The sequence below is a fragment of the Bos mutus genome, chromosome 19 (genome assembly GCF_027580195.1).
Source record: "Bos mutus isolate GX-2022 chromosome 19, NWIPB_WYAK_1.1, whole genome shotgun sequence".
Lineage (NCBI taxonomy): Eukaryota > Metazoa > Chordata > Mammalia > Artiodactyla > Bovidae > Bos > Bos mutus.
The window spans coordinates 28,249,622-28,321,400 of record NC_091635.1 but is presented as its reverse complement, the minus strand read 5'-3'; the positions used below and the strand labels follow the sequence as shown (position 1 = coordinate 28,321,400).

General features: G+C 42.7%; 4 protein-coding genes across 4 annotated transcripts; all 4 read left to right on the top strand.

Annotated features, from left to right (window-relative positions):
- The first annotated feature begins 7,100 nt into the window (after positions 1-7,100).
- LOC102267435 (keratin, type I microfibrillar, 47.6 kDa-like) lies at positions 7,101-12,029 on the top strand. Its single transcript, XM_005903479.3, is given in 8 exon segments — positions 7,101-7,384; positions 7,386-7,446; positions 8,441-8,523; positions 9,578-9,734; positions 10,931-11,092; positions 11,187-11,312; positions 11,484-11,704; positions 11,921-12,029. Coding segments are annotated over 8 exon segments (1,203 nt in total).
- A 25,029-nt stretch (positions 12,030-37,058) lies between these two features.
- KRTAP17-1 (keratin associated protein 17-1) lies at positions 37,059-37,385 on the top strand. Its single transcript, XM_070390292.1, has one exon. It carries the CDS (start codon positions 37,059-37,061, stop codon positions 37,383-37,385), a length of 327 nt encoding a protein of 108 aa, XP_070246393.1.
- A 7,505-nt stretch (positions 37,386-44,890) lies between these two features.
- Positions 44,891-47,266, top strand: KRTAP16-1 (keratin associated protein 16-1). Its single transcript, XM_070388847.1, has 3 exons — positions 44,891-45,115; positions 45,236-45,705; positions 46,381-47,266. Exons 1-3 carry the CDS (start codon positions 44,891-44,893, stop codon positions 47,264-47,266), a joined length of 1,581 nt encoding a protein of 526 aa, XP_070244948.1.
- A 6,507-nt stretch (positions 47,267-53,773) lies between these two features.
- On the top strand, positions 53,774-54,856 carry KRTAP29-1 (keratin associated like protein 29-1). Its single transcript, XM_005903491.3, has one exon. It carries the CDS (start codon positions 53,774-53,776, stop codon positions 54,854-54,856), a length of 1,083 nt encoding a protein of 360 aa, XP_005903553.1.
- Positions 54,857-71,779: the final 16,923 nt, after the last annotated feature.

The window sequence follows — 71,779 nt, the reverse complement described above, 5'->3', positions numbered from 1 at the left end:
CTGAATTCTTTCCTCATTGCCTCCCTTTAGGATATCAAATAAGTCTCATCTTATGCTTAGTGGCAAAATAGAAGTAGATGAAATAGAAGTAAAATTATACACATGGGCAGTTCCAAGTGCTTATGCTTCCTGGGTAATTAGTCCCAAATCACTATTATGAATCATCAAATCCAAACAAGCTTGACATCTTTAAACTGCTTAACACACATTCTAATTATTGTAAAAATTCTATATTGGTAAGACTAAAGCTTTATAATCAGGTATACAAAGTGATTGTGACAGCACTTTTCTAAATAATGAACATCTCAACTCTGGGTATTTAAGGGTCAGTTTACCAAGGCTCATTTTGGGTGTTAAACAACTTGGGTGCCATATTAGAGATGTCCTGGGGACATAATCAGGTCTCTGTCCATGGTTTCATCTTAGGAGGTCTCTTTACTGCCCTTGACAATTTTGACCTTCACCTTCATGTTGGAGCTCTCTCCTCCCTGACCTTCTGTGAGCAGGTCTGCTCTCCCAGCCTGATCTCTGGTTGGGAAATTCCCCCAAATTTGGTCCTCAGCCCCTTGTTGCTTTTTTCTTCATATACTGTCCTTTGGCTCTCTCTCCAACTCTCACATCTGTACTAGGTTCGTATCTGCCCTTTTCATCCCCAACTCATCTCATGAATTCTAGTCTAGCAACTCCAAGGACTTGTTGAAGATTTCCTGTATGAAAATATACAATGCTAATCAAAATTGCATACAATGTTTATCAGAAATAAACTACATCATCCCTCTCCTTAGAACCTTCAATGGCTCCCCATTTCCTTCCTTTGTCCTTTCCCCTTCATTTCTTCCTCCTTCCCTTCTTCCTTCCCTCCCTCCCCTTCCTTCTTTCTGTCATTGAAGTTAGTTTACCCACAATATTGTGTTAGTTTCAGGTGTACAATATAGTGATCTGACAATCAAATACATTTCAAAATGATCTCCACAGGTCCAGTGACCATGATACAAAATCACTGCAGTATTCTTGACTCTATTCCACCATCACATCCTGTAACTTATTCAGTTTATAACTGGAAATATGTATCTCTTAATTACCTTCACCCATTTTGCCCAACCTCCAAACCCCTCCCCTCTAGCAACCACCAGTTTGCTCTTTGTATCTGTGACTCTGTTTCTGTTGTTGGTTCATTATTTTGTTTGTTTGCTTGTTTTTTTAGATTCCGATTATAAGTGGGATGGTAAAGTATTTGTCGTATTCTTTCTGACTTATTTCACTGAGCATGATAGCCTCTAGGTCTACCCAGTTGTTGCAAATGGAACATTTTCCTTTTTTTTTTTTTTTATGGCTGAATAGTATCTTTCACACCTTCTTATCCACTCATCTATTGATGGGACATTTAAGTTTCTTCTGTATCTTGGATATTGTAATCAATGCTGCAGTGAACATAGGGGTGCATCTATCTTTTTGAATTAGTGTTTTTGTTTTCTTTGGGTAAATACCTAGAAGTGAAATTTCTGGATATTTTGGTAGTTCTATTTTAAATTTTGAGTGATTGCTATTCTGTTTTCAACAGTGGCTGCACCAATTCACATTCCCAACAACAGCATATGAGTATTCCCTTTTATCCACATTCTCACTGATACTTATTTGTTGTCTTTCTGATGGTAGTCATCCTGAGAGTGGTGAGGTGATATCTCATGGTAGTTTCTAAAAAAATTAATTTATTTGTTTATTTTAGTTTTGGCACTGCTGGGTCTTTATTGCTGCACAGGCTTTTCTCTAGTTGCAGCGAGAGACGGCTACTCTCTAGATGTGGTGTTTGGGCTTCTCATTGAGGTGGGTTCTCTTGTTTCAGAATACAGGTTCTAGGGCTTTACACTGTGGTGCACCGGCTTAGTTGCTCCAAGGCATGTGGGATCTTCCCAGATCAGGGATCAAACCCGTGTCTCCTGCATTGGCAGGCAGATTCTTTACCACTGAGGCACCAGGGAAGCCCTCTTGTTATAGTTTTGATTTACATTTCTCTAATAATTATCAATGGAAAGCATTTTTTCATATGCCTGTTGGCCATCTGTATGTCTTTGGAGAAACTTGTATTTAGGTCTTATGCCCATTTTTTGATTGGGTTATTTGTTTTCTCATATTGGGTTGTATGAGCAGTTTATATATTTTGAAAATTAAGCCCTCATCAGTTGCATCATTTGAAAATACTTTCTTCCTGTCCATAGGTTGTCTTTTCATTTTGTTTATGGTTTCTTTTTCTGTGTAGATATTACATTTAATTATTGATTACATTTTGAGTTTATTTTTGGATATGGTGTAATAAAATGTTCCAGTTTCATTCTTTTGCATGTAGCTCCCCAGTTTTTCCAGCACCATGTATTAAAGAGGCTCTCTTTTCCTCACTGAAAATTTTTGCCTCATTTGTCAAAGATTGATGATATAAGTGTGAGCTTATTTCTGGGATTTCTCTTCTGTCCCATTGATCTATATTTCTGTTTGTGTGTGAGTACCATACTGTTTTAATTTCTATAACTATGTAGTAAATTTTGAAGTCAAAAGGCATGATACTTTAGACTTTTTCTTTCTCAAGATGTCTTTGATTCTCAGGGTCTTTTGTAGCTCTATACAAATGTTAAGGTTATTTGTTCTAGTTCTGTGAAAAATTCTGTTGGTATTTTGACAGGGATTGCATTGAATCTGCATATCTTTGGGTAATATGAACATCTTTATAAAATTAATTCTCCTGGTCCATAAACACAGTATATTTTTCTCTTTATTTGTATATCTTCAATTTCTTTCATCAAAGTCTTATAGTTTTTAGCATACAGGTCTTTCACCTCTTTGATAGATTTATTCCTAGATACTTTATTATTTTTGATACAATTATAAATGGAGTTGTTTTCTTAATATCTCTTTCTGATAGATCATTTTTCATGTATAGAAACACTACAGATTTATATGTGTTAATTTGTATTTTGCAACTTCACTGTATTCATTTATTCTATTTTTTGGTGGCATCTATAGGGTTTTCTGTGTGCTGTGTGCTAAGTCGCTTCAGTTGTGTACAACTCTTTGTGACCCCATGGACTGTAGCCCACCAGGCTCCTCTGTCCATGGGATTCTACAGGCAAGAATATTGGAGTGGGTTGCCATTTCTTCCTCCAGGGGAATCCTCCCAACCCAGGGATTGAACTCCCTTTCTTATGTCTCCTGTATTGGCAGGCAGGTTCATTACCACAACACCACCCAGGAAGCCCGTACAGTTTTCTATATATAGTATAAAGTCATATACAAATTATGAAAGCTTTCTTTGTTCCTTTCCCATTTAGATTTCTTTTCTTTTTGTCTCATCTAATTGCTATGACTAAGACTTCCAATAATATGCTGAATAAAAGTGGCACAAAAGGCATCCTTGTCTTATTTCTGATCTTAGAAGAAATGTTCTTAGCTTTTCACCACTGAGTATGAGGCTAACAGTGGGTTTATCATATATGGGCTTTATTAAGTAGAAGTATGTTCCCCTCTATGCCCACTTTGTTGAGATTTTGTATCATGAATAGATGTTGAATTTTGTCAAAAGCCATTTCTGCATCTATTGAGATGATACATGCTTTTTATTTTTCCTTTAGTTAATGTGGTATAACATATTGATCGATCTGGAGATATTGAACCATCTCTGAATCCCTGGGATAAACCCCACTTAATAATGGTGTGGATCCTTTTAATATATTGTTAAATTTAGTCTGCTAATATTTTGTTAAGAATTTTTACATCTGTGGTCATCAACGATATTTACCTGTAACTTAATTTTTTGTAGTGCCTTTGTCTGATTTTGGTATCAGGGTAATTCTGGCCTAGTAGAAAGAATTGAGAAGCATTCCTTCCTCTTCAATATTTCATAATATTTTGAGAAGCAAGTACCAAATTTCTTTAAATGTTTGGTAGGATTGACCTGTGAAGCCAACTGGCCCTGGACTTTTGTTTGTTGGGAGGGTTTGTTTTTTTTTTTTTTTTTGCTTTTTTCTGATTCAACTTCGTTACTTGTAATTGGTCTGTTCAGATTTTCTATTTCTTCAATCTGAGAAGTTTTATGTTTCTAGAAATTTATCCATTTCTTCTTGGCCATTTAATTTGTTGGTGTTTAATTTTAGTAAACTCATGATAATTTGTATTTCTGTGGTGTTAGTTGTAACTTCTCTTTCATTTCTGGGTTTTTGGGGCCTTCTCCTTTTCCTTGATGTGTTTAGTTAAAGTTTTATAGATTTTTAAAAAATATTGAAAAAAAACTGCTTTTAATTTCATTAATCTTTTCTATTGTTTTTTTTTTTTTAGTTTCTATACCACTTATTTTCATTCTGATCTTTATTATTTTCTTACTTCTAGTAACTCTGGACTTTATTCTTTTTCTAGTCCCTTTATGTAGAAGGTTATGTTGTTTATTTGAGATTTTTCCTATTTCCTGAGGTAGGTCTATATTGCAATGCACTTCCCTCTTGGAACTGTTTGCTGTGTCCCATAAATTTTGGATTGTTGTGTTTCCATTTTCACTTGTCATAGAGTGCTTTTTGATATCCTCTTTTACTTCTTCAGTAATACTTTGATTGTTGAGTAGCATGTTGTTTAGACTCCACATATCTATTTTTTTCAGTGTTCTTATAACTGATTTGTAGTCTCATATCATTATGGTCAGAAAAGATGCTTGACGTGATTTCCATTTTCTTTATTGAGACTGGTTTTGTGGCCTAACATACAATCTATTTTGGAAAATGCTCCATGTTGATGTGAAAAGAATATGAATCTGATGTTTTGGGGTGGCCTGTATACATCTATCAAGTCTATATAATCTAGTATATCATTCAATGCCAATATTTCCTTATTAATATTTTGTTTAGGTGATCTATCTATTATATAAGTGGGGTACTGAAGTGTCCTACTATTATTGTATTGTCATCTATTTCTCTCTTTATGTCTGTTAGTATTTGCTTTATGTATTTAGGTGTTGCTAAGTTGGGAGCAGGTATTATATCTTCCTGCTGGATTCATCTCATTATTGTTATATAATGTCCTTTGTCTCTTGTTACAGTCTTCATTTTAAAGTCTACTTTGTCTGATGTAAGTATTACTACCCCAGCTTTTTTTTTTATTTCCATTTGTGCAGAATACCTTTTCCCATCCCCTCTGTGTGTGTCTTTAGATCGGAAGTGGATCTCTTGTAGACAGCAAGATATTTTTTTAAAAAAAAACCCATTCAGCTACATGTAAAATAATTGCTTATTTATTGGTTGTCCTGGATCTTTGTTGCTGCAGGCAGGCTTTCTTACTCTCTAGTCGTGGTGCTCAGGTGCTCAGGCTTCTCATTGCAGTGGATTCTCTTGCGGAGCATAGGCTCTAGAGTACAGGCTCGTTAGTTGTTGTGCATGGGTTTAATTGCTGTGTGGCATGTAGGGTCTTTCCAGATCAGGGATTGAACACTTGTCCCTTGCATTGGCAGGCAGATTTTTAATCACTGGACCATTAGGGAAGTCCCCCATTGAGCCAAGGAATGATCAGTTCCTTTAACATTGATCAGCTAGTCAACCCTAAAGGAAATCAGTCCTGAATTTTCATTGGAAGGACTGATGCTGAAGTTGAAGCTCAAATACTTTGGCCACCTGATGTGAAGAGCTAACTCATTGGAAAAGACTCTGATGCCAGGGAAGATTGAAGTCAACAGGAGAAGGGGGTGGCAGAGGATGAGATGGTTGAATAGCATCATCAACTCAATGGACATTAATTTGAGCAAAATTTGGGAGATAGTAGAGGATAGAAGAGCCTGGCATGCTGCAGTCCATGAGATTGCAGAGTTGGCTACAACTTCACAACTGAATGACAACTGCTTTTGTGGACTGAAATACATGGAGAGATAAGCATATAAGTCATGCAGTGTTATGCTCAAAGTGAAATGAAAGCTAAGAGAAGAGGCAGAGATAACTTAGGGAAAGAGGTAGTTCATTTATTTAAGCAGCATGGTATGATGGAAAGAATAGAGATTTGTGTTGGAATCCTGGCTTCACAATATATTAATCCCTGTCCTGTATGTCTCCATTTGCCCATCTGTACAATGGGGATATAATCAGGTACCTTGAAGGGTCATGGTGAGATGTGAATAACAGCATGATTGTGAAGAGTGTCTAGTACCACTTTGGGCTAGTACAGGTATTCAACAAGTATGAGCTCCTTCTGACCACAGCCCTGGTCCTATCTTCTGTTTCTCACAGTGCCCTGTATGAACTTTGACCCTGGTGACCATCTGCTATTTTATTGATTGACATGATTATGGATATGGTTCCTGATATGCCTATCATATCAGGAAACAAAACCACTAGGAACTATTTTAATGGTCTGAGAGGATCTTCCTTGGTGGCTCAGATGGTAAAGAATCCAACTGCAGTGCAGGAGACCTGGATTCGATCCCTAGGTTGGGAAGATCCCCTGGAGGAGGGCATGGCAACCCACTCCAGTATTCTTGCTTGGAGAATCCCCATGGCCAGGGGAGCCTGGTGGGCTACAGTCCATGGGGTCACAAAGTCGGACACAACTGAGTGACTAAGCAAAGCACAGCACAGCACAGAAAGAATCTATTCCTCTTTCTAAAACCATGAATTTGGAATTTGACTTAGCGAATGATAAATGGGTAAGGGTTGTTTGTCCATCTCAGCAAGAAGAGCCAGAGACTTGCCACAGAGTCAGGGCTGTCAAGCCAGAAAGAGCAGAAGCAATAGTGTCCCTGGACAGACCACACCCCAGTAATGAAGGTCAGGGCTTTCATGAGTCCAGCCCTTTGAAGCCACACCATGAAGCTCTTATTTCACTGATGCCCAGCATGGAAGAGGAGTTCTGACTTAGCAAGAAGCCCAAGTAAAGTCTTTTATGAGTTGAGGGACTCTTCTGAGGAAACATAGCAAACCAAGGGGAGGGGCTTTTGACAACCAAATGAGTAAGAAAAGAAGGGTTGTCTTCCACATCCACACCCTCTGCAGAGGGGGTATAAATGCTCCCAAGAGGAAGGAGACTCACAACTCTGGCTTGGTGAACTTGGACTCTTGTGGCACCTCGCTCCCTCCAGCACCATGTCTTACAGCTGCTGCCTACCCAACCTGAGCTTCCGCTCCAGCTGCTCCTCCAGGCCCTGCGTGCCCCCCAGCTGCTGTGGCACCACCCTGCCCGGGGCCTGCAACATCCCCGCCAATGTGGGCAGCTGCAACTGGTTCTGCGAGGGCTCCTTCAATGGCAGCGAGAAGGAGACCATGCAGTTCCTGAACGACCGTCTGGCCAGCTACCTGGAGAAGGTGCGGCAGCTGGAGCGGGACAATGCAGAGCTGGAGAGCCGCATCCTGGAGCGGAGCCAGCAGCAGGCCCCTCGTGTGCCCCAACTACCAGTCCTACTTCCGGACCATCGAGGAGCTCCAGCAGAAGGTGAGGGGCTGGGCACTCCATTGCCTCCAGCAGGAAGTTGTAGGGAGGGAATCCGAGATATGGTTAAGGAACAATATAAGCTATTCGATTGCCATTTTGCTTTTTCATTTTGTTTTCCTGAGGGTCCATTTTAGGACCAAGACTGTTAGATCTGAGTATTTGCATAGTGTTAGCCTTTGTGGAGGTAGCAGCACTTTGCATAAATAAGCTGTAATTAAAAGCTGCCTCTGAATGCTTCCATGTATTTGCCGACTCTGGAATTATTACCCTGAGGTGTGAGAAAAGACAGCCCAAGAAGGAAGCTGAGAAAGCGAGACTTTTTGTAAGAACTGGGCCAATTTCTTTCTCCCTTATCTGGGCTTTTGGCTGCTCTGACCACTTGTTGATGTCCTCTTCTGGGTACTTAATTATCCTGACTCCATCATCTTGATCTAGAAGCCTCTGGGCTTCTCCTGGTGCCCAGTGCCCAGTGAGGGCATAGAATAGTTGATTAGAACAAGAAAAAGTGTAAGCTCCCTAGGAGGACCCAGCTATCCAGGATGGCTGGGCGCACATGGCTCTGTCTCTGACTCAAGCCCCTCCAATTGTTAGCCGACATATTTATCTTCTCCATTGAATTGAAAGTTTCTTGAGGGCAGGATTTAGTGCTTACTCATTTTTGTATCTTTAGCTCCTGCAACCATGCCAGACATAGAGTAGGTTTTTAAAGATAAATAATGTTAGTTATTATTATTATTATCAGCTTCTCAATATTTCTTATTAGGAAAGAAAAGGAAAAACTGTGTATGTACTGATACTTTCCTGGCATATGTCTGCATTCTTCCTCCCTCAAGTTTGAGCTCTCTAATATTGAGCAACTATTGCACATGGGCAGTAATCTTAATATAAGATCCACTGTGATTTCTCATTCTATTTCTTCCATGTAAGTGAATTAGTAGGGATGCTGTTAACTAAAGATAACCAAGCTCATTCTAGAATGTTTTGGGTCTTCTAGATCCTGTGCAGCAAGTCTGAGAATGCCAGGTTGGTGGTACAGATTGACAATGCCAAGCTGGCCTCAGATGACTTCAGGACCAAGTGAGTGGGAAAGGGGGCTGTTGTCTTGCCTCTTTGCTCTCCTTCCTCTTAACCTGTCTTCTATAACAACAAACATTGACAAAGTTTTGCTAACCAGAACTCGGAAACCCTTCTCCAGAGTCAGACTCCTTGCCTGCTTTTCTTTTCAGAGGACATCTTTGAATCCCATCCAGTGTAGAAGTCATGGTCCCCTGATGCTCCACTAAACACAGAATCCAATTAGGAGACTGGAGGAAGTATATTAATTTTGGAAATCTCATGGTTTATGGGTTTTTATCACATTAAATCCACTGTCTCTTCATTTATTAGAAAATACTTGTTGGTGTTCAGTCACTCAGTCATGTCCAGCTTTTTGTGACCCCAGGGACTGTAGCACGCCAGGCCTCCCTGTCCATCACCATCTCCTGGAGTTTGCCCAAGTTCATGTCCATTGCATTGGTGATGCCATCCAGCCATCAGTCCTTCCAATGAATCAGGTGACCAGAATACTGGAGCTTCAGCTTCAGCATCAGTCCTTTCAATGAGTCAGTTCAGTTGCTCAGTTATGTCTGACTCTTTGTGATCTCATGGACTGCAGCACACCATGCTTCCCTTTCTATCACTAACTCCCAGAGCTTGTTCAAACTCATGTCTATTGAGGTGGTGATGCCATCCAGTCATCTCATCCTCTGACACCCTCTTCTCCTTCTGCCCTCAATCTTTCCTAGCATTAGGGACTTTTCCAATGAGTTGGCTGTTTGCATCAGGTGACCTAAATACTGGAGCTTCAGCTTCAGCATCAGTCCTTCCAATGAGTATTCAGGGTTGATTTCCTTTGGGATTGACTGGTTTGATCTCCTTGCTGTCCAAGGACTCTCAGGAGTCTTCTCCAGCACCACAGTTCAAAGGCATCGATTCTTACCAGTGCCTTTTCCTCCAGGCACTTTGGCTCCATGTTGAAAACTTGAGTCAACGAGATGGCTGTAAAAACCACAAGCCTCAACTCCCAGATGTCTGACAAATCAAACCAAACTAGAGTCAAGGCCAGGCCTGACCCTGATTCTCTGCATCACAGGTACGAGACAGAGGTGTCCTTGAGGCAGCTGGTGGAGGCAGACCTGAATGGCCTGCGTAGGATCCTGGATGAGCTGACCCTGTGCAAGTCTGACCTGGAGGCCCAGGTGGAGTCCCTGAAGGAGGAGCTGATCTGCCTCAAGCAGAACCATGAGCAGGTGAAGCTCCCTAACAGGACCAAACTTGCTGAGGCCTGTTTCCAACCACAGTGGGGTGCGGGAGAGGCTCAACTAGCTGAGGAATCTGTTTTCCAAACAAAAAGGGATTTGTAGAGAATGAGTCATCTGATAGGAAGCAAGGGTTTTTCTGCTGGTGGCGAGAATGAGGGTGAAGGAAGTTGGCAAGCTCAGTAATAAGGAAAGGTCAACAGCCAGGCAGCACCCACAGCCTCTTCCATTCCCATGGTGGAGCACATGGGGCCACAGAAATCTTTTACCCCAATTCTTCAATTAGTCACTGGGGACACCAGCAAGACCACCCTGTAGAGAGGGATGAGCTGGAAACACAACCCCACTCTACTCATTCAGAGCTCCTTCTGTTATTCGCGGAAAAGCACTCACATCATTGCTTCATTAGTTGCATGATAAAGAAGACAGATATTTTGTGCAAATTTTAAAATCCAGAACAATGTAAATGGTGATAGTTAATATTAATTGAGTGCTTGTTGTGTGCCAAACACTGTGCTAAGTGCTTTAGAACTCCAGAGATAGTTCTCATCTTACACATGAAGCACTTGAGGTTTCTAAAAGCTTCTAGTCTAGAAAGTGGTAGGCATGAGATCCAATTCATTAGCCTTGAAATGAGCAGATAACTATTTCCTTTATCAAAAGCTAAACTGGTGAAATCAAGAAATGACCAGTTAGGTCTATTCTCTGCCAGGATGGTTGTATCCTTTATTTATTATTATTATGCCCAGAATCGCGTCCTCCGGCGCTGGCTTAGAGCGCATTCTTTGCTTCCTCTTTAGCTGGGTTGTTTTTTTTTTTTTTTTTTTTTTAAACTCACAGCTAAGATTCAAACCATAGGCTATATGGTATACTGGCAAGAACACTAGACTGGGTGTTTGGGCTTTTAAAATTATGGTCTAGTGCATCTCAACTCAGTCCAAACCACTGCACCTCCAAGTAAGAAGTGGTATACTGAGTACAAGGGTGGAAAGAGGCCATGGACTTGAAAGCACTCTGTAAAGTAGAAGACACAGGTTACTCACTGAATATAGAACCCAGTTAATGAGAGGATCAGAGGGAATGGGGCTTCTGAAAGCTTAAGAATAATCACCAATGGAATTGCACTCTCCCAGAAGAGAGCATCAGGATCTTCTGAGATACTTTGAATTGTCCCCTTCCTCCACCAGGAAGTCAACACCCTGCGGAGCCAGCTGGGAGACCGCCTCAACGTGGAGGTGGACGCCGCCCCCACTGTGGACCTCAACCGTGTGCTCAACGAGACCAGGGCTCAGTATGAGGCCTTGGTGGAGACCAACCGCAGGGACGTGGAGGAATGGTACATCAGGCAGGTGAGCATCTCGGCATGTGGTCTCTCAGGACCCTCAGCCCCTTGGGGCCCTTCAGGTGGGGTCTGATTGTCTCTTCTGCCCTTTGGTGTTTCAGACTGAGGAGCTGAACAAGCAGGTGGTGTCCAGCTCAGAGCAGCTGCAGTCCTACCAGGCAGAGATCATCGAGCTGAGACGCACGGTCAATGCCCTGGAGGTGGAGCTTCAGGCCCAGCACAACCTGGTGGGTATTGATGAGACTCCTGGTGAGGAGGTGAGGTTGGGGAGTCAGGGGCACTGGGATGCCCTCCGGACCACCCTCTCCTGAACTCTTGGAGCTGGTGACTTGTTTGGAAGCAATGGAGAAGCCCCTGAAGGAGCAGCTCTGTGACTTTCCTCCCCTTCCCTCTGACAGAGAGACTCCCTGGAGAACACCCTGACGGAGACGGAGGCCCGCTACAGCTGCCAGCTGGCCCAGGTGCAGAGCCTGATCGGCAACGTGGAGTCACAGCTGGCGGAGATCAGGAGTGACCTGGAGCGGCAGAACCAGGAGTACCAGGTGCTGCTGGACGTGCGGGCCCGGCTGGAGTGTGAGATCAACACGTACCGTGGGCTGCTGGACAGTGAGGACTGCAAGTGAGTAGGAGGCTAGTAATGGTCTCCTTGGGGGCTCGTGAGGTGGCTATGAGGATGAAAGATCTTCTTGATGGAAATTAACTTATAGTTTCAAGCTTTTGACTGGAGGCACTCAGGACGTAGCAATACAATACTCTTATACAAAGTGTGTTTCGTATCTTTCTAACTCTTCACTTCACTTTCCTGTAACATGCTGTAATGGTGTTCTGCCTTCAGGCTCCCCTGCAACCCATGTGCCACAACCAACGCTTGTGAAAGGCCCTGCATCTCCAATCCTTGTGTCTCACGTGCTCGGTGTGGACCTTGCAACACCTTTGTGCACTAGAGGCCTCAGTGCCAGCAGGAGGTCAAGGGCTCCAAAGTCACATCTCAGTTCCACTTCTGGGAGCAGCCTTCAACCAGCATCAGCTTCCACTGAATTCCCAGCTAGATCCTTTAACACAAGAGGCTGCCAAGTCCACCAATGGCTCAGTCTGTCTTCTGAGTCCCACGAAGAAATCTACAGCCGGATCAAGTAACGTCTATGCTTACAATGATACATTTGCTTAAAGTGTTATGCTCTAGCAAATACTTATCTGTGATTTTAAATAATTACAGTAAGTATGATTGAGCTGGTAGGCAAGCTGTGAAACTGAACATAATTGGAATAAATCTTCCTTGTCACTCTTTTGGTCTTTGGAGAAGTGATAAATATCCCTTGTTAATCTCTTAATAAATTCTTATTCTGGCACAAAAATAGTAATTGTCCTTTTCATTCATTCATTTCAAAATTGGGTGTCTTCTGTAGATAAAACAGAATCAGTGTTCTTCCCATCAGATGAAGGAGTCAGCACCCCAATAGATGGTCTGTTGTTCAGTCACTAAGTTGTGTCTGACTCTTTGTGACCCCATGGACTGCAGAATGCCAGGCTTCCCTGTCTTTCACTATCTCTTGGAGTTTGTTCAAACTCATGCCCATTGAGTCCGTGATGCCATCCAACCATCCCATCCTTTGTCATCCCCTTCTCCTGCCTTCAATTTTTCCCAGCATCAAGGTCTTTTCCAATGAGTCAGCTCTTCACATCAGGTGACCAAAGTACTGGGGCTTCAGTTTCAGCATAAGTCCTTCCAATGAATATTCAGGGTTAGTTTCCTTTAGGATTGACTGGTTTAATCTCCTTACTGTCCAAACTACCCTCAAAGATATCTCCCTCTGCCATGGATTTTGTGTTTTGGAGGAAGATGATAGGAAAGGGATGACAAATCCACCAGAGAGTATCTGCAAGCATTTTCTGTCAAGTTCTTCAAAGGGAATCTGAGAGAACCACAGGAAGGGAACATCAGCATCATGTACCACTCTGCCCTCAGGGAGCAGAGTCCTGTAGGACGGAGAACAGATGTTTCTAATCTACTCCAAGATTTGAGAATCAGTTCTTTTCAGCAGAGAGGATCACTGTCTGAAATATCGGCAGAGGACCACATGCACAAAACAATTCTTTAGAGTTTGGTAGAGAAGAATCAGTAGAAAATATTTAAAAAAATCAACTTCCAAAATGATTAACATGGATACAAGATAGGTCTCAAATCCACATAGAAAGTCACATTATCATTATTAATAAATGTTGCTTGTTTAGAATAAGAAGAGAAATAAATGGGTCTGAAACTCTCTAGTTCTAGTTAAAAAACTCTCTAGTTTTTTAAATTGTCTTTCAGCAGCAACAAAGAGGCAGGAAGAGAAAAAGAGAGCTCTCTCACAGGTAAGGTCCTTCCATTCAACTCTGGGCACTCCAGGCTTAAGATCAATTTCTTTCTTCCATGGGGGCCTCAGCCCACCATCACCAAGGTCGTCAGTTCCTAGACACAGTGCTGTCATAGCCCAGAAGCAAGAGTACCAGAACCTGGGAACTGCCTCCCAACCCCTCTCTTCCCTCTACGTGAAACATGCAACACGAGGCTGGGACGAGTCTTACTCACCAGATGACAGCGTCAGATGTTGTTTACTTCCTTAAATTTCAGCCTGTTCCTTTGAGAGAGCACCTGGGGCTGGTGTCTCATGCTATGATGATCCCTGTACTTGGAGGCATGGCATACATACACATAATAAAAGAAAAAAAAGTCACCAGAGAAGCCCCGTACATGTAACAATCCTTAGTATTATTGCCATTGACCCTTTTAACCTTGAATACTAATTCTTGGGCTCTGAGTCTAATTTTAAGATTGTATATTCCCAGCTTCCTCTTAGGTCCTCTTTCCCTCCCTTTGACTGGTGTAACCTGGACTCCTGTTTTTCAATGTGGAGCTGGGGGTCATACAAGACTAACCTCCCCTTCTGTAGAGATGACTAATTTCTCCCGTTATTCCTGGTGTCCCTCTTCCCTGCTTGCTCATGGAATTCTAGGACCCAGAGTAGCATGAGTTTGACATGAGAAGAGGAATCATAGAGACTGGAATGTGATGGGGAGCCTTGTGGTGAGCAATGAAAAGAATATTGTCTGTGGGGAAATGTGGGAAGATGTGGGGTAAGGAATGTGGGATGGTCTGCCACATCTCTCCTGGATGCCTGTTTTAACCTCTTGTCCCTTACAGGCACCTGCATTAGTTCCCTTTTGAGGGTAGCTGTATATGGGTGGCTCTGAGAAGGAGTCACTCACAGGATGGATTATTAAGAGGCTCAAGGGAGGGCCTTGAGCAGAAGCAACCTGGAAAGGACCTCCATTTGGCCAAGAAGATGTGGAATATCCACCTGTGGGGATTGCTGTTTGCTCTGGAAAATCCTATAGCTGCTAAGGTCCAGAAGTCTTGTTCCATTGTTCTGTTGAAGAAATTAACAGAATTGTCCTCAGTCAGTTCAGTCACTCAGTCATGTTCAACTTTTTGTGACCCCATGGACAGCAGCACACCAGGCTTCCCTGTCCATCACCAACTCCTGGAACCTGCTCAAACTCATGTCCATTGAGTCGGTGATGCCATCCAACCATCCCATCCTCTGTCATCCCCTTCTCTTGCCTTCAATCTTTCCCAATATCAGGGTCTTTCCCAACGAGTTAGCTCTTCACACCAGGTGGCAAAAGTATTGGAGCTTCAGCTTCAGCATCAGTCCTTCCAAGGAATATTCAGGACTGATTTCCTTTAGGATGGACTGGTTGAATCTCCTTGCAGTCCAAGGGACTCTCCAGAGTCTTCTTCAACACCACAGTTCAAAAGCATCAATTCTTCGGTGCTCAGCTTTCTTTATGATCCGACTCTCACATCCATACATGACTACTGGAAAATCCATAGCTTTAACTAGACAGACTTTTGTTGTCAAAGTAATGTCTCTGCTTTTTAATATGCTGTCTAGGTTTGTCATAGCTTTTCTTCCAAGGAGCAAGTATCTTTTAATTTCATGGCTACAGTTACCATCTGCAGTGATTTTGAAGCCCAGAAAATAAAGTCTGTCAGGAGCCTTCATTTCCTCTCAGGAGCCTTCATTTTTCATCCAAGTCCTTGACTTTTTCTAGAATAGTCAAGTCATTTTCAAGAAGCCAATTTTGCATGGTTTTGGGTCCACCTTGGTGATGGACAGGGAGGCCTGGCGTGCTGCGATTCATGGGGTCGCAAAGAGTCGGACACGACTGAGCGATTGATCTGATCTGAAGGTGGGATCTACTCCATGAAGTCCTAGAATACAAAATACTGTTGATGTTGAAAAAGACTCAATCCCAACCCCTGCCTCAGGCCACTGTTTGTTACTCATCTGCCCATTTTGAGGATTTACCTCATGTCCATGCCTGGTGGGTGGGACAACCTTGATTATCCAACTTGCAGAAGAGGAACTTGCTCACGGGTGGGGTGGTCTGGTTCCAGAACACCTGCTCCCAGCTGCACTCCCAGCCTGTGGGTCTTGTGCTGGTGAGGGCCCAGAATAGCAGAACTGCTGTGGGTATTGGTACTCCCTTCTCAAATGTCCTCTTATCCACAGCCACATCTGGGCTTGTTCTATGTGCCAGACAGGGATACATAGGCATCACTATCTCCATTAAAATAAAGCTTCATTGATGGATAACTGACATACAATAAACTATGCATATGTAAAGCATGCAGTTTGGTAAGTTTTGACAACTGTACACACCAGAGAAGCATCACCACACATATCCACCATCCCCCAAAGTTTCCTTATGCTGCTTTACAATCCTCCCACTCCCACTCCTTCACCGGCCCCTTCTCCATTTTACAAACAGGCAAATTGAGTTTTCCGAACATCTGGAGCAAGAACAGAGACCGCCTGGCTCTTCCCTTCTCCCTGCATATGTGGCTCATAAGGTCAGCAAGGTGTCCTGTAGTAGCAGTGTAGGGCTTCCAATGCTTGATAAGAGAGGAGCTTATATCTATTTACTGTCTACTTTTTTCTTTAAGCCAGGGAGAACAGGGAATTATGGTCACTCCATAGATGGAAAGCTGAGAGTAGATTAAGAAAACTTGGCCAAAACCTGCAGGTCAGCGGTGGAACCAGGTTCTCATCTTCCTACCCATGAAATCTGGCTTTTCTCTCCATTCCAGCTTGGATCTGGTATGGTTGCCTTCACCTCCATGCCTTCAATGGAGCTGTTTTTAAAAAATTGTTTATTTATTTGACTGTGTTGGGTCTTAGTGGCAGCACACAGGATCTTCATTGCATCATGAGGATATTTTGTTGCAGTCCATGGACTCTCTAGTTGCAGTGCATGAGCTCAGCAGTTGTAGAGAGTGGGCTTAGTTGCTCCACAGCATGTGGGATCTTAGTTCCCTGACCAGGGATTGAACCCGCATCTCTAGCATTGCAAGGCAGATTCTTAACTACTGGACCACTAGGGAAGTCCCTCCAATGGTGCTTTGACTTCTCCCTCCATTCCCAGGGGAGCTGAAATCATATTTCCTAGACTGACACCTGTCCCACTGCGCCAGGCCTCCCAGGCACATGCGTTTAAAGTACCCCTGCAACCTGAGTCTTCCTTCCTTTGAAACAGAATGCCAGAGGACACTTGGGAGATGGTCGAGAGATTCTGGAACTTAGAGATGAATGAAATGGGAAATGGACTTCTTCTAGGCCAGGTTCATAGAAGAGACATATCTACAACATTACTTGGGCTTCCCTGGTGCCTTAACGGTAAGGAATCCGCTTGCTAATGTAAGAGATGTGGGTTTGATCTCTCTACCCACTCCAGTATTCTTGCCTGGGAAATCCCCAAGGACAAAGGAGCCTAGTGGGCTACAATCCTGCTGCTGCTGCTGCTGCTAAGTTGCATCAGTCGTGTCTGACTCTGTGAGACCCCACAGATGGCAGCCCACAAGGCTCCCCCATCCCTGGGATTCTCCAGGCAAGAACACTGGAGTGGGTTGCCATTTCCTTCTCCAATGCATGAAAGGGAAAAGTGAAAGTGAAGTCGCTCAGTCGTGTCCGACTCTTCACGACCCCATGGACTGCAGCCTTCCAGTCTCCTCCGTCCATGGAATTTTCCAGGCAAGAGTACTGGAATGGGGTGCCATTGCCTTCTCCAGGGCTACAGTCTATGGGGTTGCAAAAGGGTCAGACACAACTTAGAGACCAAACAACATCAACAACATTACTTAGAAGTTCAATCAGTGGGAGCACTGAGGAAGTTTGGATTCATTTGTTTGTTCAATGAATACTTATTAAGCACTTACCCTGGGCCTGTTCTTGTTCTCAGCACCAGAGTGTCTCAGTGGAGAAGATAGGGAGGATCATGCTCACTGAGAGTTCACAGAACAGTGGAGGACACAGGCAGTAAATAAGATGCACTGAGTAAACCAGTCCAGCAGGAAGAGGATTTTATTTTCTTTATTTATTTAAGAAGAGGCTTTTAAACAATGGAAAGCACCAAGAAGAAAGGAAACCAAGGTGATGGATGGGCTCTGGGCAATAGTAGTTACCATGGTCAGGGCTGGGCTTTCCAAGAGGTGGTATCTGAGCTAACCCTGGAAAGTGAGATGCTGCAGACCAGAGGAAAAGGGCATTCCAGACAGAAGGACATCAAGGGAGGGAATGAGGCTGGTGCCTTTGAAGGAGGAAGGAGGGCCAGTGATGGAGTGACAAGCCAGGGAGGAGCCATAGGACCTGGGGCTAGCAGTAGCCTCCCCAGCTCTGGGAACATCTGATTGCATTTTTAAGTAAAGAGGAAAGCCTTAGAAAGGCTAAAATGGTGCCCCTAGCACCAGAGACTTGGCAATATAATGCTATTTTAAAATACTCATTTAGGTAAGAAGATTCTGCCTAAATCAAACATAGAGAAGATTCTTGGCTGAATTTAACATTGAGAACTGTATTACCATTTAGAGATTGATTCCCAGTATTTACCTTCAATTGGCATCTTGGGGGCATTTATTTAGTTTGGACTTTCTTCCCATTTCAGCTCTTTATAAAGTGTTTACCTTCTCTGAAAAGAGTTTGGAGCCCAAATAATAATTTTTCACAGAGATATCCAGGAACTCTTGTAGTGGCTAAAGGAGTATCTGACCAAATGGAAAAGAAATAAAATGGTAAAATTATAACACTGAAAAACATTTATTTTGGGGTTGTCTCAAGGAGGCTTCTGGGGGCTAATCACTAAGTCATCAGCCAGGGAAATGATCTAAGCTGAAGATACTCACTATTTTAACCCTCTGAGATCCACTGATGCTTAGAAACATTGATAAAAAGAATTACATATCTCTGATCTTTCACACAGAGCACAGGATAGGAATTGACTAAATAATGATAAAATTTTCACCCCCTTCCCTTGTAAAAATAAGACAATAATCTTTCAAATACAGTCCCATGTTTGGCAAGTGATTTCACAAGAACACTTGGAAATCTGGGGGAAAAAACAGGCTAAAATGACGGATTTGATTGACATTGATGTTAAAAGGAGCAATTAGTGGCTGAGTGGGAAATAGATCAGCTGACACTAACATTTAAAACTAGAGGGTAGTGGATGACTTCCCAGGTGGCGCTGGTGGTTAAGAATCCACCTGCCAATGCAGGAGACTCAAGAAACATGGGTTCAATCCCTGGCTCAGGAAGATCTCCTGGAGTAGGAAATGGCAACCCACTCCAGTATTCTTGCCTGGAAAATTTCATGGACAGAGGAGCCTGGCAGGCTACATTTCCTGGGGCTGCAGAGAGTTGGACATGACTGAGCACAGAGCACAGCAGATGGTGTGTGTGTGTGTGTGTGTGTGTGTGTGTGTGTGTGTGTTGCTTCAGTCACGTCCGACTCTTTGTGACCCTACGGACCGTAGCCCACCAGGCTCCTCTATGGGATTCTCCAGGCAAGAATACTGGAGTGGGTTGCCAGGCCCTTCTCCAGGAGATCTTCCTCACCTAGGGATCAAAGGCATGTCTCATGTCTCCTGCCTTGGCAGGTGGATTCTTTACCGCCAGCACAGAGGATGGCAGTTCTAGTCAAATGCTTTGTTCTGTTTTGTTTTGTTTTGTTTCAAAGAGTGTCACTGCGCTTACAACATCTCACAGTCCTCATCCAAAACAGGAAAGTCAGATAAGAAGTGCCCAAAGCTAAAAGAACTGATAAAAAGAAGATGTGATCATGATGAGACCTGTCCCTTGTTACTGTGAAACTCACAGACACCTTGATGAGGGTGTGTCCCAGGTAGAGAGATGGGCTCTTACCGGAGCCCATGGCAGGTGTGCTGGATGGTATTGGTCTCTTACTCTCACTTTTTGACATGCAGGGACAAGCACGGGTCTGAAATTTAAGGGAAGTCAGGACAGATTCGCCGCTCTCTTGGTCAAAGACAGATTTATAAAACATTAAACCATGTGCTCAGCAGCGGCAAGAAATGTTGGCGTCTACATGAGATGATTTCATGTAGCAGCAGAAATGAAATTTGTGGTGGCCCTGATGAACTAAAGCTTGGAACATGACACGCTGGAGGGTGCATGTATTTAAAGTTTTTAAAATGGTTCAAAGACCAAAAGAGAGAGAATATGAAGCAAGTCCCAGAAAAATCTTGGCTTTGAAAAAGTTTACTTCTGTTTACCATCACACATTGAGGACTGAGATTCAGATAGAGGCTGCTGAATGAATCCCAATCTGGAATCAGGATTGCTGGGAGAAGTATCAACTACCTCAGATATGCAGATGATACTACTCTAATGGCAGAAAGTGAAGAGGAACTAAAGAGCCTCTTGATGAGGGTGAAAGAGGAGAGTGAAAAAGCTCACTTAAAATTCAACATTCAAAAAATTAAGATCATGGCATCCAGTCCTATCACTTCATGGAAAATAGATGGGGAAAAGTGGAAACAGTGACAGATTTTAGTTTCTTGGGCTCCAAAGTCACTGTGGATGATGACTACAGCCATAAAATTTTAAAAGATGCTTGGTCCTTGGAAGGAAAGCTATGACAAACTTAGCATATTAAAGAGCAGAGACATCACTTTGCTGACAAAAGTCCATGTAATCAAAGCTCTGATTTTTCCAGTAGTCATATACAGATGGGACACAACTTAGTGACTGAACGACAACAGCAGCAGTTCTCTATCTGAATGGCAGCCTCTATCTGAACCTCAGCCCTCAGTGTGTGGCTTGACCTGTCTGAGCTTCAGACTCTTAATCTTTAAAGTGGGGAGAATAAGACCCACCTCAGAGCTTTTTAAATAAGGATGAGATGATGCTGGTAAAGGTGCTTAACCCAATGCCTGATACACAGTATGTGCTCAGTCGCTTCAGTCATTCCAACTCTTTGCAACCCTTTGGACTGTAGCCCATCAGGCTTCTTTGTCCACGGGATTCTCCAGGCAAGAATACTGGAGTGGATTGCCATGCCCTCCAACAGGGGATCTTCCTGACCCAGGGATAGAAATTCTCTTATGTCTCCTGCATTGGCAGGCACTAATGCCACTTAGGAAGCCCCTGAAAGGGAGTAAATTCCTAGTAAACATTCATGTCCTTAGGGTCCTATCCCTGTGCTGCGATCCCCAGTTCTATTGACCAGGCCCAAGGCACAGCCTTGAAATTCAAAGGTTTTGCTGACTCAGATCCTTTGACGCCCAGGTTAGGAAGCTTGCTTTAAGTTCGCTCAAGTTCAGGGCTGTAGGAAACTGACAAGATGAGGGTAACAGGCTGAGGAATCTGAGCTGGAGAGCAGAGACTGAGAAATAAGTGAATTCAGGTGTGTGTGTGTGTGTGTGTGTGTGTAGTGTTGGGAGGGAAGAGGAGGATTAAAATATCAAGCTAGTGGAACTTTCACCAATTCCGGCAATCAGAATTTCCAAACTGAAAGATAAAAATAAAGCAGACATTTGGTGTCAAGGTCATGGTCATTTAAGTCATGCATGGAAATTGGTTTTCACTTATATCTATCTTATACATGCGGAAGCAACGTTTAAGTTTATTGTGAAAGACCTGGATAAAATTTAACATGTATCTCATTTTAATAACAATTTCATACTGGCATATGCTACCTTTATCATTGTTTGTGGAGCCTGGTTGGCTGTTGACCATGGAGACAAGTTAGTGCAGAAATATTGATTATCAGCAACCTGGACACTGGGGGATGGAGCCATGTGTGGTCCATCCTGCAAGGGCACACTCGGGCCATGTGCAGTAATGTGCAAGTACACACCACCACGGAGATCGGGTCTGAGGAGGGTGTGCTCTGGGGGCAGGGAGAGAGCATTGGTGGGAGAGTTTCATGTCTGTTCTTGTTAGAGTCTTAATGAGGTCGGTTCTCCAAGGCAGCGTACCTTGTCCTGAGATGCAGAAGCACAGGTAGGCTGGTGGGAGGATGGGTGGGGAAGTCTCCAGAATCACACAACTGAGATATGGTGAGCCCCATGCTGGCAGGACTGGCTCCTGAGGCTTGACATTTGGACTTCAAGGATTTTAGAAAAGAGAATGTCTGTTTTGTTCCTCGTGTTTAACTGAGGGTTCACCTTTCTGCTCTGAGGCTGGTATTGAGAGAGAGAGAGAGACAGAGAAAGACGGAGAGACAGAGAGAGGAAGACAGAGTTAGAAAAAGAGAGAAGGAGAAGAAGAGGAAAGAGGAGGAGGAGGAGAGGGAGGAGGAAAGGAAGCAAGCAAAGGGCCAGGCAACCCGACTGACTCTACTACAGCATCTTAGCCCCTCTCAGCGTACTTCATCACTTTGGTCTTTGTGAACCTGTTTCTGCTCTATCTTGGCCTAATCTCCCAGTTCTAGTCTCAGGTTTGCCCTTTATTTGTTGTCATGTAGTCACTAAGTCATGTCCATGTCCGTCTCTTTGTGACCGTGTGAACTGCAGCACGCCAGGCTTCCCTGTCCTTCACTATCTCCTGGAGTTTGCTGAAACTCCTGCTGCCTTCGCCTCTTTGCCCTTTATATTTAATGGGAAATCCAGTTTTTCTAATCCTCAACTTGTGTGCCCAGGGACACTGTCTGCCCCCATCCTCCAGCTCACGCTGCTTTTGTTCTCCCCATTCAGGTCTATAATAACCCACGTGTGCCATTGGTGAAGTGGATAAAGGCTCTCTTTCTGGCTGGACACAGTCCACAGGTGCCTGGTTTGGCAAACAGGACATAAACTGGCCTTCAGGTCTATGCAACCCCACAGCTGGGTGCTCTTGTGCCTGGCATGATTCTTACAACTGTGTGTGGCAACCATGAGATACAACCTGCTCCAAGTCTGACCCCTGGACTCCATACAGGCCTTTGTGTCTAAATAGGCCCTTGAGTCAGATAGCTTAAAAACTTTGAAGAATTTTCACATTTCCTAACTAATCCTCATGGTGCTTTGTATGGCAGACACATAGAAGACACACAACAGGGGCTCAGTAAGTAACAACCTGCCTGCCTGCCTGAAATTGCTAACTCATTTAGGGCAGATGAGGCAATGAGCCCAGAGAGGTTGCCTGAGCAATGTCACACAGCAAGAAAATACTTTTTACTCATTAAGAGGAGATGCTCTTGGGTATCTCTGAGAAGAACAAGAAACATGTAGGTACACGGTTATTTTTTTCTAATGAGAAGGGAGTAATTCCCGTTTCTTTTAACCTTGGCACTGTGTTCTTTGAAGGCGGTATGTCATTTCTACATTAACAAACACGACACTTATAGGATTAGACATGAAACTTCATTGTGAAAGAATTTTGATGACAAGAACGGGGTACAGAGAGTAATATTTGAAATAAGCCCAATATAAAAGAGACATCAAGTAAAGAATTAAAGTAGTTTGACTAAACAAAGATGGGATTAATGCCAAGAGTTTTTCTTGTTCTTCTTGGAGGTGCTTAAGTAGACCCAGAAAGTTGTCTGTGATGCGCGTAACACAGTGCTGCCTGGTGAGCCAAGACTTGAAAGCTTTGGTTTCTCCCTGTTGCTTTTTTTTACAGAGGGCAGGGCACATTCTGCTAAACAAAAAGCTGATCAACAGTGACAAAGAAAGGTACACATTCTAGAAAGGTTTGAATTTTAGTTGAGAGGGGCAGGGTGTGTCTAAAGAAACTCGTTTCTTCTTTAGTTAAGCTGTGACTGATAATAAAGGAAGACCTGGTGAAAAATGAACCTTTTGTTTGAAACAAAGAGTTCTTTCAAACTCACACTAATTGCATATCCGATTAACTAAGTTGACTGAAAAATGCTAGTTAATGTTTATGTCTGTAATTTAAAAATCTTGGACTTGTATATATCTTTATAAAAGCATGAAATGCTAGAAGGACATACAATTAAATTCATGATTGTGTTTGTCTCTGGGAAGAAGGGATTGGAATTCAAATGGCTATGAAAGTCAAAGAAGTTCTCTCTGTTATCTCTGATGCTGAATTTACTTGAATTCTTAATATAGAGCAAATAAGAAAAAAAAAATATTGACTTACGATCAGTATCCTAAGTAGAGAAGCATAGACCTTAAGATAAATTTCCTCTGCTCTTTCCTTCTTCTTCTTCTTTTTTTCATTTTAATGTCAAGGTCTTTAAGTTTTGTTGTTGTTGTTGTTCAGTAACTAAGTCATGTCTGACTCATTGTGATCCCGTGGACTGCAGCATGCCAGGCTTCCCTGTCCTTCACAATCTCCTGGAATTTGCTCAAACTCATGTCCATTGAGGCGGTGATACTATCCAACTGTCTCATCTTCTGTCATCTCTTTCTTCTGCCCTCAATCTTTCCCAGCATCAGGGTCTTTTCCAATGACCTTTTTAAAATTCTTGTCAAAACAAACCAGACACAGAACTGAGTAGAAAAGCAAGCCAGTCTCTTTATTTCAGCCAGTGCTGGCTGTGGTAATCCTGGGCATTAGACCTTCAAATCTTAATGGTGAATTGTTTACCTGATGGAAACTTTTGGTAGAATAAGCTGAGTAACCAAGGGGATACACATTCTTGTGCTAGGTCCTGGACTCCCAACAGCCACAAAGTAATGGCAAATGACATTTGGCCAGATCCTTGCAATTAGGTAGTCCTGTAAAGATATCTATGATTTTCATTCTTATTATAATAAGGGTAAAGGAGGGTAAGTGAGATAAAGGCCTCATTATAAAAGATCTAGCTGTTTTATGCTTTTAATCTAACTGCTTTTTCTTTATGTGCAATATCTGAAGTATTTAATATCTCAAAGTTTATTGAAATTAGAGAAATGTGAGGAGCAGAAAAGATAGTCCATGGTGAATTGTTGAATCTCCATTCTCAAGAAGTCTGGGGTTCTCCTGGAAGCACTGTACAAGTTTGTACATAATGAGCATCCCTCGCTCCATGATAGACTGGGAAACACCATATTCAAGATGAATACGGAAATGTTCTCAAGCACAGAAGCATCAGTAAATAAATGTATGGTTACCAAAGGTGACTACATGTGGGCAATCAAGTTTCTCTAAGACATCTGTCTTGTGGACTCATTATCCTTCTTGTTCAGATCAGAGAAAATTTTTTGTTCAGAATGAGTTTCCTTTTTCAAATACAATTCCCTGATTTTTACTAAAAATATCTTCCAATAGTATGCTTCTTTGTGAGAACTTTTACAACAGATGATTAATGTTATGTATCAACTTGATTGGGCAAAGGGATGACCAGATAGCTGGTATACATGATTTCTGGGTGTGTCTGAGAGGATGTTTCTGGAAGAGATTAGCATTTCAGGCAGTAGTCTGAGTAAAGATCACCCTCCCCAATGCAGGTGAGCATCAGCTGATCCATTGAGGGTTTGAACAGAACAAAAAGGTAGAGGATGAGTGAGTTTGCTCTCACTGCCTCCACTGGGAGATCCACCCCCTCTCCCCCTTGGACACTGGCACTCCTGATTCTTAGAATTTCAGACTCCGACTGATCACTGCCTCCGCTGGGAGATCCATCCCCTCTCCCCCTTGGACACTGGCACTCCTGATTCTTAGAATTTCAGACTCTGACTGATCACTGTCTCCGCTGGGAGATCCATCCCCTCTCCCCCTTGGACACTGGCACTCCTGATTCTTAGAATTTCAGACTCCGACTGATCACTGCCTCCGCTGGGAGATTCATCCCCTCTCCCCCTTGGACACTGGCACTCCTGATTCTTAGAATTTCAGACTCTGACTGATCACTGTCTCCGCTGGGAGATCCATCCCCTCTCCCCCTTGGACACTGGCACTCCTGATTCTTAGAATTTCAGACTCTGACTGATCACTGCCTCCGCTGGGAGATCCATCCCCTCTCCCCCTTGGACACTGGCACTCCTGATTCTTAGAATTTCAGACTCTGACTGATCACTGCCATCCCCTCTCCCCTTGGGCACTCCTGAGAATTTCAGACTCTGACTGATCACTGCCTCCGCTGGGAGATCCATCCCCTCTCCCCCTTGGACACTGGCACTCCTGATTCTTAGAATTTCAGACTCGGACTGAAGTTACATCTCCAGGTCTCCTGGGTCTCTGGCTTGCAGATCACAGATCATGGGACTCAGCTTCCATAATCACGTGAGCTAATTTCTATAATAAATTCCCACTTATACTTATATCTATCCTTTTAGTTCTGTTTCTCTGAAGATCCCTGACTAATACATGGAGGCAGGGTTCCAAGATGGAAGGTACTAAAGTTTGTGGTGGCATGAATATGCCCCAAACACAAAGCACAGGATTGGGAAGCTTTTCCCGGGAATAGGAGACTGGGAATGGAGATGCATGTGCATTCAACATCAACCATCTTTTGTGATCCTCAGAGTTCTCTGACATTGGTGAGCACGTAGATATTGAATTTGCCTTCAGAGCTGGATGAAAGGGCTTCTCTTCCTTTTTTTTTTTCCCCAATGTCCTTCCCATAATTTCTTGCTAATGGAGGGAGAGAGAGAAGAAATAGACTGAGATGCGAAGTATGGTTCTGTTAAAGAGTTATTAGTCAAGCTGAAGAAATGGCTAGTATCAGACACCTTTGGCTTTGGTTTTGTTTTGGGGGAGAAAGAAGGGAGAACAAGCAAAAAATAATGACAGTAGGTCATTAGCATTCGACAGGTGGTTGGGGAGAGGATTGCTTGGGAGGGGAGAGAGACTGTATGAGGAGAGAACCACAACAATGTCTCTTATCCCCTGTCTTCTTACAGCAGACTTTGCTGGTTTTCCTGTTGACATAAACCCTCTCTACGAATCAAGATGAGTTTCTGACTGTAGAGGAAGTAACACTATGTGACTTTTTTTGATAAAATATGAACCATTTATTTGTTAAAGGTAAAGCAAGAAAATGCTACTTCAATAAAATTTTTAAAAAATGCAAGCCATTAGGTTAAATATTAATTTCAATGTCTACAATAATGGTTACCTCTGCTATTTAAGGAAGACATTATTCTACTGTGTAGTCGACAAGCACATTTTTTTAAAAAGTATTTATTTTAATTGGAGGATAATTACTCTATAATATTGTGACAGCCTCTGCCATACATCAACATTAATCAGCCATAAGCATACATGTCGGAGAAGGCAATGGAACCCCACTCCAGTACTCTTGCCTGGAAAATCCCATGGACATAGGAGCCTGGTAGGCTGCAGTCCATGGGGTCGATAAGAGTCGGACACGACTGAGCGACTTCACTTTCACTCTTCACTTTTATGCATTGGAGAAGGAAATGGCAACCCACTCCAGTGTTCTTGCCTGGAGAATCCCAGGGACGGCGGAGCCTGGTGGGCTGCCGTCTATGGGGTTGCACAGAGTCGGACACGACTAAAGTGATTTTGCAGCAGCAGCAGCAGCAGGCATATGTGTATCCTCTTTCTTCTGAACCCCCTCCCACCTCCCTCCCAAAAGGGCAATTCAGCTTCCACCTGGTTCTCCTGGACTGCTATGAGGAGACCCAAGCAGCATTCAAGTAATCCCCAGCTTAAAATCTTTCCAAGTAAGGCTCCAGACATCATGGAGCAGAGACAAGCCATCCTACTGTGGCTTTTCAGAATTCCTGGCCCATAGAATCCATGAGCATGATAAAATGTTTGTTGATTTATATCACTCTTTTTGAATTGTGTATTTTGCAGCAGTAGAGATTGGAACAAAGACTTTCTCTAGAGCTTCTGGTCTGTCTTCACTTTAAGAGGGAACCAAAAGAAAGCATCAGTTACATCATGACTTCCCAAGAAATTCTAGGGGCTGGCTTTCTTTTGTCAGTTGTATTTCCAAAGACCATGCTGCTGCTGCTGCTAAGTCACTTCAGTTATGTCCGACTCTGTGCGACCCCATAGACGGCAGCCCACCAGGCTCCACCATCCCTGGGATTCTCCAGGCAAGAACACTGGAGTGGGTTGCCATTTCCTTCTCCAATGCATGAAAAGTGAAAGTGATGTCATTCAGTCGTGTCTGACTCCTAGTGACTCCATGGACTGCAGCCTACCAGGCTCCTATGTCCATGGGATTTTCCAGATAAGAGTACTGGAGTGGGGTGCCATTGCCTTCTCCTCCAAAGACCATACCTGTACCTGTAGGTATTTTCTAGCTTGTCTTTTCTTTCTTAGATTATAATTGTGTTTGATCATCTCAGTGTCTGAACTGTAGTCTATTTATGATCTATCACTGCTACTGGTTCTCACTCATGGTGTGCTTAGTCATATGTTTGACTGTGAGCTGGTCACAGTCTTGTATCTGTGAGGGTAGGCTACATTGCAGTTATTGCAGTAATAAACAACTCTCAAATTTCCCAAATCTTATCACAATGAGAGCTTATTTCTTGCTCATGCTCCATGTCCAACACAAGCGATTAGGAGGCTCTACTTACTCAAGAACTCAGACTGACAGTAGCTCCAATTCTAGATATGCTTCCACAGATCAGCCTGAGAGGGTGAAGAAAAAGTGGCAAATTGCATACCTGCTTCATAAACACATTTACACATTATTAGACAGAGCAAGTCCCTTAGTCATGCCTAACTTCCAAGGAGACAGAGAAGTGCATTACTGCAATGATCCTGAAAGGCAGAGAGAGAGGAAAATACTTGGTGATAGAAATAATGATTGCCACATTAATTTTCTTTGGAACATCACTTGTGGGACTTTGTTGAGGTAGGATGATGGTATGTTCCTTCAGAAAAGATTTGCTTTTGTTTTTGCCAGTGCACTGGGACACTATCAGTCAAAGCCTTCTTTCAGTTCATGGCCTGAAGTTTTTATAATCATCCAGGTAATATATAAGACAAATTTCCTTAAGTGCCTTGGTGGTAGGAGTGTGTGGGTGGAGACTGTGTCTGGGTTGAGCCTGTGTCTGGGTCACCATTGCACCAAGAGTGTGGCCCTTTGAGGGTCCCAGCTTTATGGAGGAGAGGTTCTCCTAGAGGCATCTCCACCTTGGGTAGATTCTGGATCTTCTGTTTCTGTCTGAGAGGTCATGAAAATTACAGTTCAAGTTTTCCAACTTTAGCAAAGTTTTTGAGAGAGAAGCATTTTTAGTGCTCAATTCACCTCTCTGAGTACCTGCTTTACTTGTTCTTTGATAATCACTTGGCACTTTGTACTATCTTGTCAGAACTTGATGCTTTTAAGAAGACTCAAACCTAAAAAAATATGGCATGTTTAGTTGTTTTCATGATGCAGGTTAATCCAAGTAACCTAACCTGACATACCATCTGAAACAGACCCTTTGGGGCTTTACTGTGTAATATAGAAGCCACTGGCACATGCAATTATTTCAATATAAATGTATTAGCAATAGATAATATTAAAAATTCAGTTTCTCCATCACAAAAGCCACAGTTCAAGTGCTCAGTGGCTGTAAGTGTCCAGTGGTGTTCCATATTGGACAAAGGAGATGGGCATTTCTATTATTACAGAGAGTTCAGTACTGTTTCTGGATCCAGGATTGAGTGAAGCATTGATTGAAAATGATGAAAGGCGAGTGAGATCCCATTTGTTTATTTCCACTCCTGTTGCCCTTGCCTGAGAGACAGATTCAAAAAAGTATTCCTAAGACTGATGTAAAAAAGTTTGTTGCTTATGTTTTTTTCTTAGCAATTTTATGATTTCAGGTCCTACATTTAGGTCTTTAGTCTATTTTGAATTTATTTTCATGTATTATGTGGGAAAATGTTCTAGTTTGTTTCATTTACATTTTCTTGTTGTTGTTCAGTTGCTCAGTTGTGTCCAACTCTCTGTGACCCCATGGACTGCAGCACACCAGGCTTCCCTGTCCTTGTCATCTCTTGGAGCTTGCTCAAGCTCATGTCCATTGAGTCAGTGATGCCATCCAACCATCTCATCCTCTGTTGTCTCCTTCTTCTCCAGCCTTCAATCTTTCCCAGCATCAGAGTCTTTTCTAATGAGTTGGCTTTTCACACCAGGTGGCCAAAGTACTGGAGCTTCAGCTTCAGCATCCGTCCTTCCAAAGCATATTCAGGATTGATTTCCTTTAGAATTGACTGGTTTGATCTCTTTGCAGTCCAAGGGACTCTCAAGAGTCTTCCCCAATGTCACAGTTCAAAAGCATCAACTCTTCAGCCTTCTTTATGGTCCAATTCTCATATCCATGCATGATTACTGGAAAAACCATAGTTTTGACTGTATAGACCATTGTTGGCAAGGTAATGTTTCTGCTTTTTAATATACTGTCTAGGTTTTCCAAAGCTTTTCTTCCAAGGAGCAAGCGTCTTTTAAGTTCATGGCTGTCTTTATAATTATTAAGGTAATATATAAGACAAATTTTATAATATTTGAAATTAAACCTTAACCCTAACCCTAACCTAACCCTAACCCATCTGCAGTGATTCTGGAGCCCAAGAAAATAAAGCCTGTCACTGTTTCCATTGTTTCCTCATCTATTTGCCATGATGAGATGGGACCAGATGCCATGATCTTAGATTTTTGAATGTTGAGTTTTAAGCCAGTCTTTTCACTTTTACATTTATCCATCCAACTTTTCCAATACCACTTATTGAAGAGACAGTCTTTCCCCCATTGGATACTTTTGCTAACTTTGCTGTAGATCAATTGACTTTATGTGTTTGGTTTTATTTCCGGGCTCTTTATTCTGTTCTACTCATCTATGTCTCCAGTCTTGTGCCATACCATACTGTTTTGATTACTATAGCATTGTAGTATACTTTGAAGTCAGGGAGTGTGATACCTCCAGCTTTGTTCTTCTTTCTCAAGATTGCTTTAACTCTTTGGGGTCTTCAGTGGTCCATGCAAATTTTAGGTTATTTGTTCTAGTTCTGTGAAAAATGCCATGAGTATTTTGATAGAGATTGCATTGAATCTGTAGATATCTTAGGGTAGTATGGACATTTTAACAATATTAATTCCCACAGGATATGTTTTCATTTTTTGTGTTTTCAATTTTTCACCAATGTCTTATTTTCAGACTACCGGTCTTTCCCCTTCTTGGTTAAATTTATTCCCTGGTATTTTATTCTTTTTCATTTGACTGTAAATGGAATTGTTTTCTTGATTTCTATTTGTAATAGTTCATTATTAGTATATAGAAAAACAACAGATTTATGTATATAATTCTGTATTCTGCACCTGAATTCATTCATTAGTTCTAAGAGCTGTTTGGTGGAGTCTTTAAGCTTTTCTATATGTAGTGTCATAGCACCTGCAAATAGTGAGAATTTTACTTCTTCCCTTCCAATTTGGCCTTTTACAAGTCTTTTATTTGTCTGATTGCCATGGCTAGGAAGTTTTTGTACAGTGAAGGAAACCAATGAGACAAAAGGCAGACAACCCACTGAATGGGAGAAGATATTTGCAAACAGAATGCCCAATAAGAAGTTAATATCCAAAACATACGAGGAATGTATACAACTCAGTATAAAAAAAATAAATGACCAGATTTCAAAACAGGTAGAGGACCTAAATAGGCATTTTCCCAAAAAAGACATGCAGGTGGCCACGTGCATGAAGAACGTGGAAAGACACTCTACACCACTAATCATCAGGGAAAAGCAAGTCAAAAACCACAATGTGATATCACCTCACAACTGTCAGAATGGCTATCATCAAAAAGATAACAAAGAGCAAGTGTTGGTGAGATGTGGAGGAAATGGAACCCTAGTATACTCTTGGTGGAAACAAATTTATGCAGCCCCTATGGAAAATAGAATGGAGGTTCCTCAAAAAATGAAAAATAGAACTGCTTTATAATCCAGCCATTCCACTCCTGGGCATTTATCCAAAGAAAATAAAAACATGAATTCAAAAGATATATGCACCCCAAAAATTCATTGCAGCATTAATTACAATAGCCAAGATATGGAAGTAACCTGTGTCCATCAACAGATGAATTAATACATAAAGAAAATGTAGTATATCTATCTATACACAAACACGATAGAATATCAGTCTTACTTAAAGGAGAATGAACTTTTGCCTATTGCAGCAACACGAATGGACCTGGAGGGTAAGCTCAACGAACTAAGTCAGACAAAGGCAAATAGTGTGCATATTTCACTTATATGTGGAATCTTAAAAAAAAAAAAAAGCAAATGAATAAACATAACAAAACAGAAACAGATTCACAGATACAAAGAACAAACTAGTGCTTACAACAGCAGAGAGGGTTGGGAAAGGAGCAAAATAGATGAAGGAGATTAAGAGGTGCAAACTAGCAGTTATAAAATAAATAAGTCACAGGTATATAACACACAGGCCTGGCATATGTGGGGTCGCAAAGAGTTGGACACGACTGAGCAACTGAACTGAACAAGGGACATAGTCAATGTTTTATAATAATTTTGTATAATGTATAATGTATAAAATATTGAATCACATTGTACACTAGAAACTAATACGATATTATAAGTCAACTATACTTCAGTTAGAGAAAAGATGAGTGAAGAAAGGTGACAGAGACCTCATTCTCTTCTAGTTGAATGCTTTGATTGTATCGCACTGCAGGGAGTGATCTCACATTCATTTATGATCTCATTTAATTCTTTAAATGTGTACAATATTACACGCTCACCATAGAGTAGCCACTGGATGTAAACTGGTGCATAAAGCTATAATCTCTGTGGTTGTGCAGCTTACAGTTACTTTAAGATATTCTTACTTGAGACTTACCTTAAGACAAAGAGGCAATTTTCTGTGGTATCTATAAGAAAGCCTGACATAGAAGAGGGGATGGACTTCAGAAGCAGACAGATCTGGGTTCAAATTCAAGCCCTGCATCTTCCAGTGAAAGTTTTTGACTTTCACAAGCCTCAGCTTCCTCATGTACAAAATAAAGATAATACTACTTATTGTATATGGTTATCTTGAGTTAAGGGGCATCTCCCGTGGCTCAGTCAGTAAAGAATTGCTTGCAATGCAAGAGACGCAGGAGATGCAGTTTGATCCCCCTGTTAGGAAGATTTCCTGGAGGAGGGCATGGCAACCCACTCCAGTATTCTTGTCAGGAAAGTCCCATGGGCAGAGGAGCCTGGTGGGCTACAGTCCATAGGGTCACAAAGAGTTAGACATGACTGAAGTGACTAAGCACACATCTTGAATTAACCAAGAAAACACATATAAAGTGTATAGTGCAGTACATGGCACACAGGGGAAGGGCTGATAATGTGCCAGTGATGGCTAATTGGAAACATGATTTAAATAAGTGCTATGTAATCAGCACCCCGCTCCAGTACTCTTGCCTGAAAAATCCCATGGATGGAGGAGCCTGGTAGGCTGCAGTCCATGGGGTTGCTAAGAGTCGGACACGACTGAATGACTTCACTTTCACTTTTCACTTTCATGCATTGGAGAAGGAAATGGCAACCCACTCCAGTGTTCTTGCCTGGAGAATCCCAGGGACAGAGGAGCCTGATGGGCTGCCGTCTGTGGGGTCACACAGAGTCGGACATGACTGAAGTGACTTAGCAGTAGCAGTAATCAGCTTCTACATCAAACCATGTTTCTGTTGAGTTGCTACTGGTGAGGTCAGAATTGGAGCATAGCTTGTGTTTGTCTGTAAAAGAAACACCAGAAGCTGCATGTGTAATGTCACTTGGCAAACACTAGAGGCCAGCAGAAGAGACACCATGCACAGGTTTTTAATAACTCCTGCTGCAACTCTCCTTCCTGGATCACAGCCTTGTGGTGATTACGCAAGGGGCTTGCGTAACTCAGTGAAGCTATGAGCCATGCTGTGCAGGGCCACCCAAGATGGGCAGGTCATAATGAAGAGTTCTGACAAAATGTGGCCCATTGGAAGAGGAAATGGCAACCCATTCCAGTATTCTTGCCCGGAGAACCCCATGGACAGCATGAAAAGGCAAAAAGATAGGACACTGGAAGATGAGACCCCCAGGTTGGAAGGTGTCCGATATGCTACTGGGGAAGGGTGGAGGGTAATTCCTAACACCTCCAGAAAAAAATGAAGCAGCTCCGCCAAAGTGGAAATGATGCTCAGTTGTGGATGTGTCTAGTGGTGAAAGTAAAGCCCAGTGCTACAAAGAACAATGTTGCATAGGAACCTGGAATGTTAGGTCCATGAATCAAGGTAAACTGGACATGGTCAAGCAAGAGATGGCAAGATGAACATCAACGTCTTGGGAATCAGTAAACTAAAATGGATGAATTTAATTCAGATGACCATTATATCTACTAATGTGGGCAAGAATCCCTCAGAAGAAATGGAGTAGCTCTCAGAGTCAACAAAAGAGTCTGAAATGCAGTACTTGGGTGCAATCTCAAAAGCAATAGAATGATCTAAGTTTATTTCCAAGGCAAACCATTCAACATCATAGTAAACCAAGTATATGCCCCAGCCACTGATGCCTAAGAAGTTGAAGTCGACTGGTTCTATGAAGACCTATAACACCTTCTAGAACTAACACCAAAAAAACATCCTTTTCATCATAGAGGATTGAAATGCAAAAGTAGGAAGTCAAGAGATACCCAGAATAAGAAGCAGGTTTGGCCTTGGAGTATAAAATGAAGAAGGGCAAAGGGTTTTGTCAAGAGAACATGCTGGTCATAGCAAGCATGCTTTTCCAACAACCCAAGAGACGACTCTACACACAGACATCACCGATGTGATGGTTGGTTAGTACCAAAATCAGATCGATTATGTTCTTTGCAGCCAAAGATGGAGAAGTTCTATACAGTCAGCAAAAACAAGAAACTGACTGTGGCTCAGATCATGAGCTCCTTATTGCAAAATTCAGGCTCAAACTGAAGAAAGTAGAGAAAACCACTAGGCCATTCAGGTATGACCTAAATAAAATCCCTTATGATTATACAGTGGAGGTGATGAATAGATTCAAGGGATTAGATCTGGTAGACAGAGTGCCTGAAGAACTATGGACAGAGATTTGTAACATTGTACAGGAGGCAGCGACCAAAACCATACCAAAGAAAAGGAAAGGCCCATTCATTGGGAGGACTGATGCTGAAGCTGAAACTCCACACTTAGGCCACCTGGTGTGAAGAGCCAGCTCACTGGAAAAGACCCTGATGCCAGGAAAGATTGAAGGCAAAAGGAGAAGGGGGTGGCAGAGGATGGGATGGTTAGATAGCATCACTGACCCAACGGACATGAATTTGAGCAAACTCAGAGAGATAGTGAAGGACAGGGAAACCTGGCATGCTGTAGTCCACAGGGTTGCAGAGTCAGACACAACTGAGTGGATAACATATACACACATTAAAAAAAAAACTATGAAAACTAGGAGAAAATAAAGTTAATAATTGTATACTTTGGAGATAAGGAAGAACTTTCAAAGCCATAAAAGCAGTAGAAAAGATTGACAGTGTGCCTATGTAAAAAGAAAATCTGGTGCATAAAAGAACCATAGAATTAAAAGGAAATGATGGCCTTGGTCTAATTTTACAACATGTGTGAGTGACAGAAAGGAAAATTGTATACTTAGCATAAAACAAGCTCTTATAAGTTTGTTAGGAAAGATTATAGCTTAATCGGAAAATTGGCATGAGCAAATAATTTCTTAAAGAAGAAAAAGTGATCTATTAAATAAACTCAGTGACAATAAGTACAAAAATATAGCAATGAGATGTCATGATTGGTCTATCAAATTGTCAGAGACTAAAAAAATAGCTGGCATTGGTGAATGCACTGTGAAATGGGTGCAAATGGAGATAATTTTTCAGAAAATAAATAATTTTTAATATATATTAATAGCCTTCATATTATTAACATGCTGAAGATTTAGTAATTTTATTTCTAGTAATTTACTATAGAAAGATAATAGGAAAATGCATAAAGACTCACATTTAAAGAAATTCACCTCAGTGTTCTGCTTTTAACATTGGAAAGTTGTAAATAGTTTAGATATTCAACAATAGGGAAGGTTTACATCAACCTGAAGATGTAAATTTTCAAATTTTCATAATACTTAATAATTTACATATTCATGAGCATTTTCACAGGTTAAGCACAATATTTAGTGTAAAAATCAATTTACACAGTATGAGTTCAATTTTAAAAAAATATGTGTTAGGAGGAAACCTTGAGGTATTCACTGGTCTTATCTTTCTTCTGCAATTTCTTTCAACACTGCTCGTTCCTCTTCACTTGGGCATTAGTGGAGCAGGGTTCTTACTGTGCGAAGGCAGAGAGAATGACTCAAGTCAATGCTTAGCCTATGCAATTCAAGATAGACTTTTGGAGGTGGAGTAAATTGGGTGGTCTTCAGACAGAGAAGATCTTGGGCCTCCTGAAAGGGGTGGTGGGTGCAGAATTCATGCAGAACAGGGAGAACTCAAATATTTCAGCTGTGCCATCAGAGGGAGGATTGTGGCTGAGAATAAGAGAGGACCACGTGCCTTTCTGAGGATGCCCACCGTGAACCAGTTGCCACACAGAATCTTCAGGCACCAGACTGTCTTTATCATTCCCAGAGGATGACAAGGAACCAAAGCCCAAGACAGGAATTTCGACTCATCTCAGAATTTAACACATGGACCAGAATCCTCTGTGGATTCTAGTTGCTTTCTAAAGGAATTTTATTGCCTGGGATGATACTCTTCATGTTTCGTGTGCTAATCCCTCATTCTGCCAGATGGTTGATAAAGTTGGTGCTCTTAAGTGTGCAACACTTGAATTTTAATGGAATGTTTTGGATATTCAATGAGCTGCTTCCTTTTTCCCTCCTTCCTCTTTCCCTGCCTCCCTCCCTCCTTCCTTTCCTTCCTTCCTCCCTTCCTCTTTCTCCCCACCTCTTCCTCCTCCTCCATCTTCACCACCACCACCTGCTTCTATCAAGGAAAGGGCTGGAGCAGGAGGGCTGCAGGCTCTGATCACTGCTCTTCCAGCCCATTTAGAGAGAAGTGTGAATGTTCAGTTCAGAGAGAATGTGGCTCCCAACCTCTTACAGTTTTATCATGAGTGTCTCTCCGTTTGATAGGGAAGTCATGACTGGTGATTGATGCTCACTCACCAAGCCCAAACAAATCTGTGGCACATGCCACATACCACACGCAGACACAAATATTTGCCTTGGTCACAGGGACCAGGATGAGGATGCCCTTTGTACCTGCGAGGAGCCACATGACAGACCACCCTATCAGCCTCTGCCTACAGCAGAAGGCAGAGGACATAGAACTTTTAGTTCTGGTTTTCCAGGACCGGCATCCATGACAAGAAGGTTCACTGCCAACTTGCCTCTAGAGCCAATGTGGAAGGGTAGCACGCGTTCCAGAACGAGAGTCTGGAGCCGGCTTCCCCTCTTCTCTCCAACCTGGGCTAATGACAGCTGGCCCCTGCTTTGGCATGATCACAGGTCTTTTCCAAGATGTATTTTTACCCTTTGGACAAACAGCAGTTGGGACGAGTGGGGCTATTTTATGAGTTGAGGCACTCGGGGCTGGAAAATAAACAGGCAGCTAATGAGACGTTCTTATGAGAACTGGCATAAATAATAACAAAGACAACATCCTGTCCCTCCTGCCAACACCCTCCAGGAGGGGATATAAAAGCTGCTCTCGGGGTGGTGACCATCATACTTGGGGAACTCTGGTCGCGTTCCTGACCTGCGACCTGACCGGCGGGGACCATGGGGTGCTGCCCAGGGGACTGCTTCGGCTGCTGTGGTGAAGAGCAAGACTGCTGTGAAGTGTGTTGCTGCCAGCCCTCCTGCTGCGGCTGCTGCGGTTCCTGCTGCGGTTCCTGCTGTGGCTGTGGCTCGGGTTGCGGAGGCTGCGGGGGCAGCTGCTGCGGGTCCTCCTGCTGCGGATCTGGCTGCGGGGGCGGCGGGGGCTGCGGGGGCTGCGGAAGTTGCGGGAGCTGCTGCGGGAGCTGCTGTGGATCCGGTTGCTGCGGCTCCTCTGGGTGCTGCGGCCCCGTGTGCTGCCAGCCCACGCCTGTCTGCGACACCAAATGAAGACCTTTCCTCCCGCCACTGAGGCAGCGCAGTGGAGAACCTCCACCTGCTCCAGGTGGAGACCCCCTTGTGTCCAGGACCTTCCCACCCACCGAAACGGTGTCCTGCCTCTCCTGTTAACCTGTAGCTGAAGGCTTGTTCTCCAAAGCCTGCCCTGGCTTTTCAAGGCTCTGAGAACAAGAGCCACATGCTGATGAGAAGTGAAACCCAGGTCCCACCCACAGTGGTACCCGAAGCTCAGAGGGTGAAGCCCTATCTATGACTTTTTTTTTTCATGAAGTTGAAAGAGCATCTTATTCAAGGTGGCTTTGGGACTGACCCCTCCTCCTCGGCTGGCTTTTCTGCTGCTGTGAGGTGCGAAAACTTCTCTTCAGTTAACTTAATAAATTCAAGAGCGCTGGCATAACCAAAGTAGTTCTCCCGCCTCTTCCTTGGCTCCCTCTTGGGCACTGGGCCAGGAAAATTTACTCTGGCATCCACAATCAGTGTTTTGAAATGTGGCTTCTAGACCACCTGCATCAGAATCACCTGGGGGCTAGTTAAAAATGGAGATTCTGGAGCTCTTTGAGACAAGCAGGATTAGAATCCACAGGGGTGTCGTCTGGCAATCTGTTTTTAACAAAACCCCAGATATATATTAAAGCTTCTTGGTACTGCGTGAGATTCACCTGGGAAGGATTTAAAAATTGGGGCCAGACATTTGATCCTTTAGCTCTAGAGTGGGGGCCCTGGGACCTGCATTTTAAAAGCTCGCAGATAACTGCTGATACTGGTCAAGTTTAATCTTGAGGGAGGGCACGTCTTCCTTCTGCAATATAGTTCTGCAGGTAGGCTTCTGGATTGGTTAGAACTTTCTTGCAAAGTCGGGAGAGGAGGCTTGGTAAAACAAGCTTGGTTCTGAGTGGAAGGGATTCCTGTGGCAAAACCTTATGAGCACAGTTTCTAAGGATGTTCTGGGAAGTCCAGTTTCTTCCTCCAGCCTCATGATTTGGCGAAGTCTCCCTTTTCTGGGTTAGTTTTTCACGCCCAGGATAGTGCTGTAATTCTGCTCCAGTCCCAGGGATAGAAGGGTGAGCGTACATCTGCTAGGTAGAGCCAGACTCAGGTGTGTGAGAGTCCATTTGGAAGATTAAAATTCAGAGGATAGTTAATTCAACTCTTTTCTGCTGAACATGATCTTAAACTGCATGCGGAATAAAACTAATTCAGCTCTTGCCCTGGGAGAACATTTATTTTCAATCCCACAAGGCAGTTTCATTCAACAAACAATTTTCTGAATATATGCAAAGCGATGATCCCTAAAAATATGAAAAAATGCAGAAAAATATGAAGAAAGGATAATAGCTACCTGAATTATCACCATTCAGAGTTTATTACTGATATGTATCTTTCCCGGAGAAGGCGATGGCATCCCACTCCAGTACTCTTGCATGGAAAATCCCATGGATGGAGAAGCCTGGTAGGCTGCAGTCCATGGGGTCGTGAAGAGTCAGACATGACTGAGCGACTTCCCTTTCACTTTTCACTTTCATGCATTGGAGAAGGAAATGGCAACCCACTCCAGTGTTCTTGCCTGGAGAATCCCAGGGACAGGGGAGCCTGGTGGGCTGCCATCTATGGGGTCACACAGAGTCGGACACAACTGAAGTGACTTAGCAGCAGCATGTATCTTTCCAGACTCCTTCTAAGCATGTTTAAAAATAAAACTTGGATTATGCTGTTTTTACTTAAAAATTTTTTCTTTCATATTTATAAGCCAACTTTATTGATGTATAATATACATATTAATATAATAAAGGACTCCCTTTTTCAATGTACTGTTCAGTGAGATTTGACAATTATGTATACTTAAATAACCACCACAGGATTCAAGATACAGAACTTTCCATCAACCCTCAAATTTCATAGTGCCCCTTTGCAGGGAATACTCCTCACTACCCACCTCAGCCTTAGGCAACCATCAGTCTGCTTTATAGCACTATAAGCTTTGTATTTCTATGTGTGTCTACTTGTTGCTCAGTTATATCCAAATCTTTGTGACCTCATGGACTGTAGCCCACCAGGCTCCTCTGTCCATGGGATTTCCCAGGAAAGAATATTGGAGTGGGTTGCCATTTCCTTTTCCAGGAGATCTTCCTGACCCAGGGATTGAACCCATGGCTCCTGCATTGCAGGCGGATTTTTTTTTTTTTTTTTTTTTTACCACTGAGCTACCAGGGAAGCTCAAACTAAATTAAAAATATTCATCTACTGATGGGCATTTGAGTTGTTACCTGTTTTTTTTTTTTTTTGCTATTATGAATAAAACTTCAGGGAACATTCATGTACACATTTTGATGTGAACATACATTTTCATTTATTTTGCATAAATACCAGGGAGCTGGACTGCTGAATAAACACTAAGAAAATGTTTAACATTATAAGAAACTGCCAAACTATTTTTGCAAAGTGGCTATACCATTTTGTATTCCCACCAACAATGTCTAGAAGATCCAGTTGCTTTATGTCTTCGCTAAAATTTGATATTGTCATTAAAAAAATTGTTTTTAGCCATTGTAGCAAGTGTATGGTGGAAACTCATTATGTTTCTTTCCTTTAAAGTTTCACTCAAAAACCCAGCTGGATTAATAGCATCTTGCATTTGGAGAGAATTTGAGATTTGGCTCTTCTCTAGTTGAGTTTCAGGCTTTATTATTCAGGTCATTTTGGATCTGGCTGGAATCAGCAACCTAAAAACTGGCTCTTTAACCTCCAAAACAGAGTCACAGCCAGAGGAGTGGGTTAATGGGACCAAGTTGCCAAGAGTTCACTGAGTCTTCGCTGAGTGTTGAGTGGCTGATTGTTCCCTTGTTCATAGCCATGGTCTCCCAGATGGGTGAGTAGAGGGTAGTAATTTCTTTGAGTTACTGATAATTGCCCTTTATAGCTGTTCACAGAGGTCTTCATTCATTCATTCAATAAATATTAATTGTGACCCTCCTACGTATCAAACACTGCTCTGGGTGCTGGATGCATGTGTGCTCGGTTGCTTCAGTCATGTCCGACTCTTTGCAACCCTATGACTGTAGCCCACCAGCCTCCTCTGTCTATGGGATTATCCAGGCAAGAATACTGGAATGGGTTTCCATGCCCTCCTTCAGGGGATCTTCCCGACCCAGGGATTGAACCTGTGTCTGCCTGCATCTCTTTCTTTGCAAGTGGATTCTTTACCCACTGAGCCACCTGGGAAGCCCAGGTGCTGGATATATATTAGCAAATAAACAAAATCGTTGACATTTTCGTGCTTGGATAACATCAAAGGGGAAAAGAGCTATTAAAAATGACAAAGTAGAAATGTGCTAGATAGTTAAAAGAGTGGTTTATATCATTTAGCAGGGAAAAATTCCTTCAGTTCAGTTCAGTTCTGTCACCCAGTCGTGTCCGACTCTTTGTGACCTCATGAATTGCAGCACGCCAGGCCTCCCTGTCCATCACCAACTCCCAGAGTTCACTCAAACTCACGTCCATCAAGTCAGTGATGCCATCCAGCCATCTCATCCTTTATCATCCCCTTCTTCTCCTGCCCCCAATCCCTCCCAGCATCAGAGTCTTTTCCAATGAGTCAACTCTTCACATGAGGCGCCGGGCCGAGAGGAGCTACTCCATGTTCAAGGTCAGGAGGGGCGGCAGTGAGGAGATACCCCTCATCCAAGGTAAGGAGCAGTGGCTGCACTTTGCTGGAGCAGCCGTGAAGAGATACCCCACATCCAAGGTAAGAGAAACCCAAGTAAGACAGTAGGTGTTGCGAGAGGGCATCAGAGGGCAGACACACTGAAACCATAATCACAGAACACTAGTCAATCTAATCACATGGACCACAGCCTTGTCTAACTCGATGAAACTAAGCCATGCCATGTGGGGCCACCCAAGACGGGTGGGTCATGGTGGAGAGGTCTGACAGAATGTGGTCCACTGGAGAAGGGAATGGCAAACCACTTCAGTATTCTTGCCTTGAGAACCCCATGCTGCTGCTGCTGCTGCTAAGTCGCTTCAGTCGTGTCCGACTCTGTGTGACCCCATAGATGGCAGCCCACCAGGCTTCCCTGTCCCTGGGATTCTCCAGGCAAGAACACTGGAGTGGGTTGCCATTTCCTTGTCCAATGCATGAAAGTGAAAAGTGAAAGTGAAGTCCCTCAGTCGTGTCCGACTCTTCGCGATCCCATGGACTGCAGCCTACCAGGCTCCTCCATCCATGGTATTTTCCAGGCAAGAGTACTGGAGTGGGGTGCCATTGCCTTCTCCATGAGAACCCCATGGACAATATGAAAAGGCAAAACGGTAGGATACTGAAAGAGGAACTCCCCAAGTCGGTAGGTGCCCAATATGCTACTGGAGATCAGTGGAGAAATAACTCCAGGAAGAATGAAGGGATGGAGCCAAAGCAAAAACAATACCCAGTTGTGGATGTGACTGGTGATAGAAGCAAGGTCCGATGCTGTAAAGAGCAATATTGCATAGGAACCTGGAATATCAGGTCCATGAATCAAGGCAAATTGGAAGTGGTCAAACAGGAGATGGCAAGAGTGAACGTCAACATTTTAAGAATCAGCGAACTAACCTGGTCCCTGGGATTCTCCAGGCAAGAACACTGGAGGGGGTTGCTATTTTCTTCTCCAATGCATGAAAGTGAAAAGTGAAAGTGAAGTCGCTCAGTCATGTCCGACTCTTCACAACCCCATGGACTGCAGCCTACCAGGCTCCTCCATCCATGGGATTTTCTAGGCAAAATTCTGGAGTGGGGTGCCATTGCCTTCTCTGAAAATAGACTGGAATGGGTGAATTTAACTCAGATGACTACTATATCTACTACTGTGGGCAGGAATCCCTCAGAAGAAATGGAATAGCCATCATGGTCAACAAAAGAGTCTGAAATGTAGTACCTGGATGCAATCTCAAAAATGACAGAATGATCTCTGTTCATTTCCAAGGCAAAAATTCCTTAGAGAGATGATATTCTGGCCAAACAGATGATGCTATATGTTTCTCTGCTAAGAGAGTCTATAAAGGATTTGTTGGGAGCAGGGCCATTTCCATTTGGATTTTCATTGCTGACTTAGCTGAGGAGAATGTGCATGGAGAGAACTAGAAAGGTGGGGACCAGGATCTTGGGAATGTCTCTTCTGCCTTACCTTCTGCAAAGCTGTCCCAAAGTCTTCTTTCCTTACTGCCTGAGAGCCACATCTCAAAGGATGGCAGTTCATATTTCTAATCTTCCATTTTCAACCACTAAGTTCTGTAGATTCTTCCTCTTATTACTGTAGTCCCAAGGCACTGTTCAGTTCAGGTTGATAACATGAAACTTTAGGGTAATTGCCCCAGATCCACGGAATTCCCTAGTAGCTTGGTTGGTAAAGAATCTGCCTTCAGTGCAGGAGACCTGGGTTTGATCTCTGGGTTGGGATGATGCCCTAGAGAAGGAAATGGAAACCCACTTCCATTCTTGCCTGGAAAATCCCATGGACAGAGGAGCCTGATGGGCTACAGTCCATGGGGTTGCAAGAGTTGGACACAACTTAGCGACTAAAACACTCCAGACCCATCCATAATGATCTCCTTACCTTCAGACTTGCCTTCCTTCACCAATCCTTTCTCCAGGGACAGAGAGACCTTCTGAAGGTCAAACCTGGTCAAGTTACTCTGTTGCTTAAAATTCCCAAGTGTCAGTATAAAACCCAAGTTCTGATTATGGTCCACAAGGTCTCTCATGAATGCCTAGTAACCACTCTAGTCTGGTCACTGTCCTATTCTGTCCCCTTGTACTTTTCATCCTGGCTATAGAACCATTTGTTGCTCCCCAAATGTATCATGCTCTTGCCTTTGTTTTCCATAGCAGATTCTTTCTCTACCTTTCCCATCCCTTTTTTAGCCTTATTCCTTGAGGATTCAATTTGGTCATCCTATTACTTGAGAAATCTTCCCTAACTTCTCCCCCAAAGCATGTTTGTATTTCTCCTGGGTGCCCCCTGTAACTCTTAGTGCACCCATGTACTGTCGCACTTATACATGTATTGTCCCATAATTACTTATGTATATATCTGTCTTTCTTCTAAACTTGGACTCCTTGTGGAGGAATTGAAAGTCATTTTTTTTTTGTATGCCTCATACAGAACCCAGTGATGACTGAGTTGAATGGATGAATAAAAGAGAAATTTGCAGTCTGAATGGCTACATTAATTAATGAATGAAGGAAGGGATGATGAATAGTTGCCATAATAGTCCAACTTTTCCAAAGGAGAGCCTGCCTTACACTGATATTGAAAGCATGTGGTGGAAACAATGCAGGTCCTTCATTCAGCAAGGGTGTCAGGCCTTGGTGTTTAGAAGCCTAGGCTTCATTTTTTACCTGGTGTCTGTCTCAAGTGGTAGCACTGACAAAATGCTTTGAGAAAGCATTTGTGTTCTTTGTTTTTGTTCACAATGTCTTCTCAAAAGACCTCTTGCCTTTCCTCTTTACATCTTAGAGGAGTTGTTTTAGTAGCTGCTAAAATCACCAAAGGCAAGAAAGATTCTGGAGGTCTACCAATGCTTGAGGTGGGGGCGGGTGGAAGGAAAGGAGGGAGGAGAAGCAGAGAGGCTAGGTCAAGTGCTTTCCAGGGGTAGGGCGAGCCAGTGTTCTAGGAGAGAGCTGCTCAAAAAACAGGATGGAGGACAGCGTCGTGGGCTGAGGCTCCTGAGAAAGGTCTGTCCAGACAGGATGGTGAAGGGGAAGAAGAGTAGCCCTAGATTAGTGGGCAAACTGTGTGTGATCTTTAGCAAGTGACAAACCTTCTGATTCTAACTCCCTTTCTTTTCCTTCACCTATAATCAGGGGGATGAGGATGGAGGTGAATCCTTGCCTCATGGGATTTCTGATGATTTTGAATGAGATCTTCGTTGTGAAGTGCAGCATTTAAAAGTGCAGCTCAGATATTCCCTCTCCCACAGAGCTCACCGCTGCTCTTCTCTGCTAATCCCTTTATGTCTATTGGTGAGTTTATTGTTGCATTGTAGTGAGTTTACTTGTATGCTTGCCCATCAGACAGTGAGATCCATGAGAGTGGGTGAGTAGGTCTTATTCATGTGGACACCCTCTGTGTTCGGCCCAGGGCCTGTGCAAAGGACTAGAAGATGGTTAAATTATAAGTTCCTTTCTTCTTCCTTTGTTCATGATGCTCAGAAATGCAGATCATTCAGCTTGGAGGCCATGATGCTTATTTCAAGATGAGCTGTAGCTCCAAGGATTCCAAAGTTAGCAAGTCAATAAACAAATAGCTTCTTTATGGGTAGGTAAACAGCTTCCAGATCAACAAACCGTGGCATAATAAGATGTTTCTCTGAAAACTGGCCCAAACAGCAACGAGGAAAAGATGTGGGGGCTCAAAACAGCACGTGCCAGGGTTGGGGGTATAAAAGTGAGGGCTCTGGAGAGCTGCCCCAGTCAGGCAGCAACCTCTCAGCACTGGCAAGGGAGCAGAGGCAACTCCACCATGTCTGGAAACTGCTGCTCTAGGAAATGCCCCTCGGTGCCAGCCATCTCCCTTTGCTCCACTGAGGTGAGCTACAGAGGGCCTGTTTGCTTGCCCAGTTCCTGCCGGAGCCAGACGTGGCAACTGGTGACTTGTCAAGATAGCTGCGGATCATCCAGCTGTGACCCACAATGCTGTCAGCCCTCCTGTTCTGCGAGCAGCTGTGCCCAGCCTGTGAGCTGTGAAGCCACCATCTGTGAGCCTGCCTGTCCCGTAATCAGCTGTGCCCAGCCTGTGAGCTGTGAGGCCACCATCTGTGAGCCTGTCTGTCCCGTAATCGGCTGTGCCCAGCCTGTGTGCTATGAGACCACCATCTGTGAGCCTGCCTGTCCGGTAAGCAGCTGTGCCCAGCCTGTGTACTGTGAGGCCACCATCTGTGAGCCTGCCTGTCCCGTAATCAGCTGTGCCCAGCCTGTGTGCTACAAGGCCACCATCTGCGAGCCCTCTTGCCCCGTGAGCAGCTGTGCCAAGCCCGTGAGCTGTGAGGCCACCATCTGTGAGCCTGCCTGTCCTGTGAGCAGCTGTGCCCAGCCTGTGTGCTGTGAGGCCACCATCTGTGAGCCCTCTTGCTCTGTGAGCAGCTGTGCCCAGCCTGTGTACTACAAGGCCACCATCTGTGAGCCTGCCTGTCCCGTGAGCAGCTGTGCCAAGCCCGTGAGCTGTGAGGCCACCATCTGTGAGCCTGCCTGTCCTGTGAGCAGCTGTGCCCAGCCTGTGAGCTGTGAGACCACCATCTGTGAGCCCTCTTGCTCTGTGAGCAGCTGTGCCCAGCCTGTGTACTACAAGGCCACCATCTGTGAGCCTGCCTGTCCTGTGAGCAGCTGTGCCCAGCCTGTGTACTACAAGGCCACCATCTGTGAGCCTGCCTGTCCCGTGAGCAGCTGTGCCAAGCCCGTGAGCTGTGAGGCCACCATCTGTGAGCCTGCCTGTCCTGTGAGCAGCTGTGCCCAGCCTGTGAGCTGTGAGACCACCATCTGTGAGCCCTCTTGCTCTGTGAGAAGCTGTGCCCAGCCTGTGTACTACAAGGCCACCATCTGTGAGCCTGCCTGTCCTGTGAGCAGCTGTGCCAAGCCTGTGAGCTGTGAGGCCACCATCTGTGAGCCTGCCTGTCCTGTGAGCAGCTGTGCCCAGCCTGTGAGCTGTGAAGCCACCATCTGTGAGCCCTCTTGCTCTGTGAGCAGCTGTGCCCAGCCTGTGTACTACAAGGCCACCATCTGTGAGCCTGCCTGTCCTGTGAGCAGCTGTGCCAAGCCCGTGAGCTGTGAGGCCACCATCTGTGAGCCTGCCTGTCCTGTGAGCAGGTGTACCCAGCCTGTGAGCTGTGAGGCCACCATCTGTGAGCCCTCTTGCTCTGTGAGCAGCTGTGCCCAGCCTGTGTGCTGTGAGGTCCCTCCTGGCCAACGAGTCTTCTGCGTACCCACTTCCTGCCAGCCCATCCTCTGCAAACCCAGCTGCTGCCAGCCAGTGGTCTGTGAGCCCAGTTGCTATCAGCCTGTGTCCTCTGGTGTCAGATGCTGTCCATCTATCTGCTCTGTGGCCAATAGCTGCCAGTCTGCCTGCTGTGACTCCAGTCCTTGTGAGCCATCTTGCTCAGAGCCCAGCATCTGCCAGTCAGCCACACGTGTGTCTCTGGTCTGTGAGCCCATCTGTGTCCGTCCCGTCTGCTGTGTTTCAAGCCCTTGTGAGCCACCTTGTGTCTCCAGCACTTGCCAAGAGCCCTCTTGCTGTGTCTCCAGCATCTGCCAACCCATCTGCTCTGAGCCCAGCCCCTGCTTACCAAGTGTCTGTGTGCCCAGGCCATGTCAACCTACCTGCTACGTAGTCAAGCGCAGTCGGTCCATCTCCTGTGAGCCTCCGTCCTGCCGACCTCTCTCCTGCCGCCCGGGGTCTTCTGCATCTGCCGTCTGCCAGCCAACTTGCTCGCGAACTTTCTACATACCCAGCTCTTGCAAACAACCCTGTACTACTTCAATCTCCTACCGCCCGATTTGCCGCCCAATCTGCTCTGGACCCGTCACCTATAGGCAGCCATATTTGACATCCATCTCCTACCGCCCGGCCTGCTACCGCCCATATTGCTCCATCCTGCGCCGTCCAGCCTGTGTCACTTCTGTCCCTTACCGCTCGGTCTGCTCCCGCTTGCCTTATGCTGACTCCTGCAAACGGGATTGCAAAAAGTCCACTTCCAGCCAACCGGATTGTGCTGACTCAACTCCCTGCAAGACGGAGGTCTCAGAGGCCAGTCCCTGCCAGCCCACTGAGGCCAAGCCCACCAGCCCCACCACCCACGAGGCTGCAGTCAGCCAGCCTGCTGCCACCAAGCCTACCAACTGCTGAACCAGCCCTGGCCAACCAGTTCCTGCAACGCATGCCTCCGGCTAGATAGAAAATTTGTCTGCTTTCCCCAAAGCTCATTCTAACTTAAAATCTTTTTCTTTCTGCACCATCACTTGCCATTTGCTTATGCTTCAAAGAACTCATCAGAAATGTCAGTCTCCTAATGGCCCAAATGGCGATTCCTGGGCACGAGATGGGGACATTCTGGGTCCCTTTCTGCTACTGCCATTGAGCTGAGAAAGTCTGCTTTGCTGTATCATCTCAAGTCTCCTTCCCGGAATAAATATTTTTCTGTCCTCATGCATGTGCTCCCTTGCTGTGTGGGCTCCTCTTCCTTGGAGACCTCTTCCATGATGTAAAGATATTTAACTGTCCAATAAACATGGTTAAAGTTGAAGTAACAGACACTTCTCATTTATGTCTTGTTCATGTCATATTCTCATCAGCTGACTTGCTTCATCTTTGAGAGCAGCTTTATTCATCTATTCATCCGTCTGTCCATCCATCCATCCATCCATCCATCCCCTACTCCCTCCATCCAAGAAGCTTTGCTAGATAGCTGTTAGGTGCCAGGGACTGAGATGAGTTCTGGGAATGAAAAGATAGATGCTTCAGTCCACTCTCAGGAAGCTTATTCTCTGATGGGGAGATAGGCAGAGAGGCCATTACTTCGTCCACTGTGCTAAGTCCTGGGGTAGAGGCAAGCATACGGTACTGTGAACTCGGCAGGGCATGGAGAGAAACAGGGAATTACTCTTGGGAAAGATAATACTGAATGAAGCTGAATCTTTTAGCACAAGTAGGAATTAACCAGTTAGATACTAGGAAGGAAGAGCTTCCTAGGCAGAGGAAACATATACAACTGAATGGAGCTTGTAAGCACACTACTCATTAAGCAAAGTGTGGGCAGAGGTGTGCTTAGAAGAGTAGTGAACTCTGAGGTCAGATAAGTAAACAGTGGCCTGCCCTCATCAGCCTTGTGTGCTAGACAGAGTCATCTGAGTTTGGTGCAGGGCTGATGAGAAGGTACTGAGGGATCATATGCAGGGCAGTGACATGAAGACTACTGGGTTTTGGAATGTCCCTCTGGCCTCGGTGTGGAGACCCGAATGGTGAAACATGGACTTGGATATAGGGAAAACGAGGGGGAAACCAAGGGCTTTGGGGTCCACAATAGGATGAAAACAAGTGGGGAGGTCATACTTACAATAAAGAAAGTAACCTAGATTTCTTATACAAGAGCTTTGATATGTTATCTCAGTCTCTATAGGACACACTCTTTATGTAGACTCCATATGTTTCTTTCAATCTGCAGGGACAGAGTCTATTTAAAGTAGTCTCTTTAAACCCCTTGTACTTAGTGCATGGGTCAAAGGTCTATCCCTTGTCCTCAAGGTGCAGCTTGGGCTATCCTAATTACAAGAGGAAATAGCTCAGGGCTTCTCAACTTTGGTACCATTTACATTTTGGGCTGGATAATTCTTTGTTGTGGAGACTGTTCTTTGTATCGTAAGATATTAAGTGGTATCCCTGGCTTCACCAACAAGATGCTAGTAACATCCTCTGAGTGTGGTGACTGAAAATGGCTCCAGACATTGGCAAAAACTGCCCACCTCCAGAGGGGAGGGGCAAAAATCACCCCTGTTTGAGAGCCATTGGGTTAGACAAGGACAGAGGGAGAAACTCAAAAGTGAAACTTGTCCTGCACTTTGGGATTCAAGTTACTGTCTCATTCAGCCATTGGGATCTATCTTTATCTCCTTCCAGAGTCAAGAGATGAGTTGTCCAGATTTTTAAATCTCTCTGCCTAACATAGACCCAGTGTTTCATGTAAATCATAGAAATTCTGTGAGGTAAGATTTCTTTTCCCCTATTTTACAGGTGAAGAATATGAAGGACAAGCAATCCAAATGCCTGTTAACACAGATAAGAAAATTGTGGTATATTCATTCACACAATAGAATATCATGCTGTAGTGAGAACAGCTGGACAAAGGCTACGTGCCACAAAATGAGTGAACCTTAGCACTGCAATGTTGACTGATAGAAAAAGCTCCAGAGGCCATGCTGTGTGCTGTGCTTAGTCACTCAGTCATGTCCAACTCTTTGCGACCCCATAGACTGTAGCTCACCAGGCTTCTCTGTCCATGGGGTTTCTCCAGGAAAGAATACTGGAGTGGGTTGCCATTCCCTCTTCCAAGGGATCTTCCCAACCCAGGGATCAAACCCAGGTCTCCCACATCACAGGCAGACCCTTTACTGTCTGAGCCACCAGTGAAGCCTAAGAATACTAGAGTGGGTAGCCTATCCCTTCTCCAGGGGAACTTCCCAACCCAGGAATCAAACCAGGATCTTCTGCATTGCAGGTGGATTCTTTACCACCTGAGCTACTTGGGAAGCCCCTGCAGAGGCCATATGTATATTTAAAGTTCAATAACAATATACCCACAAATACATATATGTATATACACATGTATATACATATATTTACAAAAATATATATTATAAAATATATTACATATCTATATATACAATTTTATCTCAATCTATCTATTCACAAGGAAATGACAAACACAAAATTCAGAATATTCACAGCTGGTAAGTAACATAAATGATTAAAATCCAGTTCTGTCCAAGCTTGTGTTTTTAATGCATCAGCCTATTTCTTGATGTGACCACAACAGTCCTTCGTTATAGATGTCTTTAGTGCCTTGAACCATAGCAAAACCAAAGTTGTTTCTATTGAGAGCTTTTTTTTTTCCCTTCAGTTTATTCACAAAGAACTGACAAAATTTTGAGATAATTTAAAGTGTACACTGTGGTGATCTGATATACATATATATTGTGGAAGGATTCCTCCCATCTAGCTAACACATTCATCACCTCACATATTTACCTTTTTTTTTTTTTTTTTTTTGTGAGAACACTTAAGTTCTTTTGGCAAATTTCTATTATATGATGCAGAGTTATCAACTATAGTCTCCATGCTTTCCATTAGATCTTCAGACTTTATTCATTTTAGAGCTGAAAGTTTGTGCCCTTTTTTGAACCTATTGAGATGTTTCTTTACCAAGAAGGGAGGTAAGAGCAGAATCAGAGAAAAATTGATGTAAAAATGGATTACTTTGAAACAGTAAACGTGGTATATATGGGTATAGGGTATTACAGTTTTTCAGATTGAAATTTTCATGCTTTCTCAAATATGTTCATGTTCTCATTTTGATTGACCTGTTTGGTAAGACCAAAAGTAGTTCTCCTTGACAGATGAGAGTTTTGGGATGTAGACTTTCAGAAATAAAACATAGGGCAGTGATCTCTGAAGTCTGCAAGATGCTAAAATGAGTAGAAATGAGATGGAGGGCAAAAGAAGTGACTGATGCCATAGCATGAAAAGCAATTGTTGAAGAAACACATTTTTACGACAAGGGTGAGGATTTTTCAGGCATAGTGATCAGAAAAATTTCTCATTGTTTTAAAGCAAGAATGAAGAGAAGCCATTTTGTAATGGGTACTTTGAAAACTGTGAGGCAGACTATAATAATAAAAATAACCTGAGCAGTAGCCATGCAGTTGATTAACTCTCAGTACTTTGAACTCATGGGTAATGAGCTAACATGTCCAGCAGACTGAGTTTGCAGCAGAGCCAGAAATCAAGACAAGCCCAATCTGCACCCCAAACCCACGATCTCTATCCCATCTTGTATCTTCACTGTGAACCAGGGCAGGACTTGGATGAGTGTGGGATGCTGAAGTTGGTCAGTGATGCAGAGCCTGGACCAGCCCAAAGGAGAAGGGGAAAGTCACTCATGAATCTCTTTTGGATAAGGTCGATTTAACACAAAAGCCTCTTTGCAGAGATGTCCTTATATAACTTCTAGTTATTGTGTTTCATATTTATAGAATTGACATGCTGTCGACTCCATAGTATGAGTTTAATCTTTCTTAATGAAACATTTTGTAGTTTTAAATTTACAGATTAAAAGATTGTCTTTGGGCATATTGATACCCGTTTGATCTAGCTGATGGTTACAGTCACTGGAGTGGGCAGAGCATCCCCAGCATGGGACCTAGACCACCTGTGCTTGAACCAGCGCAGCTGGTCAGCCTTCAATCATTGTTTTAGAGTCTTCCTCGCCACCTCCAAAGTTGGGAGGTCTAAACAGGTGGTTAAGATAAAAGGTTTGGGGATCAGCCCAACCTAGGTTTGAATCTAGGGGTTTCTGCCGCTTATTACTGGCATAAGTTTGGGAACATGATTTAAACTCTCTGAGTTAGTTTTGCTACCTCTAACATAATGGTGACAATCGTATCTGCTAAGTAGGATCACTGCAAAGATTCAATGAAAAATGCAGCCAAGAGCTTGGTACATAGTAAGTATGCTATTATGAATAAAAAATATTGCCTGCCATGTCAATAAACAAAGGATGTTGCAGCCATCAGACCACCACATTACAGCTGCCCTGATATGCTGCCGCCAGCCTTAACAGTGCATCCTGAGGAGACACAGGCTAAGGAAAACACAGGGTACTGGCCCCAGATAGCTGGGGTGCATTTCAAAGGAATGATTTCAGTAAGTCCAGACTTTGCATCTTCCCATATATAGAAAAGCTCTAATTTCATTAATTTGATATGTCTGTTTTTTTTTTTTTTAATTAACAATAATGATCTCACGTTCTGACTATCTGGCCTTTTGTTGCAAAAGCTGTTATGTATCTCGACTCCTCCCTCGCCTCTTTGGAACAGTTGTTCAGTGTTATCTGAGATGCCGTGTCCCAGGTGTGAAGTCTTCAGAATGCTCACCAAATAAAATATGACTCTTAACTTTTAGGTTGTGCGTTTATTTTTTCGGTCAACACTATAAATGGAAGCCAGTACTAGTGTTCTGATTATTAGTGGTACCAGTAAAGCCGAGTTTCAGGAAACCAAACAGGAAGATTCTAGAAAGAGGTGGAGACACTGAAGTATCGCTTGGGAGGCACCCCTTGATTTTCTGTTTGCCATCTCTACTATCATCCCTCAACTGGGTCAGGGCTTCACTTCCTGATCGTCTAAATGGTGTGGAACTGCATTGCTGGTGGAAGAGTGGGCTGTGGCCTCTTGATGAGAGGTTAACCCAGGAAGAGTTCTGCTTCAGAGAGGCTGGAGAACAAGCTATAAAAGAGACAGCTCAGCTCAGAGCAGCAGACACAGTGGCAAGGAACCCAAACTCGGCTGTGAAAACCCCCCAACTCAACAGATGAGTTTTTTTTTTAATTATAGTATAGTTGCTTTACAATGTTGTGTTAGTTTCTGCTGTACAGCAAAGTAAATCAGCCACAGGTATATATATATGTATCCCCTCTTCCTTGGATTTCCTTCCCATTTGGTCACCACAGAGCATTGAGTACAGTTCCCAGTGCTATATAGTTAGGTTCTCATTAGTTATCTATTTAAATGTGAAGTGAAGTGAAATCTCTCAGTAATGTCCGACTCTTTGCGACCCCATGGACTGTATGTAGCCTACTGGGCTTCTCCATCCACAGGATTTTCTGGGCAAAGGTACTGGAGTGGGTTGCCGTTTCCTTCTCCAGAGGGTCTTCCTGACCCGGGGATCAAACCCAGGTCTACCTGCACTGCAGGCAGACGCTTTACCCTCTGAGCCACTAGAGAAGCTCATTTTATATGTAGTAGTGCATATATATCAATCCCAGTCTCTCAATGCATCCCACCTACTCCTTTCCCTTTGGTATCCATATGTTTATTTTCTACGTCTGTGTCTCTATCTCTGCTTTGCAAATAAGTTCACCTATACCATTTTCTGGCCTTCCCTCGTGGCTCAGGTGGTAAAGAAGCTGCCTGCAATGCGGGAGACCTGGGTTTGATCTCTGGGTTGGGAAGATCCCCTGGAGGAGGGCATGGCAACCCACTCCAGTATTCTTGCCTGGAGAGTCTCTATGGGCAGAGGAGCCTGGCGGGCTACAGTCCACGGAGTCACAGAGTCGGACATGACTGAACGACTAAGTACATATCATTTTCTAGATTCAACACATATGTGTTAATATACAATATTTTTCTCTTTCTGACTTACTTCACTCTATAATGACAGTCTCTAAGTCCATCTACGTCTCTGCAAGTGGCACAATTTCATTCCTTTTATGGCTGAGCAGTATTCCACTGTATACATGTACATCTTCTCTATCCATTCCTCTATTGATGGACATTTAGACTGCTTCCATGACCTGGCTATTGTAAATAGTGCTGCAATGAACACTGGGGTGCATGTTTCTTTTTGAATTATGGGTTTTTTCTCTGAACAGATGAATTCTTAAACTGGGAACGATGTCTCCCAGGCTCCTGAAGCCTGCTAATCAGATGTTTATATGCAAATGGGTGGAAACAATAACAAGGAAAGATGCTCTGTTGTGCCAACACCCCTAGCAAAGGACTATAAAAGCCCTTATGTATTAGATGTTTTTCAAACTCAGGTATACTGAGGTTGCAGCCTCCTGAGAAGGTTAGCACTGGCACCATGGGGGACAGCTGTTGCCTTGGAGATACCACTGCCATCCCAGCTGTGCCTGCCACCTCCGTATGCTCCAGTCGTGGCAGTTTCCAACATGGTATCCATTTGCCTAGTTCCTGTCGGAGCAGAACATGGCAACTGGTCACATGCCAAGAAAACTGTCAGCCATATGGCAGTGCCCCAAGTGGCTGTGAACCTGCTTCTTGCCAACCTACCTGCCTTCCAGCAACTTCTTGTGTGGGTTTTGTTTGCCAACCCATTTGCTCCTACACAGCCTGCTACGAAACTGGCACCGGTCAGTCTCCTGGTCCAGTTAGCTCATGCCAGCCCTCCTGTTTGGAATCCACCGGCAGTTCGGTAAAGTGCTGTGAACCCGGCCCCTGCCAACAAAGCTCCTGCCAGGAATGTGTCTACACATCTGAGTCGTGCCAGGCAGCTTGTGACCAATCAGTCTGCTGTGATGCTGGGTCCTGTCAGCCAGCCTGCCCTGAAGTCACTTCCTGTCCTGAAACTTCTTGCCTACCAACTGTCTGTGCGGCTAATCTGTGCCAGCCAACTTGCTGCCATGGGGGTTCATGTCAGCCCATTCATGGTGAAGATCAGCCCTGCAAATCATTTTGTTACCAACCGATCTGCTACATTTTGAAGCCTTGCCAAACGGTTCCCTGTATACCGGTTCCCTGCCAGCTATCTACTTGTGTGTTCCGTTCTTGCAGTCCTGCATGCTGTGTGACCTTCCCTTGCCAGACACTTCACTACCAATCTGCACTATGCACATCCTTCATCTGCCAGCCAGCTGCTAACAGACAGCCTCCTTGTTCTGTAAACAACTCTTGTGAACCAGCTTCCTGTGGCACCGTGCTTTCTGGCCAACCAACTGGTGGTGAACCCACTTTCTGCAATCAAAGTGGCTGCCAATCCCCTTCCTGCCAGCCAGCTTGCTGTGTGACGGGTTTCGGCAAATCAGCCAGTGGTGGCTCCAGTTGCTTCCGACCAAATACCCCAAGTGTCTGCAAAGCTGGCACCTACTTGCCGACTTCCTGCCAACCCAGTTATGAGTCCAGCTTCTGCAAGGCAACATTTCATTGAGGGAGCACCTCCTCTAAAGTCTGCTGCTTTCTACAAATGCATAGCCGTGGTGCCTGACTCTGGCTGAGCACAACCACTGCTGGCTTGCTAACTTTTCTGAGTCCAGTCCCACATTTCCTCCAGGTATTGGTGAGGAAATTTATCCTGAGGTCCTTTCTCATAGAGGATAACCTTTCAGCCAGCATGGCCCATGCTGTAGCTTGCCTTTCCTGGTGTTATCATTTCATTTCACTTCAGCAAAGCCTTTCCTCCCAGTTCTTTTCCCCCGCTTTGGATGCTGCCAAGTCTTTAAGGAGACTCTTTTGCTGACAACTGCTAATAAAAATGTGTCTGGTTAAGCATAACGAGTAAGACTCTCATATGCTTTTATTCCTTTCAATATATTACATGTAGATTTCCTTCAGGTCCCATTTGAACACAATGACTTTGGGCCCCCCAAATCACTGTGTCTGCCTTGGTCTGCAAGGGTGGTTTGTGTCTAGGATTATAGATGCTCAAGCTGGAAAGGAGCAAGGATATACAACCTTGACACCACCAAGAGCTCTTCTGAGTTGGGTCACCTCAGTTTCCCCACAGTGAATAGATTGGGGAAGGCAAAGACAGAAATGGTCCAAGGAAGCCATAGATTAAAATAAATATGAGGTTTCAGCTATGGAAAATAATTAAGGGTTAAGTCACTTAAAACTGGTTTTAGCCATTAGTACACCTAATGGCAAATTTAAATGAAATTTAAAACTGCTTAGAAAATTTTAGCAGATATTTGCTATGTTTTTGACATTTTAAGAGACAGTTTTAAAGACAATTAGTCTAAGGGAAATTTTGACTGAGTTTTGTTATTTCTAGCATGTAATTACTGAATTCAAATACTCGTTCTTTGGGTTGGTTTTCTTTGGGGGAAAGTTTAGAGGAAGATTCACAGTGCATACTTGTAGCAGTGGAACAGAGTCCTTCCTGAAGAGGATCTGACCTCCCCTTTAAACAAGTGGCTCTGGGTGTGCAAAGCATTTTAAGAACCAACCCCCCCAAACTCTTACACAGAATCATAAAGGGACATATAGGAAAATGTTCACTGTGGCATTTCTGTGATGACATAAATTTTAAAGGAGAACAAAGAGTGGGTCGGCAACATGTGGTGATTCCTTCCATGTCGTATTGTGTTAGGCTGGTTCTCCAGAAAAACAGACCCAGTAGAAGATATATATATACACATACATACACACACACACACATACATATACTTATTAAAAGGGATTAACTCATACAATTAAGGAGGAGGGCAAGCCCAAATCTGTAGTGTGAGCCTGAAATGTGGACTGACAGGCAGAGATCAAGGAGAGCTCATGGTGAAGATGAAGTCTGAAGGCTGTCTGCTGGGGAATATGCATTAAACAGAATAAGATAGCTGTCTATTGGAAGAGAATGAGGCATAAGGAAAGCAGGAATTAAATTAACTGATATATAAGTATATAGAGAAAAAATTAAGAAGGAACTTGCAAGGACAAAAGTGATAATATGCCTCATAAGGAATACAAATAATTCAATTATTTGCAACTGAAATTCAAACAGAAAATTAAAAAAGAAGAAAAAACAGGTGAGAGGGACCTTGATAGAGCAAAAGAATTACCATGGATGGAATGTCTTTTAGAAATGAAATATTGATGGATGCTCTATCTAAAGCCTCTCTCCCACATCGTCCATGTAAATTCCTCGGTCATGCTGGAGGAGGGATGAGGTAAGTGGAATGCATCTTAGCTCAGTCCTGAACAGAGTTTTCAACAATGTTTCTTACACTGTAAGTTTAAGGAATCACATCTCCTTAAATAATTTGAGTATTAATACCAGAATCCTTGACATATCCGAAATTTCAAATTTTATCTTGCAATGGTTTTCTGACCCATCTAAGTCTATCTTATTCTAAGACTTTCCTGTTATGAATTTCTGTTGTACAAGTAAGTGTTTTTCACTGGCCACTTGCCAACATACAAAACTGCGTGTTTTAAACATGTCAAGGGTAAAAGGTGTGTTGCGAAGCCTTGTATCTCCTATGGCTGGCAACAGTTTAAATATCAAGGCATTTATTAGGTCCTTTTAGGTTTGCTGGAACTTGTTCCTTAAACATACAAACCTCCAATTATAAATATTGCTCTACTGAGCCATGCTTACAACTAAATCTTTATTTACATTTATGTCCTGGGTAGGGGAGCAATTTTAAAAATACAGGGACGTTTTGAGAAAGACAGGCATATCTTGTTTTTTTATTGTGCTTTGCAAATATATTTTTTGTAAAAGCTGAAGGTTTGTGGCAACCCTGTGTCGAGCAAGTCAAAAAGGTGCCATTTTGCCAACAGCATTTGCTCACTTTGTGTCTCTGTGTCACATTCTGTAATTCTTGCAATTTTTCAAACTTTTTCATTAATGTTGTATTTGTTGTGGTGATCTGTGATCAGTGATTTTTGATACTATTGTAATTGTTTCAGTGCACCATCAACCTCTCCCATATAAGATGGTGAACTTAAGATGTGTGTGTTCTAATGAATGGATAAAGAAGATGTGGTATATATACATACTCAATCATAAAAAGAAATGAAACAATGACTTTCGTAGCAACATAGATAGATCTAGAGATTGTCATACTAAGTGAAGTAAGTCAGGAAGAGAAAGATAAATATCTTGTGATATCTCTTATATATGGGATCTAGAATACGACACAAATGAACTTACAAAACAGACACAGACTCATGGGCATAGAAAACAAATATGTGGTTCCCAAAGGAGAAAGAGAGGGCGGGGATAAATTAGGAGTTTCGGATTAGCAGATACAAACTACTAATTATAAAATACATACCTATCAAGCTACCAATGGTATTTTTCAGAGAACTAGAACAAATAATTTCACAATTTGTATGGAAATACAAAAAACCTCGAATAGCCAAAGCAATCTTGAGAAAGAAGAATGGACCTGGAGGAATCAACCTGCCTGACTTCAGGCTCTACTACAAAGCCACAGTCATCAAGACAGTATGGTACTGGCACAAAGACAGAAATATAGATCAATGGAACAGAATAGAAAGCCCAGAGATAAATCCACGCATCTATGGACACCTTATCTTTGACAAAGGAGGCAAGAATATAAAATGGAGAAAAGACAATCTTTTTCACAAGTGGTGCCGGGAAAACTGGTCAACCACTTGTAACAGAATGAAACTAGAACACTTTCTAACACCATGCTGCTGCTGCTGCTAAGTTGCTTCAGTCGTGTCCGACTCTGTGTGACCCCAGAGACGGCAGCCCACCAGGCTCCGCCGTCCCTGAGATTCTCCAGGCAAGAACACTGGAGTGGGTTGCCATTTCCTTCTCCAATGCATGAAAGTGAAAAGTGAAAGTGAAGTCGCTTAGTCGTGCCCGACTCTTAGCGACCCCATGGACTGCAGCCCACCAGGCTCCTCCGTCCATGGGATTTTCCAGGCAAGAGCACTGGAGTGGGGTGCCATTGCCTTCTAACACCATACACAAAAATAAACTCAAAATGGATTAAAGATCTAAACCTAAGACCAGAGACTACAAAACTCCTAGAGGAAAACATAGGCAAAACACTCTCTGACATAAATCACAGCAGGATCCTCTGTGACCCACCTCCTAGAGTAATGGAAATAAAAGCAAAAATAAACAAATGGGACCTAATTAAAATTAAATGCTTCTGCACAACAAAGGAAACTATAAGAAAGGTGAAAAGACAGCCTTCAGAATGGGAGAAAATAATAGCAAATGAAGCAACGGACAAAGAATTAATCTCAAAAATATACAAGCAACTCCTACAGCTCAATTCCAGGAAAATAAATGACCCAATCAAAAAATGGGCCAAAGAACTAAACAGCCATTTCTCCAAAGAAGATATACAAATGGCTAACAAACACGAAGAGATGCTCAACATCACTCATTATCAGAGAAATGCAAATCAAAACCACAATGAGGTACCATTTCACTCCAGTCAGAATGGCCGCTATCCAAAAGTCTACAAGCAATAAATGCTGGAGAGGGTGTGGAGAAAAGGGAACCCTCTTACACTGTTGGTGGGAATGCAAACTAGTAGAGCCACTATGGAGAACAGTGTAGAGATTCCTTAAAAAACTGAAAATAGAACTGCCATATGACCCAGCAATCCCACTGCTGGGCATACACACCAAGGAAACCAGAATTGAAAGAGACACATGTACCCCAATGGTCATCGCAGCACTGTTTATAATAGCCAGGACATGGAAGCAACCTAGATGTCCATCAGCAGATGAATGGATAAGAAAGCTGTGGTACATATACACAATGGAATCTTACTCAGCCATTAAAAAGAATACATTTGAATCAGTTCTAATGAGGTGGATGAAACTGGAGCCTATTATACCGAGTGAAGTAATCCAGAAAGAAAAACATCAATACAGTATACTAATGCATATATATGGAATTTAGAAAGATGGTAATGATAACCCTGTATGGGAGACAGCAAAAGAGACACAGATGTATGAAACAGTCTTTTGGACTCTGTGAGAGAGGGTGATGATGGGATGATGTGGAAGAATGGCATTGAAACATGTATATTATCATATGTGAAATGAATCGCCAGTCCAGGTTCAATGCATGATGAAGGGTGCTTGGGGCTGGTATACTGGGATGACCCAGAGGGATGGGATGGGGAGGGAGGTGGGAGGGAGGCTCAGGATGGGGAACACATGTACACCCATGGCGAATTCACGTCAATGTATGGCAAAACCAATACAATATTGTAAAGTAAAATAAATAAATAAAAGAAATGAAAGTTAAAAAAAAATACATAAACAACAAGGTCCTACTGTAAAGCACAGGGAGCTATATTCAATATCCTATAATAAATTATAATGAAAAAGATTATGAAATATATATATGTCACTTTGCTGTATGCCAATAACTAACACAATATTGTTAAATCAGCTATACTTCAATTCAAAAAATGTGGTTGTTTTGACTGCCACCAACCAGTCATTCCCCCATCTCTCTCCTTCTTCATAGACTTCCCTATTCTCTAACCCGTCGCAAGTTGCTTCAGTTGTGTCTGACTCTTTGAGACCCCATGGAGTGCAGCCTGCAAGGCTCCTCTGTCCATGGGATTCTCCATGGAGAATACTGGAGTGGGTTGCCATGCCCTCCTCTAGGGGATCTCCTTGACCAGAGATCAAACCCACCTCTCTTATGTATCCTGCAATTGGTAGGTGGGTTCTTTATCACTAGCGCTACCTAGGAAGCCTCAATATTGATATTAGGCCAAATAATAACCCTACAGTATAAGTGCTCAAGTGAAATGGAGATTCTCTAAGTTTCTCACTTTAAGTCAAAAGCTAGAAATGATTAAGCTTAATGAGGAAGGCATGTCAAAAGCTAAGAGGTCAAATACTAGGCCTCTTGCACCAAAAAGTTAGCTAAGTTGTGGATGTGAAGGAAAGTTCTTGAAAAAAATGAAAAATGCCACTCCAGTGAACACATGAATGATAAGAAGGTGAAACAGCCTTGTTGGTGATATGGAGAGTGTTTTACTGGTCTGGAAAGAAGATTAAACCAACGACAATATTCCCTGATGCCAAAGCCTAATTGAGAGCAAGGCCCTAAATCTCTTCAATTCTGCAAAGGCTGAGAGAGGTGAGGAAACTACAGAGGAAAGTTTGAAGCCAGCAGAAGTCTGTTCGTGAAGTTTAGGAAAGAAGCAATTTCCGTAACATGAGAGTATGAGGTAAAGCAGAAAGTGCTGATGTAGGACCTATAGCAAGTTATCCAGAAGATCTAGCTAAGGTAATTAACAAAGCTGGCCACACTAAACATCAGATTTTAAATGTAGATGAAGCAGCCTTCTATTGGAAGACAATTCCACCTGGGACTTACATGACTAGAGAAAAATCAATGCTGACTTTAAAGCTTCAGAGGACAGGATGATTCTCTTTTTAGGGGATACTTCAGCTGGTGACTTTAAATTGGAGTTAGTGATTCCCTGGTGGCTCAGATGGTAAAAGCGTCTACCTATAATGCAGGAGACCTGGGTTCAATTTCTCGGTTGGGAAGATCCCCTGGAGAAGGACATGGCAACCCACTCCAGTGTTCTTGCCTGGAAAATTCCATGGACAGAGGAGCCTGGTAGGCTACAGTCCATGGGGTTGCAAAGAGTCGGACATGACTGAGCGACTTCACTTCAGCTGATGACTCCAAATTGGAGTCAGTGCTCATTGACTATTCTGAGAATCCTAGAGCCCTTAAAAACTATGCTAAATCTACTCTGTTTGCTATGTATAAATGGAACAACAAAGTCTGGAGTACAGCATCTCTATTTACAACATGGTTTAACTGAATATCTCAAGCCCACTGTTTTTTTTTTATTTTTTTTTTTTTTAATTTTATTTTATTTTTAAACTTTACAATATTGTATTAGTTTTGCCAAATATCGAAATGAATCCGCCACAGGTATACATGTGTTCCCCATCCTGAACCCTCCTCCCTCCTCCCTCCCCATACCATCCCTCTGGGTCGTTCCAGTGCACCAGCCCCAAGCATCCAGTATCGTGCATTGAACCTGGACTGGCAACTCGTTTCATACATGATATTATACATGTTTCAATGCCATTCTCCCAAATCTTCCCACCCTCTCCCTCTCCAACAGAGTCCATAAGACTGTTCTATACATCAGTGTCTCTTTTGCTGTCTCATACACAGGGTTATTGTTACCATCTTTCTAAATTCCATATATATGCGTTAGTATACTGTATTGGTGTTTTTCTTTCTGGCTTACTTCACTTTGTATAATAGGCTCCATACAGATGGCTAACAAACACATGAAAAGATGCTCAACATCACTCATTATCAGAAAATGCAAATCAAAACCACTATGAGGTACCATTTCACACCAGTCAGAATGGCTGCGATCCAAAAGTCTACAAGCAATAAATGCTGGAGAGGGTGTGGAGAAAAGGGAACCCTCTTACACTGTTGGTGGGAATGCAAACTAGTACAGCCACTATGGAGAACAGTGTGGAGATTCCTTAAAAAACTGGAAATAGAACTGCCTTATGATCCAGCAATCCCACTGCTGGGCATACACACTGAGGAAACCAGAAGGGAAAGAGACACGTGTACCCCAATGTTCATCGCAGCACTGTTTATAATAGCCAGGACATGGAAGCAACCTAGATGTCCATCAGCAGATGAATGGATAAGAAAGCGGTGGTACATATACACAATGGAGTATTACTCAGCCATTAAAAAGAATACATTTGAATCAGTTCTAATGAGGTGGATGAAACTCAAGCCCACTGTTGAGACTTGCTGCTCAGAATAAAAAAGATTCCTTTCAAAATGTTATTGCTCATTGGCAATGCACCTGGTCACCCCAAAGCTCTGATGGAGGTATACAAGATTAATGATGTTTTCATGCCTGCTAACATAACATTCATTCTGCAGCCCATGAATCAAGGACTAATTTTGACTTTCAAGTCTGATAATTTAAGAAATATATTTTGTAAGGCTATGGTTGTCATAGATAGCGATTCCTCTGATGGACCTGGGCAAAGTAAACAGAAAACCGTCTGGAAAGGATTTCTCATTCTGGATGCCATTAAGAACATTTGTGATTCATTGTATGAGGTCAAATTATCGACATTGGCAGGACTTTGGAAGAAGTTGATTCCAATGTTCATGGATGACTGAGGGGTTCAAGACTTCATTATAAGAAATAACTGCAGATGTGGTGGAAATAGCAAGAGTACCAAAATTAGAAGTGGAGCCTAAAGATTGGACTGAACTGGTGCAATCTCATGATAAAACTTCAATAGATGTGGAGTTGCTTCTTATTGATGAGGAAAGAAAGTGGTTTCTTGAGATGGAAACTGTTCCTAATGAAGATGCTGTGAAGACTGTTGACATGACAACAAAGGATTTAAAACATTACATAAACTTAGTTGATAAAGCAGCAGCAGTTTTGAGAGGATTGACTCCAATTTTGAAAGAAGTTCTTGGTGGGTAAAATGCTGTAAATAGCATTGACTGCTGTAGAGAAATCGTTCACGAAAGGAAGAGTCAATTGATACGGCAAACATTGTGGGTGCACGCGTGCTAAGTCACTTCAGTTGTGTCTGATTCTTCGTGACCCTATGGACTGTAGCCAACCAGGCTCCTCTGTCCATGGGATTCTCCAGGCAAGAGTACTGGAGTGGGTTGCCAGGCCCTCCTCCAGAGGATCTTCCCAACCAAAGGATCGAACCCAGATCTCCTATGTCTCCTACATTGGCAGGAGGGTTCTTTACCATTAGTGCCACCTGGGAAGCCCATGGCAAACAATGAAATTACTTCAGCTACCCCAAGCTCTGAACAATCACCATGCTGATAATTCAGCAGCCATCAGTATCAAGGAAAGACCCTACACTAGCAAAAAGATTACAACTCTTAGCTGAAGGCTTAGATGATGGTTAACATTCCTTAGTAATAAAATATTTTAAAATTAAGATATTTGCATTTTTATACATAATGCTATTGTATACTTAATAGACTACAGTATGGTATTAGCATAACTTTTATGTGCACTGGGAAACCAAAGTTTGTGTGGTTCACTTTATTGCAATATTTGCTTTATTGTGCTGGTCTGGAACTGAATTCACCACTCAGAATTGACATTCTTCATCATGTGATTTGAATTTTGCTACCATCCCTAGGATATCTTCTCTCCTCAAAGCACTTTCCAATTACTCAATATTCTTTTGGAAGGTACATCATCAGAGCCTAATTCAAGACCTAGCTGCTCTTTAACAGCCCAGGATGTAAAACAGTTATCCTTTTTTGAGTATAGCCCATATTTTCCCCTAGGTCATGTCTGCCTGATGATATAATTAGGTACTATTCTTTAAGTTAGTCATCTCAACTCCATTAGGAAATATGCTGGGATCTGAATGGCTAAATCCCTGTTTAGTGAAGTGGCATGTGACTTCCTGAAGGGGTCATTTCCATCACTTCTCAGATGGTTTCCTGGTCCTTGTGTTGATATTCTCTGTTCCTGTCTTTGCATGCCTAATACTAAGTTCATAATCCCACTCCAGTCATACTAATATCCTTATTGTCATCATTTGGAAGAGGGAGTTTCTTCAGGTTCAGATTTAACATCAGCTTCAGACATATCACTCTTTAGTTTGAGTCCAATTTAGCCATAGTGCCTCCTTCTTAGCAAACTCCAGGTGCTTTGAGTATCAGCAGAAAAGACTACCCCAGTGAGTCTGCTCCAAGCTGTCTAACTGCCTTTCTAGTATATTGTTTATCCAGAGTCTCAGCTTGAGATGGGGTCAAGTGTTTATTATTATTGAATGATGTGAGATGCTATCATTGGAAATGAGACATGTCTTGGCAGTTACTGAATTCTGTCTATATTTCTGCATTCTCTTCATAAGCTATTATGACAGTCCTTTTTAATTGTCCTGATGAAATTCAGGTTCATTTTCTACTGAATTTCATTGATCAACTAATAAGGCAAAAATAAGTTAAATTATTTGACAAGATTTGGTCTAAATGGTCCCATGTTCTTTTTCTAGAGGTCCACAAAGGGTCTTCTAAACAACTCGTTCTGTGATTTGTAGAGACTTGAAAATGGAATGGCATTTGCTTATCTCAACACCTTTAGTGTCTCTTGCTCTCTAAGATTCCTCAAAATCAATGTTTGCGAAGACTGTTTGGGGAAAGAGTCCCTGTATTTTCCTTATTTGCTGCAAATAATACATTCTTCCTTCTCCTGCTTAAAAAAAAAAAATCAGTGTATGGTTTACTTCAAATCTCTGAGTGCTCTAGGACATACAATGACATGAATTTATTTTGAGAATCTCGGCATTTGTAAAATTTATTTGCCTTTGTAAATGTTTATTTTTCCAATTTGATTATTCCCCACTGTCTAAATAGACTGACACCAAGTAAGAGCCTGTCTAGCATAAGTTTCACGTTCTTTGTGCTACATTCCATGGGGAGATCTCAGATCTTATCTCATTGCAGGTCTCAGCATGAGCTAAGGAGAACAGACACCTTTTACAAGCCTGGGTTTTCACTGCCAGTTGCTGACATGTTTGACAGCTCATGGATCATGAGTTGGGTGAGGGGTGAGAGTGGATGCAGCATGTAAAACATTTTTTTTCAGGATCACACTGAGAAGTTTACTTCATATTAAGAGTCTTAAAGTATTTTAAAATAAAATTTGATTCCATTATTTAAATCAAAAAAAGTTAAACTCTCTTTTTCTCTTCTTTCTCCCTCTCACTGTTACAAATTTCCCCATTTAGTTCAGAAGGATATTTTACAATCTTCATTTTTATTTTACTGTAAAAATAGCTTAAGAGTTCCCTAGTTGCCTAGTGGTTAGGATTCAGTGGTTAGGACTGAACCCACTGCTCTGCACTGGATTCAATCCCTGGTCAGAGAACTGAGATCCCACAAGTGGCATGGCATGGCAGAGGCAAGCAAACAAACAGATAGACTCACGCTTGAGGTAGAAAAAAATGTATGAACAGAAAATGGAACGCCTTGGCTCACCAAAACCCCCTGAAAATCCTGCTCCCCTGGGACAAACTATTGGTTTCCATTTTGTATGCTTAGTCACTTCGGTCGTGTCTGACTTTGCGACTCCATGGACTGTAGCCCACCAAGCTCCTCAGACCGTGGGATTCTTATTATGCCCTAATATTTTACAGATGGCTGGTTATCTTCTCTATTTGAAAGATGGAAGAAAAACAAAAAAGGAGCGTGATTTCTATATCTCAAGCACAAACACCAGATTACTACACAAAGTAACAGATTTTTGTCTTGCTTAAGGGCATCCTTAATGTATTTATATTCACTTAATAAAAAACATTTTCGATGTGTTTTCTATTTTTTTCCCTTTGTGAGCATCTGAAGCTTCCTTCATTTTTCTTGTGTGTGTGTGTGTGTGTGTGTGTGTGTGTTTAGTTGCTAAGTCATGTCTGACTCTTGCAACCCTATGGACTGTAGCCCAATAGGCTTGGCCATCCATTGGATTTCCCAGGCAAGAATACTGGAGTGGGTTGCCATTTCCTTCTCCAGGGGATCTTTCTGATCCAAAGATCAAACCTGTGTCTCCTGCTTGGTAGGTCGCTTCTTCACCACTGAGCCACCAGAGAAGCCCCATCGGTGTGTACCATCCCTATTTAATGCCTAGTTCATGAACCTTTTGTTGAATTAAATTGCTATGCTTTAAGTTAGCTCCCGCCAGAAAATTTGATGGGATTTGAATGTGATGGCATCTGTTCTTCTATAGGAGCCACTTCTGTCACTCCTGAGTTATTTAACTGCAGATTATCAATTATTTTTGACCAACAAAAATGAAAATTTTGTATGGTTCAAGCCAACATATTCTTTACTTGGCTTTTTCAGTCAAGTCCTTGTATACAGCTACTTATAACTCTCTCTGATATCTTTGTATACTGAAAAGTATTTTAAAAGGTGCTAGGACAATAATCACACTAAGGAAAACATTTTTCAAAGAATTAAGACAACTTAATCCATTCATTCTACCAGTGTCCTTTAGAGCAAAATTTTGCCTGTCATTTTTCTGATTCTTTTGGTATCTATTTAATAAAAAGGGTGAACATCAGACTTGTCCTGAGAAATTCCATTCTTGAAGAGCAAAAACTATTTATTATTTATCTTATGATTGTAGCTATGAAAATAAAAGATGTTCCTTGGAAGGAGAGCTATGAAAAATCTAGACACCATATTAAAAAGCAGAGACATCACTTTGCCAACAAAGGTCCATATAGTCAAAATTATGGTTTTTCCAGCAGTCATGTATAGATGGAGAGCTCGACCACAAAGAATGCTGAGCACTGAAGAATTGATGCTTTTGAACTGTGGTGCTAGAGAAGACTCTTGAGAGTCCCTTGGACAGCAAGGTGATCAAATCAGTCAATCCTAAAGGAAATCAACTCTGACTATTTATTGGAAGGACTGATGCTGAAGCTAAACCTCCAATGCTTTAGCCACCTTATGTGAAGAGCTGACTCATTGGATTGAGAGCAGGAGGAGAAGGGGAAGACAAAGGATGAGATGGTTGGATGACACCATGTACTCAATGGACATAATTTTGAGCAAACTCTGGGAGATAGTGAAGGACAGAGAAGCCTGGTGTGCTGCATTCCGTGGGGTCGCAAAGAGTCAGACACAACTGAACAAAAACATTTATCTTATCTTCATAATCCCAAATGTGGACTGCCATAATGGACTTTGATAAAGACAGGGGGCAAAAGAATCTGTGTGATGACTGAGGCAACTTCATAAAGGTCAATTTTGAAACCAAAGATCCACAGGGAGTCATCCCAGTGACTATGAATAAAGAAAATAGAATGGAAAACAATGTCTGAGACACACAAATGGCCCCAAAGATACGTGTAAGAAGCCTAAAAGATGAGTCCCAAACACAACAAGGATAATTTCCCCGTCTATGTGATGTATGGTGCTGGGTGTTATTTTCGTTGGTCTCATCAGTTTGCTCATATAAATGGCTTCATCTTATAACAATAGTCTGATGATATCAGGAAGTAAATTTCCTCTTATAATCCACTTTCTCAGAAACTTCCGGGCAATGCCCAGAACTTAGCTGGAACCGGATAAATATTTGATGATAGTGACTTTATGATACACAGTAAAGAGTTGTTACAAACAAAATCATATAGGTGCCCCTCAGATACTCTTCTGACTTATACTCCAAGCCAGCTCAGAGTGGCATCCATAATCCTAGCCAAACGTCTTTGAATTTGGCCCCTTGCTTGTTTGTGCAGGAGTAGAGTAGAAGAATTTTGTATAAACACAACATATCCTCTAAATAAAGGCTTATGAAAGACACACTGTACACATAATCTAGGTCATTAAAGGACATGCAAATGAGTAGCGTTTATTAGGTGATAAATCAGGAAATGCCTTAGTTGCAAAGAAAATTCAGATGACAGTAGAGGGTAGAAAAACAAATTATAAGCACAACGAAGAAATGTAAAAGAAAGACATTTTAGAGATGGAAAAATTAACCAACTATTAAGACCATCGGCTGGGATGGATAAGGTAGGTGGGAGATCTTATTCCTATCTGATTCCTAATAACACTCATTAGTTAAACCCAAATTATTACTTGTGGCCATAAAGCCCAACCCTCGAAGAAGGGCGATGAAGAATAAGACATGTTTTATTATATTAAATCCAGTTATTTCCCTGATAATGTATTATTTCAGGCTACTTGAATAAATGCAAGTAGCCTGTTTTACATGTATCTCAGAGCATCGGAAAAGCAGCTGATACCACTGAATTAAACTATCAGGAAAGGAGGGGAAAAAAGAGTATGTCCTCAGTGCAAGCAGGTTGAGCTGGCACGGCTGCACCTGGTGCACATTTCATAGGACAGATCTGGACAAAGCAAGTTAATATTTAGAGCAAAGAGAAACAGGAGAAAGCAGCAATTCAGGCACTAATAATCTGAAACACAGAAAATGCTATAGATTCTATTACAAAAGAGCGACAATAGTAATGACAAACTTCTTATTATATAGTAGGTATTTGGGAAATGGGCTTCCCTGGTGGCTCAGATGGTAAAGAATCTGCCTGCAATGTGGAGACCCCAGGTTCTGTCCCTGGGACTGGAAGATCCCCTGGAGAAGAGAATGGCTACCCACTTGATGAGAGACAGAGATTGTTTAAAGTCTTCATGGACATTGTAGGATATTAAGGGTCAGCAAGCAAAAACAGCTCATATAATGCAAATCCTGGTACATTGTAAACTCTGGGACACTCACTACTTTCTGAGAGAGTCTGTTTCTTGTTATAGTTAACTCAGATGGTATGAAAATTATCTGATGCAGATATCCATCTAGTCTTTTTTTGCCTTACATTATCCATGAGTTTTCAAAGTTTCAACAACAAGTGTTCTAACTTAGAAAGTATCTTAGTATTTGAGGAATAATTTATCTAAGGATAGCAAACTAGAACTCATTTAGAGAAACCAAATTTTCTCCAAACTGTTTACACCCACATGGAGCTATGGATTCCTCTTTCTAATTTTCTTTCTACACTCATGTTCAAGTATTATCCTTTATATATTAATATATAAGCAATATTGAGAAGTCCTCTTTTCTTAAGTTATAATCATAATTTTACCAGTGGATCTTAAATGAAAATTTATCCCTTCTTAAAATCACCTTTTTGTGTGGTGAAAAACTCTTTACTGGGGAAGGGGTCTTAGTTGTTTGTTTTATATATTAAGTATATTTATGCTTTGCTATATTTGCTACTGTCAGCAGGTAAAAGGGAATGCTTAGGGAAAACTGGGTTAACTTTGCTATTAATAGATCCCAATCTTAAGAAGTAGAAGATCATTTGAAATGTGTCCCTTTCTGTCTTAATCATTGTTTCAAGCAAGAATCTGAATGAGGCTCAAGAGCTTGGTTTTTCATTATACCCTTATCTTAGGTAAGGAATTCTTTTGTTTAGAAGGATGGTCAATGGCTTTCTGGCCAGAGACAGTTATGAACACAATCATCATAAAGGAGAGGTGAAGCAGTCATACTTTCCTTATCAAGTTTACACAAACCAGACTTCTGATTTATGATTTGGGCATGGAGGAAGAGTCTGATAAAGGTCCATGTTTGTGTTGTAAATCAAGAGTCTTAAAACAAGAAGGCCTGGGCAGAGATAACACAGGATTCTACTCCTCCTATGAAGGCCTCTAACTGAGATGTTTTTGTGGTGTCAGGAGAGGCTGGGAAGAGTTTGTTGTGTCAATTTTGAGACTGGGCAGGATGTGTCAGGGCCCTGCTTCCATTAACAGTTGTAAATAGACATTTAAAAACATGCTCTTTAGATCTTTCCATTTATGCAAGGTAATGGAGTAGCTGGAAGAAAAAAGATGAGAGGGACCTGAATCGTGGGTTTGACTGATGAGTCTGGCAGAACTGGCAGAAGTTAAAGAGCACTGAAGCCTTGGGCAGCTCAGATAAGAGGTTGGGGATCCAAGGTACTAAATGTCCAAGAAGAGGGAGAGGAGTGAACTGATGGCACAAATACCAAATGTTCAAGGAATGTGAAGATCAAAGACAAAAGACTTTTGTTTAAACCATGATATGTGCTATAAAACATGCCCATGTTTGCAACTGTGTCAGAGTAATAAATCAGTCTTTTAAATGACACTTAATGTAGTCCCTTCTTATAAATGAATTACTGGGTGCTCAGCTCCATGACAGAAAGAACCAAAAACCTTCTTACCATAAGCCCCCCAATATTGCCCAAATCTAATGGAGCGGGTGGGTGGAGAGCTACTAAATAGGAATGAAAGAAGAGTTCTGATTAAAATCTGCAATTGACGAGAGACATGAACACATAAAACCTGGCTCAGCTATTTTCTCCTATGTTGGTCTGTTCCATCCTTAAGAAGCTCTTTTAAAGAGTTTCTCCATCTTTCAGGTTACACTCACCAAAGCACATGGACATTTTGTCTATTGGAAGCATCTGTGATGTACAATCAGAATGGCATTTCTGAGCATTTCCCTAGCATTATTAGCTCTGCCTTTTATTTCTGCACTCTTTGCCAGGAAATCACATTCCTTTTCCTAAAAATGTGGCAATTATCTTTCTGCTCAGTTCCAGTCAAGCAAGCAATTTTCTTGACTGATTATCAAAAACTTTAAGATAGTCTGTCTGTAGTAAAATTACCCTCATTAACTTTACTTAGCAAGGCCTTCTCATTGTTAATATCAAGTTTAATGTGGTTTACCTGAATGTTTAGAGTTTTCTGTGGTGACCTAAATGGGAAGGAAAGCCAAAGAAAGAGGGGATATATGTGTATATACATACAGCTGATTCACTTTGCTGTACAGTAGAAACTAACACTAGTAGAAATTAATCCCAAAGAAAGGTAATGACAAAGAATGTTCAAACTACTGCGCAATTGCACTCATCTCACATGCTAGCAAAGGAATGCTTAAAGTTCTCCAAGCAAGGCTTCAACAGTACATGAATCAACAACTTCCAGATGTTCAAGCTGGATTTAGAAAAGGCAGAAGAACCAGAGATCAAATTGCCAATTTGTTAGATCATGGAAAAAGCAAGAGAATTTCAGAAAAACATCTATTTCTGCTTTATTGGCTATGCCAAAGCCTTTGACTGTGTGGATCACAACAAACTGGAAAATTCTTAAAGAAATAGGAATACCAGACCACGACCTGCTTCCTGAGAAATCTGTATGCAGGTCAAGAAGCAACAGTTAGAAACAGACATGGAACAACGGACTGGTTCCAAATTGGGAAAGGAGTACATCAAAGCTGTATGTTGTCAAGGCCGGGCTGGATGAAGCACAAGCTGGAATCAAGATTGCCAGGAGAAATATCAATAATCTCAGATATGCAGATGATATCATCCTCATGGCAGACAGAGAGGAAGGAACTAAGAGCCTCTTGATGAAAGTGAAAGAGGAGAATGAAAAAGCTGGCTTAAAACTCAGTATTCAAAAAACAAAGATCATGGTATCTGGTCCCATCACTTTATGGCAAATAGATGGGGAAACAATGAAAACAGTGAGAGACTTTATATTCTTGGGCTCCAAAATCAGCGCAGATGGTGACTGCAGCCACTAAATTAAAAGACACTTGCTCCTTGGAAGAAAAGCTATGACAAACCTAGACAGTGTACTAAAAAGCAAAGACATTAATTTGCCAACAAAGGTCCATCTAGCCAAAGTTATGGTTTTTCCAGTATGTATGGATGTGAGATGGGTGGGTCACGGTGGAGAGATCTGACAGAATGTGGTCCACTGGAGAAGGGAATGGCAAATCACTTCAGTATTCTTGCCTTCAGAACCCCACGAACAGTATGAAAAGGCAAAATGATAGGATACTGA

What these genes read in the sequence shown, in the direction of transcription:
- KRTAP17-1 (XM_070390292.1), top strand. Translation starts at nt 37,059, where the DNA reads ATGGGGTGCTGCCCAGGGGACTGCTTCGGCTGCTGTGGTGAAGAGCAA.
- KRTAP16-1 (XM_070388847.1), top strand. Translation starts at nt 44,891, where the DNA reads ATGTCTGGAAACTGCTGCTCTAGGAAATGCCCCTCGGTGCCAGCCATC. An exon ending in CCCAGCCTGTGAGCTGTGAA is followed by an intron (nt 45,116 to 45,235) that starts GCCACCATCTGT and finishes GTGTGCTATGAG; the next exon opens with ACCACCATCTGTGAGCCTGC. An exon ending in AGCAGCTGTGCCCAGCCTGT is followed by an intron (nt 45,706 to 46,380) that starts GTACTACAAGGC and finishes CTGCAAACCCAG; the next exon opens with CTGCTGCCAGCCAGTGGTCT.
- KRTAP29-1 (XM_005903491.3), top strand. Translation starts at nt 53,774, where the DNA reads ATGGGGGACAGCTGTTGCCTTGGAGATACCACTGCCATCCCAGCTGTG.